This window comes from Bos indicus x Bos taurus, chromosome 11 (genome assembly GCF_003369695.1).
Source record: "Bos indicus x Bos taurus breed Angus x Brahman F1 hybrid chromosome 11, Bos_hybrid_MaternalHap_v2.0, whole genome shotgun sequence".
Classification (NCBI taxonomy): domain Eukaryota; kingdom Metazoa; phylum Chordata; class Mammalia; order Artiodactyla; family Bovidae; genus Bos; species Bos indicus x Bos taurus.
Window position 1 is genome coordinate 30,556,148 of NC_040086.1, and position 72,089 is coordinate 30,628,236.

At 41.6% G+C, this 72,089-nt stretch overlaps 1 protein-coding gene across 1 annotated transcript; it reads left to right on the forward strand.

The window, feature by feature from the left end:
- Positions 1-374: 374 nt before the first annotated feature.
- On the forward strand, positions 375-56,584 carry STON1 (stonin 1). The gene is made up of 4 exons (XM_027555210.1): positions 375-489; positions 39,380-41,347; positions 51,164-51,366; positions 53,553-56,584. The coding sequence occupies exons 2-4, from the start codon at positions 39,427-39,429 to the stop codon at positions 53,625-53,627; spliced, it is 2,199 nt and encodes a 732-aa protein (XP_027411011.1). The 5' UTR covers positions 375-489; positions 39,380-39,426; the 3' UTR covers positions 53,628-56,584.
- The last annotated feature ends 15,505 nt before the right edge of the window (positions 56,585-72,089 follow it).

A 72,089-nucleotide genomic window follows, 5' to 3' on the forward strand; every position in this document is an offset into this window, starting at 1 on the left:
GGTCAAGATCCTAGATCCTAGATGTAGGACAAGATCCTAGAGGGCGAGGGATAGTTTCAGACAGCCAAGGGCTCCATGCTTCTGCTTCCAGGGACTTCTAAAGGTAACTCACACACCTTCTCGCACCCCGTCCCACGTTTGATGGAGGGAGCATCTTCTCCCCGACTTGTGGGGAGCTGGAGACTTGGAAGAAAGATACGGGGACGGGTTGGGGGAAGAGAATGGAGAAAAACTTAGGGGGATCCAGGGCGGGAAAGGAGTGAGGAGAGAAGCGGGGCGGAGCAGGGGGCGGGGCGGAGCAGGGGGCGGGGCGGGAGAGCGTCGGCGGAGTGGCCACGCCCCCGCCCCTCCGCTCCGGCCGCTCGGGGGCCTCCCTCCCCGCCCCGGCCGCCCCCTTCGCCCTTCTCCTCTGTCTACTCCCTCCTCCTCCTGCTCCTCCCTCCGAGGTGGATGGCCGCTGCCAGAGTCGGAACCCCAGCCGCGCTGCGGGTGAGTGACCTCCCCCAGGGGACCGACAGGGAGGCACGGGGAGCGCCCTCTCCCTGGCGGGTTAGCCCCGGTTTACCCGGAAAGTTTGAGGACGGGGAGCTGGGAGTGGGGGCGCAGTCGGCGCCGCGGGACGCGGGCATCTCCCGCGCTGGTCCGGCGCCCCGCTGGGTGCCTCTCCTCTCTGCCGCGGCTCTCGCTGTCCCCAGAGCGCAGGGCCGGCACTGACTGGGCCCCACCCGGCTTCCCCTCCGCACCTCAGCTCTGAGGCGGCTGCCGACACCTAGGTTCGGCTCTCAAGAGAAAGAAAACTTAAGCAGCAAAGAAAAGAATCTCGACTCCTTTCTGGGGGCGTGGGGGGTGGGGGGGGGGGAGGAGGGAGGGACGGTGTTCATCCAAACAAACCCGTGCGGTCGCAGCCTCTCAGCGCACGGTCACCAGCCCCCGTCCTCTACCCCTCCAGGGGCTCAGCGTCCCCCCAACCCCAGAACTCTCACTTTTCTTTTTCCTGGCTCCTGTTACTGGTGCAGCTACTCTCTCCCCCGCCGCCCCCCGCCCCCTAACCTTTCCCTGGGAGGCTCCTGGCCCACAGGCTGGTAGCGCCAGCCTAGTGGCCCCTCCAGCCCCAGAAGGCAATTACCCAGGCCAGGGAGTCACAGCCACAGGGGTCTTCACTCTTGCTTGAAGAATTTCTGCAGTAAAAACTAACTGGAGTTTGATTTTGGGTCCCCTGGCCCCGCACACTGTGCGTTGCATGTCCAAAGGGAAATTAAAATATATTCCTTCTTGGAATTTTCCTGTTTCTGTTGGGCACCTTTGTTTTTTTTAACCTCTCTGTTTTTTTCTCCCAATAATAACTTCATTTAATTAACCTTTCTACTTCTGAAAGAAACGGGAGAAATAATAAAACAAGAAAATAGAGAAAAAGAGTACTTGCTAAAAATATTGTGCAGAACCTGGTCTTTGGAAAGTAAAGGCTTTATTCTGTACTTAGACTGTTTTAGTGGGAGATGATAGTTCACTGGCGCTTATTTTCAGACTACCCCAAACAAACTCTTACAGCGTCCCCCAGGCTAGAAGTTTTAATTTGCCTGACAAAAACCACACTGTCTGTTGGCATTCCCCAGCCTGGCTACTCACCCTGCATTTTTCTTCCCTCCCCTGCGTCCGGCTCCCAACTTCTCATAAACAGGAGTTGTGGAAACAAGGCAATGGAAGAGGTGAAAATGAGCAGGACCTCAAAGAGGAAAAACAACCTCGCCTCTTTTAATCCTCAGGCTGTTGGCTTCAACTTGACTCTGATCGGGTAGAGGAATGTTTAGTTCATTTGTGTGGTTTTTATGTCTGTTCTCATTAGGGTTGAATCAGTGTTTCCATGACAGGCTCAGTTCTCTGGGTGCTTAGAAGGGAACTTGTTAATTCTAAGATGGGTCTGGTCAAGCCTGGAATTCGGAGGTTTTCAGATTTTTTTTAAGGGATTGATCTGGGTTGATATTACTAACTTCTGCCCACTTGGAACTGGAGCCGTGGGGCTGAGAGGGAAACAGCCTGAGCTGGGGTTTGCTACCACAAGACCAAGAAGAAAAAGCTTTCCTAAGGAATGAACTGTACAAACAGAACTGTAGGGACTGTTGAACTTTTATTGTTTTTAGAGAGAAGGCACTTCTCAAGAACTTCAGCCATTCCTGTTTCTGTACAGATAATAAATGTGATTGTAACAAATGTATTAGATCAGATTCAGAACAACCTATCAAAACAGGTTAGTATTGAGCTATTCAGAAAGATTTAAAAAATGAATTTCATTAGGAAGAAACTGGTTTTGAAAAGGGTGTAATTCATTTTTCTGTGCTGATTGAGTGCGGTAGTTCCCCATTAGTATGAATTAGTAAGGTTTTACTGTGATTTCAAAATGTCATTGGTAAGGAAGCATTGTGACTTCCATTCAAAAAGAAAACCCTTGAAAGTTTTGAACTTGTTTGACCCTGGTACTTAAAAACAATGCACTTAGATAATAATCTTCAGTTTCTTCCTCTTCCTGAGAATTTTTAATAGTGTATTTAATGCCCCAGAAGTCAACCTGATACTGTTTGGAGAGAAATCACCTTTCTGCCTTCTTCAACTTTTGTACCAACTCACGAAATCTTGTTGAACTGAGTGGTTTGCCATTGTTTACGACTGTTTGTTGTGCAGCCCCAGAGAGGCTGCTCTGAATGATGGGGATATAATGAAGGCTGGCAACATGTCCCAGACTGAAGGAGCAGGTGGTCTGGATGGCAAGATGAAGGCTATATCCCCAGTTAGCCTATAGAAAGCAGCCACTTGTCATCTGACTGACCAGATGAGTTGGAGATAGATGGAGTGTGGAAATTGCAGAGGAGGAAGAAGGGAAGGGGTTATTTTTACTTCTTATTTAAGAAAAATAACCTAAAGGAATATGATGTGACATTTTAAAATCATGTGTACAAGGATACCAAATTATATTAACATGCTCAGGGTATTTTGTTAAATTTTGAAAGAAATTTTATTTCAAGTTATGAAAGCTTTGTATCTCACTCTGAAAATACACCCCCAAAATACTGGAATGGTATGCATGGAAATGGATGGTGGGATTACAGGTACTTTTGATTTTCTTTGTGCTTGCCTGTGTTTCTCCACTGTTTTGCAATAGTAATAGCTAACATTTATTGAGTATGAAGCGCATGCATATGGTATTTCATATTAATGCTTTGAGGTAAGTACTGTTATTCTCATGATATAAGACTCAGAAACTAGATTCTGGGGGGAAACTTGCCAAGGTTGCATAGCCACTATGTGCTAGAATCAAATCTTGAAATCGGGTCAGTGACCAAAGTCTTAATCTCTGTCACTGTTGTATTATTATTGTTATCTTAATTATAAGAAAAAAATAGAAAAGGAAGGCAAAATAATTTGTGGTTTAGTAAGAACTGATATTTTGATTAATTGGAAAATACCCCTGTCTCCCATCCACTTCCCACTATAGCTTGTCTTGGAAGTCTTTGGGAGTTGCTCCTGACTTAGCCTGGGGTCTCTCATTTTCCCTTGGAAGCCAGATGTATCTATGATAAATAATCCAGAATTCCTCTGAGGCTTTCTGAACAGCCTGGGAATCCAGGAACCCCATGGAATTCTAGAGCAGTCCTGATAGAAGGCAGGATTTTTAAAAATCAGCAAATTATGTCTATGCTGCCTGGTAGAAGGCAGGATTTTTAAAAATTGACAAATTAATGATTGGCATTCATTTTTCTTGGCATTGTCAGGGGAGCAAGATGGGTAGGAAGGCCCAGAGACAGATGCCAGATTTCCATTTATCTTTGTGTTATATGGAATGTTGGGATTGCTTCTTGATGTTTATTACTGTGAAAACACAATAAAGAACTATTTTTTGGAAGCCTGGTAATGCTCCCTTGCACTGGCAGATGAACTGGTTTAGTGGAGATGGAAATACTCTGGGGGATAGCTCTGGGAAAGAAGCCCACATCCTGAATCATCATGGTCCCTCACAGGCAGCCAGGCTCCCAGAGGTCACCTTACTATCCTCTTCCTGGAATGTACCTGAAGATGGGCTTTTCTAAAATACCTAGTTGTTCAAATAGCACACCTTATGTAGGAGGCTTTCACTCCTTTATTTTTCCAGGAAGAGATTTCTGACAGGCTGATGGCTTCTATATCATTTTCTTGTTGAAAAAATATTGTAAGAGTCAAGGAACTCTTTCCCAAATTATCATACTTGGACCAAGATGGACAAGTCCCAGATCTTGTATCCATTTGAGCACTGGAGAGATGTCCTTGTGGTCTCAGTGCTAGGAATAGTTCTTGTGAACAACTTGTCTGTTTTGTCTTGTGGATGCTGTGAACCCTTTCATTGATGTTTTCAATTTCTGATTTGGCCAGAAAGAAGCACAGAGCCCACTTAGTGGCCTTCGTTGTAGCATAGGCATCAGACTTCATGGCCTGCACTTTGAATAACTAATAACATTATTGTATACCTTCTGTTACCTATGGATACTTAGTTCCACTTTTCTCATCTACTTTATATTGTTTTGTTCTGTATTTCTGGTAACCCACTCCTTCCTTCTAAGTTCATGTCAATGGAAATTAAGATGTTCTTTCATGGAAAGTCTTTAATAAACTTAAAAATATTTATATTCCTTAAAGTATCTTTATTTTGCTCATACAAATGAAAGTTTGACTGAGTGTGGAATTCTTGACTCACAATTATTTTCTTTCAGAATTTGGAATATATGACACCATTGTCTTGTCTGTTGCTACTCCTAAGAATACCAAGTAACCTTGGGCACGTTTCCTAATTTCTCTCAGTCTCCCTTGTCTATAAAATAGATAATAGTATTCACTTTAAGGATAATGTATGCAGAATGTTAGAATCGTGCCTGCCATATATGGAAGCACACAATAATTGTTAGCTATTAATAGAGGAAAACAACAGAATGGGAAAGACTAGAGATCTCTTCAAGAAAATTAGAGATACCAAGGGAACATTTCATGCAAAGACGGGCTCGATAAAGGACAGAAATGGTATGGACCTAACAGAAGCAGAAGATATTAAGAAGAGGTGGCAAGAATACACAGAAGAACCGTACAAAAAGATCTTCATGACCAAGATAATCATGATGGTGTGATCACTCACCTAGAGCCAGACATCCTGGAATGTGAAGTCAAGTGGGCTTTAGAAAGCATCACTAAAAACAAAGCTAGTGGAGGTGATGGAATTCCAGTGGAGCGCTTTCAAATCCTGAAAGATGATGCTGTGAAAGTGCTGCACTCAATATGCCAGCAAATTTGGAAAACTCAGCAGTGGCCACAGGACTAGAAAAGGTCAGTTTTCATTCCAATCCCAAAGAAAGGCAATGCCAAAGAATGCTCACACTACTGCACAATTGAACTCATCTCACACACTAGTAAAGTAATGCTCAAAATTCTCCAAGCCAGGCTTCAGCAATACGTGAACTGTGAAATTCCTGATGTTCAAGCTGGTTTTAGAAAAGGCAGAGGAACCAGAGATCAAATTGCCAACATCTGCTGGATCATGGAAAAAGCAAGAGAGTTCCAGAAAAACATCTATTTCTGCTTTATTGACTATGCCAAAGCCTTTCACTGTGTAGATCACAATCAACTGTGGAAAATTCTGAAAGAGATGGGAATACCAGACCAGCTAACCTGCCTCTTGAGAAACCTATATGCAGGTCAGGAAGCAACAGTTAAAACTGGACATGGAACAGCAGACTGGTTCCAAATAGGAAAAGGAGTACGTCAAGGCTGTATATTGTCACCCTGCTTATTTAACTTCTATGCAGAGTACATCATGAGAAATGCTGGGCTGGAAGAAGCACAAGCTGGAATCAAGATTACCGGGAGAAATATCAATCACCTCAGATATGCAGATGACAGCACCCTTATGGCAGAAAGTGAAGAGGAACTCAAAAGCCTCTTGATGAAAGTGAAAGTGGAGAGTGAAAAAGTTGGCTTAAAGCTCAACATTCAGAAAACAAAGATCAGGGCATCTGGTCCCATCACTTCATGGGAAATAGATGGGGAAACATTGGAAACAGTGACAGATTTTATTTTTTGGGGCTCCAAAATCACTGCAGATGGTGACTGCAGCCATGAAATTAAAAGACGCTTACTGCTTGGAAGGAAAGTTATGACCAACCTAGATAACATATTCAAAAGCAGAGACAATACTTTGCCAACAAAGATCTGTCTAGGCAAGGCTATGGTTTTTCCAGTAGTCATGTATGGATGTGAGAGTTGGACTGTGAAGAAAGCTGAGTGCCAAAGAATTGATGCTTTTGAACTGTGTGGTGTTGGAGAAGACTCTTGAGAGTCCCTTGGACTGCAAGGAGATCCAACCAGTCCATTCTGAAGGAGATCAGCCCTGGGATTTCTTTGGAGGGAATGATGCTGAAGCTGAAACCCCAGTACTTTGGCCGCCTCATGCGAAGAGTTGACTCATTGGAAAAGACTCTGATGCTGGGAGGGATTGGGGGCAGGAGGAGAAGGGGACGACAGAGGATGAGATGACTGGATGGCCTCACTGACTCAATGGACCTGAGTCTGAGTGAACTCCGGGAGTTGGTGATGGACAGGGAGGCCTGGCGTGCTGCGATTCATGGGGTCATAAAGAGTCGGACATGACTGAGCTACTTACTGAACTGAACTGAACAGTTACTTTTGTATTTTTTCAGTATTTCTTGGCTTTCTTGGACTATAATAGTTCATATAAATATTAGTTTGTCTCATTGAACACAGAAAATCATGTTGGGATTTTTATTGATTTCATTTAATTTTTATTCAAGAGAACTGATACCTTTATAATATTCATCTTCTTCTTTTATTCAGGTGACTTCCTCTGTAAATGTGTAAATGTTTTTACACAGATTTTGTTTTATCTATTTCCTATTTCTGATCGGTTTAGTGTGTATTATAAATGATATCTTTTTTGAATTATACTTTAAAATTGGTTATTTCCTGTCCCATAGAAACATTCCTGATTTTTGAATTTTGATCTTGTATTGATCATCCCAGTTGAAGTCTCTGATTGTTTCTTATGCAGGTATTCTTGAATTTTCTAGGTAGACAATCACAGAATAATAATGATTTGTTTTTTTTCTTTTGACCATATCTTTTTATTGTCTTGCTGGATTGGGTAGACCCTCCAGGACAGCATTTAATGGTAACAGTGACAGTGAGCACCCTTGTCTTCTTACTGTCCTTAATGAGTGCTCTTAATGTTTCTCCATTAATCATGAAGTTTGCTTAAGGTTTCAATAGATACTTTTTTAACAACTTACACACTTTATCATGACTGAGTGTTGATTTTATGTAATGCCTTAATGTTTTGTGTAAATTATATGAGGTAATATAATTTTCTTTCTTCATATTATAATGTGATAGTATGAATATATTTAATTACTTTGAGATTTTTTGTTCAGTCTCTCAGTTATATATGACTCTCTGTGACCCCATGAACTGCATGCAGCACACCAGGTTTCTCTGTCCTTTTCTAGCTCCTGGAGTCTGCTCAAATTCATGTCCATTGAGTCGATGATGCCATGACTTTGAGAGAGAGAGAGAGACACACACACACACACACACATACAGATATATTCTTTTATTCTATGGAATATCATTTGCTAGTATCCTATTTAGATTTTTGCAATTGTTTATTAAGTGAAACAATTGTCTATAATTTTCTTTTTAAAAAACATTGTTCTTACATTGTTTGGTATCAAGTTTATATTAGCTCCATGAAATAAGTTGGGAAACTTTTTCATATATATTTTTCTTAAGCAGTTTGTGAGAGGTAAAGATGGCTTGTTTCTTAAAAGTTTGGTAAAATTCATTGTAAAATAACTGCTTAGCCAGGGTATGTGTGTCAAGTTTTTGACAATTCAGTTTCATAAATGATTTTGATAAGTTTGATCTATTTCTTTTTGATTCAGTTTTGATAATTTGTTTAGATGATCCATTTCATGTGTTCTCAAATTTACTAGCATAAATTTATTTGTAATTTTCTTTTATTGTTTTCTAAATGTTGACTGTTTTAAGATATATTTCTTTCTTAGTTCTTAATACTGTTTATTTGTGCCATCTCAAAAGCTAATATAGATGTTTAATTAATCTTTTGATATAACCAGCTTCTTCCTTATCTATACTTTTCATTTTTCATGTCTTTTTATTTCCTCTTATTTGTATTATTTCTTCTTTCCATTTCTAGCTACTTAAGTTGACTCCTAGCTCTTTTATTTTTTGTTTTCAATGCATCCATTTTATGGAATTCCCTGGTAGGCTAGTGGCGCTTTCAAGTGGTTAGGACTTGAACTTGGACTGACTGCCAAGTTCAATCCCTGGGCAGAGAACTGAGATCCCGCAAGCCACTGGCATGGCAAAAAAACCAAACAAACATGTATTTTAAAGCTATAAAGTTAGCTCTACATATTGCTTTAGCCACATCATGCAGGTTTTGGTATGTGTACATTCAATATCACTTGGCTCTAAATTTTTTGTACATTTTAAATTTTCTTTTGAACGTATGGATTTAATTTTCCATTTTCAACTTAAAAAAAACCTTTTTTTTAACTTTGTTTAAATTATTGTTGACTTCTAATCTAGTTGCATCATGAAAAGACAGCATGGTTTGTATAGTAGCCATCCTTTGTGTCCAGTTACATGAACAGTTTTTCCAAATATATCATGTATGGTTTAAAAGAAAAATATATTCCCTGCTTGGTGGATGCAGCATTCTGCATCAAGTGTATTTATTAAGTGTATTTTTCAAATTTCGCATGTTCTTCCTGGTTTTTTTTGCCTGTTTTCTGAGTTCTCTTCAGTCTCAGAGAAAGGAATGTTAAAATCTTCCACTCTGTGGATTTGTCAGTTTTTCCTTGTAATCCATTAATGTTTATGCAAATTGATGATTGTTATTTCTTCAGGGTGAATTTATTATGTTATGTACAGTTCTTTGTTATGTTTATTGATGCTTTTGGCAGAAATTCTATTTTGTCTGATATTAATGTTGGTGTACCTACTTTCTCTTGGTTATTATTTTTTTATGTCTTATATGTCCTTTTATATTAACTTCTGTCTATAATTTTGCCTTAACTGTTAATCTTAGAAATAGTTTTTATGTGTTGCTTCATTTTTTTTTTTTTTATGATAGCCTGGAAATCTTTTTAATAATAGAATGTAAACTTTTACATTCTTTTTAATCAATATACATTTGGCCTCGTTCTGCCATCTTAAGTTTTTGTTTTTCCCATTTAGCATTTTTTGGTTGCTTCTTTTATACTTCTTTTCATAGTTTTCTTTGGATTGGTCAAGTTTTGTATATTTCTACTTCTGTCAACTGTTTTGAAAGACAAAATTCTACTTGTATTTCTTAAATTTTTAACATTGTGTCCATTTAACAAAGTCTGAAGTTGATTTCTGTATTTCCTCTCATCAGTACAGTGGCCTTAGATGCCTTTAAATCTGACCGGCCTCTCTTCCCATCTTCTGGTTATTGTGGTCTACTGGTTTAATCCCACATCATTTATGGTCCTCTCCCCATTCCTGAAATTGGTCATCATTGTTATTCCTACTTTTTTTCCTTTTTTATAGTGAAAATTTATTTAACTTTACCCATTTCTTTTTTTCATTGGTGTGATTTTACTTTATTGTTTTAAATTGGAGGATAATGCTTTACAATGTTGTGTTGGCTTCTACTGTACAACAAGGTGAACTAACCATAATTATACACATATACCCTCCCTCTTGAGTCTCCCTCCCCCTCCCTCCTGACTTTACCAGTTTCTTTTCTCAACATTGCCTCTTGCATACCATTCCTTTCTCCTGTATTCATTTTCTTCATACTGATAATTTTTTCACTGAAGGTCTGCTGCTGCTGCTGAAGTCTAGAGTTGTAATATGCCAATCTTGTGGGTAGCTTTGGTATTGTTTTGAAAATGTCTTTATTCATGTCCCTCTTGAAATAATTTGTCAAGGTATAGGATTCTAAGTAGATATTTTGCCCTGCGCATTTTGTAACATTACTCCACTGTCTTTTTGTCTCAATTGTTCCTTATGAAAAGTCTCTTTTTGGCCATCCTTTTGCAGGTAATCTGTTTTCTCTCTTGGAGCCTTTCAGTCTTATCTTTTTTGTCTCTCATGTTGTGCCCTTTCATTATGTGTCCAGATATAATCTGTTTCTATGTATTCTACCTGGAATTCTGTATGCTCATTAATCTGAAGTCACGCCTCTGTTTTTATATCTAAAGGTTTCTCACTTATTTCCTCTACAAATTTATTTTAAAATAATTAGTGAGCACTTATCATGTATCAGGAATGCTTTCAAGTTCTAGAGATATAGAAATGAACATAAGAGACAAAAGTCCGTACTCTGATTTTGAGTCCCTTATACCTCCAGTCTTCCCTGAAATACCCATTAGGTGAGTGTTGAACCTTCTAATTTTACCTTCTATGTTTTCTTCATCTGAAGTTTTCCTTTCTTAACTATAGTTGACCCTTGAACAATTTGCATTAGAAGTACTGACCCTCTGCGAAATTGAAAATCTGTGTTTAACTTACAGTTGGCCCTTCATAGACGCAGTTCTTTTATATCCGCAGTTCCTCTAAATCCATGATTTCACATCCCTTGGATTCAACCAACTGAGGACAATGTAGTGTTTACTATTGAAAACAAATCTGCGTATAAGTGGACTTCACAGTTCAAACCCATATTGCCTAAGGATTAACTGTATCTCTTTATCTTAACTATATTCTGAGTGATTTTTTCAGTTCCATTTTCTAGTTTATTAATTTTTTTAACTGCGTTTGGTCTATTGTTCAATCCACCCATTGTTTCTTTCTTGAAATTTAATGTCTATATGTTTTTATTTCTAGAATTTCTTTTTGGTACTTAGTATCTACTGGTTTTTAAAAATATTATCTCTTTGCCTTTTAATTTTTTAATTTTTAGCCCTTTTTCTATGTTTCAATATTTTAAGCAAATTTTTAGATTATTTGTTATTTCTGCTTTTGAATTTTTAAAAATGATTTATTTTCTCTTGTGTGTTACATCTTCATCAAGAGTTGTTTTTCATAGAAATCCTACCTACCTCAGGATTGCTAGCATATCCTTATAAAGCAATTTGACATTTGCTTCTGCTGGTCTAATCTGGGATTTGCCCATTCCCAAATTTACCTTTTTGTTAATGTTGGCCTAGAGACCTTGTACAGCCTGAAAGTATGCATTTAAACTTGTCCTTGCATTGTGGTGCAAGTGTGGATTTCAGATTTTTTTAAGGTCATTCATTTTCTACTCTTTGCTCAAGCACATGACAAGCTTTCTTGTGGTTTCCTCAGATTGACAAGTAATGTTCTTCTAGAACTGTTTCACTTATGAAACAGGCGTTTTTGACTTCAGCTTTATGTAAGTGTGTCAGCGACAGCTCCTGACATCAGGTGGCCATTACAGGACTCCCCTCACTGCACGCATGCCATTAAACTCTCAGCCCCTAGCCATTCAGGCTTCTAACTGGTCTGGATTGTTCCATAAGCCCCTTGGCTTCAGCTCCGACTATTTGGTCCACTTTGACTTCCCTCTTTATTTCTGTTATCTGGAGATTTCTGTTTCATCTCTTTTTTAAACTTTTTATTTCCTATTAGAGTATAGCAAATTGACAATGTTGTGATAGCTTCAGGTGCGTGGCAGAGCTGCTCATCCATACGTATGCATTTTCTCCCGCCTCCCCTCCCATCCAGGCTGCCACATAACGTTGAGCAGAATTCCCTGAATTACCCCTTCAATCCAAACACTTCAAAACAGTGAACAAAACTGTAATGACAAATATTACTACATTAAAAAAATAGATTAAATACTGCTATATTTAAAATGGATAACCAACAAGGATGGGAGGGGAGGTGGGGGAAAACGGATAGATATATATGTATGGCTGAGTAGCTCTGCTGTGCACCTGAAACTCTCAATATTGTTAATTTGCAGACAGCCAACGTCTGTCTGTGTGATCACATGGTGGAAAGGGTGAGCTTGCTCTCTAGGACTTTTTTTATAAGAATGCTCATCATGAGGACTCCACTTTGGTGACCTAAACACCTCCCAAAGGCCCCACCTCCTAATACCATCATCTTGGAGGTTAGGGTTTTGACATGAATGTTCAGTTCAGTTCAGTTCAGTCGCTCAGTCGTGTCCGACTGTTTGCGACCTCATGAATTGCAGCATGCCAGGCCTCCCTGTCCATCACCAACTCCGAGACACCCAAACATTCAGACCATAGATGTTAAGTAACTTATCTAAAGTAACTTGCTTTGGGCGAGTACTTAGCTTCTCTGAAGCTAAGTTTCCTTTTCCTTAAAACGGTGATAATAAACCCTACCTCAAAAAGTGGTTCTGAAGATTAAGTGAGATAAACAAGAAATAATATGGGCCAAGCGCTTGGGATATGTTAATGCTCACACGTTAGTCTCCTCCCATCATCTCCCTTCTGAACTGGTTCTACTGAACCAGGATTGTGCTTCAGTAGTTCTGATCAGAGACCTCTGGGCAGAGGCCATGGCTACATCTCTTAATATATTGGGTTTTCTTGGTAATCAGTTTAGATTTCTCTTGGATGAATTTCCACCATTTTTATTCTACATCTATACCACCTCTTCATAGCCCAACCTATTAAAAAATATATATACATTTATGTAGTAGGGTAGCAGGGAATGGGGTTAGGTTTTTTAAAAAATTATTTTTATTTATTCATGTATTTGCCTACATTGGATCTTAGTTGTGGCATGTAGGATCTTCCATCTTCATTGTGGCATGCAGGATCTTTAGTTGTGCTGCACATGGGATCTGGCTCCCTAACCAAGCATCAAACCCTGCTTGAGAACACAGAGTCTAAGGCGCTGGACCACCAGGGAAGTCCTAGATCAACCATTTTATAGAATAACTATGTTACTACCTAAGACTTATGCCCCTCTTAACCAGAAATATCTCTGTCCTTTACTTGTTGGTGTTCCTGTTCTTTAAAGAGATAAAAACCCTTCATCTCATTTTTGAATATAACATTTTAAATGCAAAGACTTCAGAGAGCATACATAAGGAATAAATATCAGAACTACTTCTGGGACTAGGTTTTCCCAAGAGAGATCATGAAGGCCCTGAGTGATTGAGGAGTAGGGACAAAGAAGAAGGCCATCACAGTGTATAGATGGACCGAAATTATTTCTTAAGGATTTTATAAGATATAAAATCTTATAAATGATTGTTGCCTGTTTGCAATCATTTATCTGGGTCCTGTGGAATCTGTACTTGGCCCAGAGCTTTTTTATATGTCTTATCAGAAATAATAATCATGATAGCTATGATTGTTTTTAAGTAGAAGAAAAGAGCATCATGAAAACAACATAATTGGAATTATGAATATGCTTCCATATAAATATTTGTGGCTCAGAGCACAAAAATAACTTTTCCATTGCAGAGCTAAGCCAAGACTCTGGTGAAAGCGGCACTGAGAATCTAATTTAAAACAGCCGTGGCCCAGAAATTCAGAGTTGGGGCTGACATATTGGCCTCTCTTCACCCCTCTGAAGGCTTTTTCCCACTAGTTCATGGTAACTTATATTCAGGGCCAACTTGGAGGCTGTGGAAGATGGTAATTGATGCGACAAATGTTGCTTTTGTTGGCCTCAGTTTAGCATTAATGCAAACATAGAGAAATGTTTTAATCTGTGCAGCTCCAGGCCTGTTGCTAGTCTGTGGCTTAAAGCAGAACCCCATCAATTTTGTGAAAATCCCTGGTGCTGCTGCTCGTCGTGGCTTCACTGGAAGGTGACTAGTTGGGCTCTTTCTAAGTAGCACAGGAATGGTCTGATGTTCTGATTTTCAGAAAAATTTTCCGGGGTCATGGGGAATAGCAATTGGACTTTCCTAGGACTTGCCAGGTGGCACTAGTGGTAACTGCCTGCCAATGCAGGAGATATAAGAGACGCAAGTTCTATCCCAGGGTTGGGAAGATCCTCTGGAGAAGGAAATGGCAACCCACTCTAGTATTCTTGCCTGGAGAATTCCATGGACAGAGGAGCCTGGTAGGCTACATGTAGTCCATGGGGTCACACAAAGTCAGACACAACTGAAGTGACTTAGCACAGAAACTTGGTGATCATCTCAGAATCTTCCAACTCCAAGAAGGTTCAGACTTGCCTAGATGAGCATTTTTTTCCTCATAAGGAAGGAAATTATTTAGGTTTTTCACCTTCTTCTCATTCATCTTTGACTCAACTCCCAGTGAGGATGGCTCTGTACTGCACCTGATGGGGTTTAGCTACTCAAACAGCTCCCGGCTTGTCAAGATCTGCCTCATCCCCCCGCACGATCCCTTCTCCACCCAGATGTTCCTGCTTATCTGTTCAGCGTGCCCATCTGTGCACATGCAGGCTCTCACCAGCTGAGGGTGGGAACAGGGCTGCAGGCGCTGCTGCTTGTGGCCTTCTTGTTGGTCTAAAAAGGGGACACCTTTCCCAGATTCCCACAAGGGGGCTGAGTGGGCTCCTTGAACTGCATCCTGCCTGTGGAGACCGGATGAGACAGGTGCTGGCTCTTGTATTGATTTCCTCCTCTGTTCTTCATTCCCTGTTCCCATGGAGAGGTTCCTTTAACCCCTTCCCTCTTGGAACTTTTGTTTGTCTTGTTTCTGATTTGTTGCATTCCTCTAACCTGACCTACTCCTCCTTCTAGGACCCTCATTTGACTTTGTTTAGGGCTGGTCCATCCCCACCCCCTTTTGGTAGATGTGGCTGATGCATGCAGCCATAAGTTACTTCTCTTGGAGGCTCCTACACACCAGGATTGGTGGTGATGCTGTGGCCGACATCACTCTTCTGGGGTCACCACATCATTATGGAGAATGATGAAGGTGCTGTGGTTCTGCAAAGTTTTGGTGGCCAAGAGAGATGTACATGAAAACAGTCTCTTCTATCTTCTAATGTTTCAGCCTTTAAAATTATGTGTGTGTAGGCAGGAACCCTCAGGTTCGACCTGGATTCCTGCCAATAGCTTCCTGTCTGGTTTCCCTGTCTCTGGCCCCAACACCTTCCAGTCCATCCTCTACTGTCAGAACTTTCTTTCTAAAATTCTTACCTGATCCTGTTTATTCTCTCTCAATTCTTTCACTGAATCCTGTTGCCTTTAGGATAGAATCAAGCTCCTTAGTATGATACAGTGGGGCTTTTGTACCTTACTCACCTACCTGCCTGTTTTGCGCTATCACCCACATTAACTCCTGACCCCAGCCATGCCCACCTACCTATGGGATGAGGTCCTCTCTTGCCTCTCCATCTTTGCACACACCCTCACCTCTCTCTGTTCTGTTCTGCCTGATAAATTCATAGCCTCCTTCAAGACCCAGTTCAGAAGCCCCACTCTTCCTAAGGCCTTTTCAAACCACCAGTACCGGCAGCTTTATTCCTCCTACCACAGTTATGGACACTGCCACCATCTCTGGCACCAATCTTAATGAAGCATCTGGCTTAATTAAATACCGTAACACCCTGTATTGGGCTTTATCACATTGACAAGATATTTGAGAATTGTCCCTGCTGGACAGAGACTGCCCTGGGGCAATGTACTGTGACTGTTTTACTTGTACCAGCACGCAGCATAGTGTTAAGGGTGCTTAGTTATCATATTGTTCAGTGAATATGTGCATGCATGAAAGAATGAACTCATTCACATACACCATTGTGTACACACACACTGAGATGTAAAGCCCTTGGAAGCTTACTTCAGATCTTACTGGGATATTTACAGAGTACATCATAGGTGCTCACTAAATGTCTGTTGAATCAAAGAAAGAATGAATGCAGATACACATTATGGAAAATTTGCTCCAAAATGTACTCTGAGCTGCACTGTGGCCTCACTTCCTCTCAATTGCAGTAGAAAGAACATAGGCCTGGAAAACCAAAGATTAGAATTCACGTTCATCTTTTTGACTATGAGTGCATCACTTTGCCTTGTTGGGCCTATATTTCCTCATCTGTCAAATGAGTTGTTAGAAAAGATACTTAATGCCGATTGCACAGTCTAGATTCAGTCTTTATTGGAAGGCCTAAATCAAATGACCAGTTGCTTTCCATTAAGTGGCATGAATTTGGGACTCACATTTTTTGGCCTTATCGTGGAACATGTTCATGACAAGCCCTGGGTACTGGGTAGGGAGCTGAGACCACGAGGTGGCCAGTGGCAGAAGGAAAAAAACCTAGTTGTAAAGCCAACACAGAGCTAGCATTCCTGGCTGGGATGAGATGCCCTAAGCAAAGCAGGGGCAGCCGTCAGTGTCCGATGGCAGTCTGAGATCACAGCTGGCTGGAGATAACCAGGAAAGAAGTACTGACAGGCTGAATGACATGCTTTCAGGGGTGTGCTAAAAATGTGCCCCTGGCTGGAGAGGCTGTGGGACAACCTAGTAGAGGTCATCAAGACCAGCTGTCCTCAGTTGTTTGAAGAATGAGTAGGTGAAGAAGTATTTAAACTTAGTCTGTGTCCCTCTCAGAGCATCAGTGGAAGCCAGGAGGAGGTTAATTTAGAGTTAATAGGAGAGAGAAGAGTTTAATTCTGTCCAAATGATAATGTGATGAACTCACTTATAAAGTAATAAGGTCTCCATTACTGCAAGTTTCCACAGCAGCTGCATAATTCCTCAGCAGAGATGTGGTACTAGAGATTTCTCTTTTCTGAAGATCGGACTAGAAGATGTTTAAAGTTGTTGTTTTTTTTTTCTTCTGATTTTAAGAGCTCTTTGCTTTTTGTGTCTTCTCCAGGTCTTATTTAGGGAGACACTTTCAGATTTCGTAGCCCTTCTTTTTGTGACCTGGTCTCAGCACACCCTATCCCTATTAGTGGGTGACCAGCTTTTGGCCTGATCGTTTTTGAATGTCCTCCTTAAAATGAGCACCCTGGATGGGACCTCCTGTGCCAGGATGTGGCCTGGCCAGGACCTCTCTGGTGACATTCCTCAATTATAAAAGGTAGGAGGCCTCTTAAGTTCTCATCTACCTTTTCGCTCTGTGTTGAGCTGTAAGAGTGAGCATCAGCGAGCCTCGGCTTCTGGTGTATCCTGTACCACCTCAAACAATGCACAGACTTCATTTCCTTCCACCCAGAGATGCATTTCAGATGTCTCTGTGGTTAACCTTCTCATCTCAGGCTTGGGGGAAACTTTCTTTACTGGGCTCTTCCACGGGACTCCATCCTTGCCATCTCAAGAGCCTCACATTTCGCCCTAGATGCTTTATCTTTCTGGTGTTTGTCTTCCCCTTTCTTTTTCATCTCTTCTTTTTCAGCTCTCCATGCCTGCTGTATACTATGGCATTTCTATTTGTGCAGTGTTTTCCTTTTCAAATTCTTTGGCCTCCTGGTATCCTAGTGAATAGGAATGTGGATGGCTTGTCAGCTCCATTGTGCATATGAGGAAAAATGCCCAGAGAGGTTAAGTGATGCGCTTAATTTACTGGAACCGGGCTTCCTGACTTCTGTCCCAGCCCCAGCCACTGTCCAGAGATCACAGTGCATTTGCTAATAGCACTGGAGTCACAAAGAGCTTCAGATTTTTCTGTGTGCGTGGTCACTGTACCAAAAGAAATTTACCCGGGAACTAATCTCGGGCCTCTAGAGACTCATAGTCTGCAAACACACTGAAATAAACTAAGCATGACCAGAGCCAAAGAGCTTGTGGAGTGCTTCATGTTTTTTTCAAAGAAATTTTCAGGTATGTGATGCTTCTCAAAGTCCCTTGAGGTGGGAGACCACCTGTGAGTCTTACTTTGCAGGTAAAGGTCACAGGTGGAGTCCAGGCCTAAGATGTGGGGAGGAGGCTCTGAGCAGACACCCTCGTTCCTGGTCCACGAATTTTCCTCATGTTTATGCTCCTGGAAAATCAGAGAAAGGGTGTGATTTGTTTCTATCTAGTACCAAAGGCAGTAGAGACCGTAATGGCAACCTAGGGATCTGGGTTTTTCAATTGGCATAAGAAATAGCTCATGCTATGTTTGGAGGTAAGATCTGGGCCCGGGGGTCTGAGGAAGGGGCTGGGGGTAGACTCTGGCCCTGGAGATCAGGCCACGTCCATCCAAGTGGATTGGGAGGTCATAAGGCCTGCTGGGAGGAAGCATACAGGCTAGGGTGTCAGTTGTTGAGACATAGGGAAAGAGGTGGCTTTCTAGGATCTGGTCAATGTGCTGACAATTCCAAAGTGTGAAGGACTATCTGCTTACACCATATGTGAGTCTTGTTGCAACCTTGCTTTATTCTGCCATTTATTCAGCAGGTATCAGCAAGCACCTACTAAACATGAGTAAATCTCTTACATAGTTATGGCTTTTCTTATGAAGACCCCATATATGTGTGTGTTTATGTCTATATTTTTCTGTATATCTCTGTATATCTCACATAGGTTTATTCTTATTAATGCACATAAACAAACTATGGGGATACATAGTCTTTTCCTCTGTTCATGAATTAGGAAACTGAGGTCCAAGAGGGTCACTGGTTTGCTCAAATTCCTACAGTGACTTGGAGCTTCTCAGGTGGTGCTAGTGGTAAAGAACCCACCTGCCAATGCAAGAGACATGGGTTTGACCCCTGGGGTGGGGAGATCCCCTGGAAGAGGGCAGGGCAACTTACTTCAGTATTCTTGCCTGGAGAATCCCCATGGACAGAGGAGCCTGGTGGGCTATAGTCCATTGGGTTGTACAGAGTTGGACACGACTGAAGTAACTTAGCACCACAGTTGCTTAGAAACTGAGCCAAGTCCCAAATCCACGTATTCTGAGTTCTGTTACTGGTACAGTACTTACAACTGCTTTGCACATGGTAAGCAGTTCCTAACGTTCAAAGTTCTAGTATGCTTGAAGAGAAATAGAGAAAAACACCTTTGTGGTTATTAACCAAGGTTTCATTTTATCTTGAGAGGCTGGAAAACCTAAATGCAAAGTTGAAATGCAATTTGAGCCCTTTAAATTCTTTATGTGGGCATTTATAGGGATGGCAGTCCCTGTTCAAGTCAGGTACAAGTCATCTTCTTAGATTTGGAATTAGCATTCATGTTCTAGTTCATCCTGCCCTAGTGTCAGACGCCCTAGTTGAGTGGCCAAATGCTACAGGAAGAATAGGCTGCTTTCCTTGGTAAAGTGGTTGTGGGTGAGTGGGCTGGGGTCACTGTGCCAGCAGTCTGGGTCCTCCTACAGTAAAGGAAGGTCCCTACTCCCAAGCTCCCAGGGCCAGAATATGCAACTCAGCTCACAGCTTACGTCCCCTTCCCTACCCCTGTGGCCTATACTTTGACCATGAGCTGAGCCTTTCTAAGTCCTGTGCCTGCCCCTGTAAAGGTGCCTTGAGCCCTGGAAATTGGGCACAACAAACTGAGCAAGGCTGATTCCAGATGGTGAAGCCCCTGCTAAGGCTACCTAGATCAGGGTGGATGCTTCGATGGAGACTCAGCTTCCTGGGAAGCCTGGGGCCTGGCTATGAATTTTCCCCCTGTCAGAAGGTCCTTCTGTCCTATCTTCCCACCTGCCCATCTCCTCACCCTCTTTCCTTTCCACCTAGAAGCAGCTGTTCTACTGTGCTTTCCTTGGCACAGTTCTTGCCCTACAGGAACCTATAAGAAACTGGGATGAGTCAGAACCTGGCTTCAGCGTCAGGTACATTCTTCACTCATTCACCAAACATTTGTTTGGCCTATCAGCCTGTGTCAGGGCAAGGAACCCAGCCCCAGATAAGATCCTGCCAAGTCCTTAGCCTGTGATTGCTCCCACCTAAAATCGAGACTCCATGAGGTGCCCAGCCCATGCTGACAAGTGCTATTGGAAATGCCAGTCTGGATTCCTGGCTAATCACCTACTCTAGGGGGTTAGTGCCCTGGTGCTCTTTGTTTCGGCCACATTCTTCAGGCCTCAGCATCTTCCTTGGGAGCCTTGCTCTGCTGTCCTAGGGCTGCATTGTCCTTGCTCCAATTATCTGTAGTTGCAGAAAACCACTCTAAAGCATAGAGGTTTTCATCGATGGATGAATGGATAAACAGAATGTGGTATACATGTACAATGGAATGTTTTTCAGCCTTTGAAAGGAAGTTCTGGCACATGCTTCAACATGAGTTAACCTTGAAGGCATAAGGCTAAGTGAAATAAGCCTTTCGTGACACAAGGACAAATACTATATGATTCCACTATGTGAGGTACATAGATTTATCAGACTCATAGAAGCAGAAAGTATAGTGGTTGCCAGGGGCAACCATGTGGGGGGATGGGGAGTTAGTGTTTAATGGGTACAGAGTTTCAGTTTGTGAAGATGAAAACATTCTGCAGATGGATGGTGGTTGCTCAGCAATGTGGATATAGTTAATGTCATAGAACTGTACACTTAAAAATGATTAAAAGGGCTAATTTTGTCTATATGTATCTTACCACATAAAAAATGTAAAGGCTTAAAACCACGATTTAGTGTTCTCTCTCCTGGTTTGTGGGTTGACTGGGCTCAGCTGGTGGATTTTTCTGTCATGTTGTTGTGGCCAGATGGTGACTGGGACTAGAATCACTGAAAACTCGAGTGGCTGATGTCTAGATGGTGTCTCAGTGTGGCTTCTCCGTAGCCTGGGATTCTTATGTGGTGCCTCAGGGCTCCAGCAAGCAGGAAATGGCAGCCTCTGGGTCAGCTCAGGCCCAGCATTGTCACTTCTGCCACATGGAATTGGTTAGAGGAGTGAAAGACCCACCCAGGTTCAGGGAGAGGGGAAAGAACCCTCCTTCCATTGGGGGAGGGACAGAGTGACCTTTCAGAAGGACATTAGACGGGAGACATTATTGTGGCCATTTTTGGAAAACTTCCAGCCTGAAGTGTAGTTGCAGGAGTCCTAAGACATTTTGGTAGGAAGACACATTCTTGGTAGAGAGGCACATACTTCTCTGTGGACCTCTTTTTAGGAGAATTCATCTTTGTAGATTGTTAAGAGTTTAAAGGGCCCTTGGAAACCACTTGCTAGCAGTGACTTGTTTTAACTTACAGAGCAGAGAGGAACAGAGCCTCCCAAACACTGGCCTCCTGGCTCCCCGGCTGGGCAAGCAGCTGTGGGGACTGTGAGCAGTAGTACAAGGGTCTGGTGGAGAGGTGGGTATAGCAGGAGAACAGAGGTGGTGATGTCCACTGGAGAACCAGCATCATAGAGGCTGGGTGAGCCCCTTGCTGGCTGGTTCTGACTGGAGCATGTGGACTTCATTGGGCAGGTCTCTGCAGGGACACCCGGGGCACTTTGTGAGGAGGCTGGAAGTTCAATTCAGTTCAGTTCAGTCACTTAGTTGTGTCCAACTCTTTGCAACCCCATGGACTGCAGCATGTCAGGCCTCCCTGTCCATCACCAACTTCCGGAGTTTATGCAAACTCATGTCCATTGAGTTGGCGATGCCATCCAACCATCTCATCCTCTGTTGTCTCCTTCTCCTCCCACCTTTAATCTTTGCCAGCATCAGGGTCTTTTCTAATGAGTCAGTTCTTCACATCAGGTGGCCAAAGTATTGGAGTTTCAGCTTCAGCATCAGTGCTTCCAATGAATATTCAAGACTGATCTCCTTTAGGATGGACTGGTTGGATCTCCTTGCTGTCCAAGGGACTCTCAAGGGTCTTCTTCAACACCACAGTTCAAAAGCATTAGTTCTTCAGCCCTCAGCTTTCTTTATTGTTCAACTCTCACATCTGTACGTAACTACTGGAAAAACCGTAGCTTTGACTAGATGGACCTTTGTTGGCAAAGTAATGTCTCTGCTTTCTAATATGCTGTCTAGGTTGGTCATAACTTTTCTTCCAAAGAGCAAGCGTCTTTTAATTTCATGGCTGCAGTCACCATCTGCAGTGATTTTGGAGGCCCCCCCCCCCAAATAAAAGTCTGTCACTGTTTTCATTGTTTTCCCATCTATTTGCCGTAAAGTGATGGGACCAGATGCCATGATCTTAGTTTTCTGAATGTTGAGTTTTAAGCCAACTTTTTCACTCTCCTGTTTCACTTTCATCAAGAGGCTCTTTAGTTCTTCTCCACTTTCTGCCATGAGGATGGTGTCATATGCATATATGAAGTGATTGATACCTCTCCTGGCAATCTTCATTCCAGTTTGTGCTTCATCCATTCCAGCATTTCGCATGATGTACTCTGCATATAAGTTAAATAAGTTACTTATTTAAATGAAGACTCAAAGTTAGGATGAAGGCAGTCACTCTGCTAGAAGCTCAACTGCCTTAGGTTAGAGATCCTTAAGTTTATATATAAGCAACTCCCATTGCTCAAAGTGTCAGTTGGTAAATCCATTCGTTCACAGCCACTTATACATTTCTGATCATACTTCGCTCAAAGTGCAAAATTCTTCATTTAGCCTTTAATGGCCTTTATAATGTGCTAAGATTCATGAATATTTTGCATGTACTCCCTGTGGACTTAGAGACACAAATACTATTTTTGTGTGTGATATCTGCATTTGAGACTAAGAGCAAGGGTAATTGGTGATGATCTATGCTTGGTTTGTAAATAGGACCTTACTAAATGATTTTTAAAAATCTTCCCCTATTCTTAGAATTGCTTAAGTTTTGTATATTTATACACATGTACATTTAAGGAATTCCTGGCAGTTGCGAGACTTGAAGCAAACATACTTTGCCCTCTGTCAGTCAGTTCTTCCTGCCTCTGTATTCCCACTGATGTGGGCGTTGCCAGGTGAGCTTCGTGGTCAGTAACGGCCTCAGAGTAGCCATGGATAAACCAAAATACATTTGATTGGAGAACAAACACAGCCCTGTTCACCTCTGAGGTCATCTCCATGGCTTGTGCCCCAGTTTGGGTGGCCAGAGAGGAGACCTGCCATAGTAATGATCAGGGTGTGTATAACTGGATTTTCTGTCTGCGTAGTGGAGTGAATGCAGTCAGGCAGGAGAAATTCTCTTATGCTGGTGTCAGCTGGCGTGGGACCCAAATACACAGACACGTGGGCAGATGGGTATGATCACCGCTGTCTGATCTGCCACCCCACATCTCTGCCTAAGCAGATGCCCCCTCCGAGGGAAGCCTCTTGCCCCTGAGCTAAGACTTTCTTCTCTGAACCTCCTGGTCTGCGTTAGTGCAGGAGGATGAACAGATGCTGCCTGTTACTTGAAGTGGCTTTCTCTGGTCTTTCCTTCCAGGTTATAAGCACCTTAGTGTTGCTGAACCCAAGTTTATGTGCCCAATGCACAGTGAAGCCAAATAAACCGAAACGTTAGAATTTGGAATGGAGAAAGGTTTATTGAAAGGGCCATACAACGAGAACAGGGTGGCTCATGCTCTAAAGGCCTGAACGCCCTGATTGGTTTCAGGGAAGCATTTTTAAGTTGCAAGCTGAGGGGAGGAAGTCATAAGACATGTGATCAGCTCTTACACAATTCTCTCTTTGGTGGATGGGGTGAAGTATTAGGACAGTTCACAGGGGTTCCCATTATCAATCCTCAGGCTCTATAGGGGCTCTCTGGGGACCATGTACTCATGGTCATCAAGTAATTACTTCTTCCATTTGGTAGGGGTTTTAGCATCTGTAAAACAACTCAGGAAGTGTACATCAGGTACTTCAGGGAGGAACTAGAGATTCTGTGACTGCCATATGAATGATTTACTGTTTAAAATGTTACTGGTTCTCCTGGCCCAACTGCTACATTCATCAGTACATATTCATGTTTTCTCAGTCATTAATTCTTGAACCAGTCTTTTGTGACTCTGGGGAGGTCTGGGAGAGTACAGCCTTTGTATAGACAAGAGACAGAGAACATGGTGGGGTGGTCCGTTGTGAGGAGTCACCACAGGTTACATTAGGAGCAGCAGTCTGTAGTCATAACAGCCTCTACTTATGTTTTTCCCCCATGCACCTACCGTTTTAGAGATGTTACTTTATTTAGTATGTGCAAGAACCCTGTCTTGGTTTGTCCCACCTGCCATAACAGAATACTATACAACTGGGTGGCACCAACAACAGAAAGGTATTTCCCAGAGTTCCAGAGGTTGGAAGTCAAAGGTCATGGGGTCTGCAGGTTGGGTTTCGTCTGAGGCTCCTCTCCTTGGCTTGTGGATGGTTACTGTCTGTGTCCTCACATGACTTTTTCTTTGTGTGTTTGAATCTCTGGTGTCATGTATCCTAATCTTTCCTTTGAAAAAATCTTTAAAAAATGTTGTTTGTTTACTTTTAGCTGTGCTGGATCTTCCTTCCTGTGCATGGGCTTTCTCTAGTTTCAGTGATCAGGGGTTACTCTGCAGTTGTGGTACGTGGGCTTCTTGTTGCAGTGGCCTCTTTCATTTCAGAACAGGGGCACTAGGTCACGTGGGCTCAGTAGTTGTGGCTCACAGGGTAAATTGCCCCAGGGCGTGTGGAATCTTCCTGGGCCAGTGATGGGACTGTGTCCCCTGCATTGGCAGGCAGTTTCCCAACCGCTGGATCACCTATCTGGGTAGTCCACGTCCTAATCTTTTCTTTAAAGGACACCATTCAGATTGCCCCAGGGTTTAACCCTAACTTTAACTTAGTCACCTTTGTAAAGGCCCTGTCTCCAAATACAGTCACATTTGGAGGTCCTGGGGTTTAGGAATGAATTTGGGGTGGATGCAGTTTAGCCCCTGCTGCTGCCAAGTCGCTTCAGTTGTGTCCGACTCTGTGCGACCCCAGAGATGGCAGCCCACCAGGCTCCTCTGTCCCTGGGATTCTCCAGGCAAGAACACTGGGGTGGGTTGCCATTTCCTTCTCCAATGCATGAAAGTGAAAAGTGAAAGTGAAGTCGCACAGTCGTGTCCAACTCATAGCGACCCCATGGACTGCAGCCTACCAGGCTCGTCCGTCCATGGGATTCTCCAGGCAAGAGTACTGGAGTGGGGTGCCATTGCCTTCTCCGACCTAAAGGTTAACTGTTATTATCCCTGTTTTAGACCTAGGGGAGCTGATGATCAATGTCACTGAGGCTCGAGGTCACACAGAAGTCAGTGGCAGGACTGGGATTTACAATCTCTCTTAACTACTAAACCTTTCTTTCCCAACCAGATGACCAGGGACTCAGGTCTTAACCTGTGGTATGCAGGGTGCTTCTCCCAGGATCCAGCACTCAGAAGGCCCATTAACCTCTTAGCTGAATGAATGATCAGGGGATGTGTGGGACGAGAATTTGTACCAGAACATTTGGCAGATGCTCCCCAAAGCCCAGCATCCAAGGATCAAGATCCTGCATCAGTTTTGGTAGATGATGGTTCTTTACTTCTCATAAAGATGATTCCAGTCTGAATGCAGTGAGATGAATGTGGGGGTAGGAGTCACATTTAAAAGCATTAAACAGCCTTTCTGGGCGATATAGCTCCTGCCTCCTTTCAAACCACTAAAAAAGCAATTACATGGTAATTAAGATAAATTACTTGACCAAGTTTCATAGTAAAGTGATTGACTTTGGGTTTTCCACCACTAAATACTGAATTCCAGAGAGAGATCCTTTTTGTAGCTCTTTAAACTTCCAGGACTTTCTGCTTATCTTCAGGAGGTCCACTGAGCCTGCAGGGAAGAGGGGAAGGAGGAGATTTGCATGTTTAAGATGTGTGATCTGAGCCAGGCCCCTTGCAGCTAACTTTAGCCCACATCTTTTTCAGAACTCAGAATCCAAATCCAGGAGGGGCCATCTAATAACCATGGGGTCCCACACCCAGCCCTGCCCTGGTGGCCCTATGAAGATAATACCCTTGCTCATAAGCCTGGCTCTTCCCACTGGGGGACCCACAGCCATATAAATACCAGAAGGCAGCCCTGAAAGCAGGCCTTGTTTACAGGCCCTCAGAGGCTCGAGGGCTCACTTGTCTGCCGCCTCCCCATGGCCAGGGGTGGGCTGGATTTTTCCGAGAGTGGGAGGCCTTGGGCCTTTTTGTGTTCCTGAGCCCAGAAGGTAGGTAGGGTATGAAGAGGCAGGCTGCCAGGAATCAGTCCACGAGGGAAACAACACAGCCCGCAGAAACCCAGGAACTGAGATGGGGAAGGTGGTCAAGATAGAGCCCAGCCTCTGCCCATGGGCCCCCAGCACTCATGCTCCCTTTGCTTCCTAACTGGCAGCCTGGCCTCAGCCCTACCCGGTCACCCTGGACCTAATCACAGAGATTGTCTGTCTCTATTATACTGCCTCCTGCAGCCCTTCAAGGGTCCCATGAAGACACACTTTCTGCCTTGGGGGTCCCTGCACCTCCTGCTTTTTTGCCTTTTGGGTGCATCTTCCTTTTTCCTTTTATTTTCTTCTTCCAATAAGGTGACCCAGTACTCAGCCTCAGGCACCCCGGGGCCTCTCTCTTTCTCTCCTGCGTTCAGCTCTCGTCTATCCAAGAAAGACCCTTAAATCTACATGTCTGGTCCCCTGTTTTCTCTCCAGGAACTGTCCGGGTTTCTAGCTCCTTGCTAGGTGTTTCCTTTTGGATCTGCCTCAGGCCTCACCAATGTGTGCAACTCAGCTCCTCTTCTGGCCTCTCCTGTGTCTCTACTTCTTGATGTCAGACTTCCCCATTCCCCTGTTTTCTAGGTCACATTTGGTGTCCAAGTCCTGTCAAGTATTCTTTTAAAATATCCCTTTATTGCCCTCCTGTTTTTTTTTTTTTTTTTAAAGTTAGATCTATATTTATTGAACTAGAGGAATGTCTGTTTTTGTTTGTTTTTTTTTTTACTGTACTGCACATCTTGTGGGATCTTGGTTTCCAAACCAGGGATCGAACCTAGGCCTTGGACAGTAAAAGCAGAGTCTTAACCAACTGCCAGGGAATTTCCCACAATATTGCTACTAAGCAGATATTTTAAAAAGCGAGCATGTATAGTATGGTTCTAAAATGAAACTTCCATATGTGTATATATATGTGTGTTTATATGTGTATGAACATGGAAACAGTGTGGAAAGATACGTATTGTGCTTTTCACCGAATTACAATAGTGGAGTGAAAATAAATGGAAAAGAATTAACTTTTCTTTATGCATTTTTGTATTGTTTTATTTTTTGAACTGAGTGTATATCACTGTTATTTATTTTTCTTTGCTGTTATAGTTTATTGAAAGATATTGAATATAGTTCCCTATGCTATAAAGTAGAACCTTGTTGTTTATTTTATATATAGTAGTTTGTATCTACTGCTCTCAAACTCCTAATTTGTCCCTTTCCCCCCCATTCTCCCTTTGATAACTCTAAGTTTGTTTTCTATGTCTAAGTTTATTTCTGTTTTGTAAATAAATCCGTGTCATTTTTTAGCTTATACATATAAGTGACGTCATATGATATCTGTCTTTGACTTCGCTTGGTATGATAGTGTCTGGGTCCCTCCATGTTGCTGCAAGTGGCATATCACTTCTTTTTTTGGGCTGAGTAGTATTGGATTGTGTGTATGTACCATATCTTTATCTATTTATCTGCCAGTAGATACTTAGGTTGCTTCGATGTCTTGGCTGTTGTAAATCTCTCTCTCTTATCCCGATTCCTGCTCTGGTAGACAGTGTGATGTAGTAGAAAGAGCAGGAGATTTAGAGCCCAACACAGGGTTCAGTTCTGACAGCACTGTTTTCCAGATGTACCACCTCAGGCAGGCCCCGAACCGAAGCCCCCGATTCACTGTCCATAAGGTAGACATATGTGGGAGAGTAGATACCCTGCTCACCACACTCAGCTCACTGGCCTCAGTACAGGGCAGGATTTCTCATCCTTGGTGCTATTGATACGTTGGGCTGGATAATTCTTTGCTTTGGGGCTGTCCTGTACATTAGAGGATCTGTTGAACAGCGTCTTCTCACTAAATGACAGCAGCCCCTGCCCATTCCCTAGTTATAAAGACCGAAGATGTCTTCAGAAAATGCCACATGTGCCTTGGAAAACTAAATCCCTGTAGTTGAGAACCACTTGTACAGAGTGACTGAGTCTTGGGTTGTGGGTCCCAGGTTTTTAGGTTTTAACCTTACAACCACCATCCACATGTAGAAAGGGAGCCAGCATGGATAATATTGAAAGACACAGATACATATTGCTGCAGTTTAATATTTTACAAATGGTATTTCCTGTCACACAGCTGAACTAAATGCCGCATGTGTTTGTGATTAAGTATTATGGGCTGCAGAACATACGTACTAGTAATATATTCAATACATGCAGTGGACACCTTTCCTGTGACTTAAGCTGAGAGTGTAAACACTTTCATAGAAAATTCTTTTAAGAACAGAATTTAATTCTGTTAAATTCTTTCTTAAACACTTTTAAAGAGATTCTTCACAGATGCATTTTGCACCCTGGGCTGTCCCTGATTTTGGCTTTGTTTCTGGGATGTAAATCCCCAATGCAAAGAGAGTAACTAGATTGCAGACCTCCAGCCACACAAAACAAGAGGGAGACTGTTTTATTTCAAACACAGCTCCAGCCTGGTTCCATTATTGCAGTTGGGGAGTCAGACATTGTGGAGAATGAAAGAATTCCTTATTTGGGAGGCAGCCAATGAAACCACACAGAAATTGACATGAAGACATTCTTTCTCTTGATTATGCAGCATTGCTGTAGAGCAAAGAAGTCACTGGCATAAAGGACTAGATTCAACCTCCTGCAGAGGCGAGGGCATTGCTTAGGGTCCTGATGTGTTCATGGGGCTTGAGTAGGAGTCAGCCGGACTAGGACAGCTTGGGCGGGGCTGAGCGCAGGAGGCTACTGCTAGGTGCTGGGGTCGCTTCCCTGAGCTCTGCTGGGTACCTCTTCAGCACCTGGCAGAGACAGAGAAGCCAGACCCTAGAGATAGTCCTGGAGGGTGGTGGCCTTCACAGGTGACCCACTGACATTCGACAGAGGGTACAGCTGCATACCCCCTGGAGTGCTGATTCAATAACCAAGTGCCGCTAATCTGGTTTTGTTTGACCATCTGCAGTGAAAGGTAGAAGTTTGTATTTACACTTGACTTCAATAGTTTCTGAAGAAAAGCAAAGGAAAACAGGCAAGAACACAGAAGTAGACCCTTGAGACTAGAGGGGTTGGGGCTGGCATGAGAGGAGGGATGAATGCGGGGACTTAGTGAACCAAGATGGTCACCAGAGGAGAGGGTGGACCTCAGTGTACGTGTTGGGCAGCAAGTCTGAACAGTCTGCATCACCAAGAGTGGGATGTCCAGTTGAGGCAGTCAGAAAGGGACCAGAAGTAGAGCAGAGTGAGTTGTGAAAGCTGCTCTCAGATTTGACCCAAATTGCTCCTCAGCTGTTTTTGTTTAGAACAGCTGTTTCAGTTTGTCTTTCCCACAGCCTTATGTCCCGGGGCAGTCACTTGGGATGCACTTTGTGGAGAAACAGGCTCTTCTCAGGTGAGAACAGCATCCTTCAGGTCAGAGAGTTCCAGGCTCCAGGAAGTGGTAGCTCCTGACCTAGAACTTTCTCCTTAGTGAAGGGGGACAGGGTGACACTGGCAAGTCCTTGGATCTCTGGGCTGGTGGATGCTATCAGGCATAGACTTTGGAATCAGACAGCCCAGGTCACAGTTCAGGTCTGCCTCTTCCTGGCTGGGTGACTTTAGGCAAGTAGCTTAACCTCTCTGAGCCTTGTTTTCCTTTTCTAAAAAAACGGTAATATTATATATATACATGTATAATTTTGTGGTGGTTTAGTCGCTAAGTCCGGAGAAGGCAATGGCACCCCACCCCAGTACTCTTGCCTGGAAAATCCCATGGACAGAGGAGCCTGGTAGGCTGCAGTCCATGGGGTCGCTAAGAGTCGGGCACGACTGAGCGACTTCACTTCACTTTTCACTTTCATGCATTGGAGAAGGAAATGGCAACCCACTCCAGTGTTCTTGCCTGGAGAATCCCAGGGACAGAGGAGCTTGGTGGGTTGCCGTCTATGGGGTCGCATAGAGTTGGACACGACTGAAGCGACTTAGCAGCAGCAGCCCCAGCAGTCGCTAAGTCATGTGTGACTCTTCGCAACCCCTTGGACTCTAGCCCACCAGGCTCCTCTATCCATGGAATTCTCCAGGCAAGAATACTATAGTGGGTTACCATTTTCTTCTCCAGGGGATCTTCCTGACTCAGAGATTGAACCTGTGTCTCCTTCATTGCAAGCAGATTCTGCACTGCTGAGCCACCAGGGAAGCCCATATACATTTGTATTATATTATTATATCAACTCCTCATGGTGTTCAAGGATTAAATAAGATTATTTACATACAGTCCTTAGGAGATCATGAGACCAAGGAGACTTACTAGGTACTTGATAAATGTTTTTGGTGCAGTTAATTGAACAGAATACCTCCCATTTCTGCCTAACTCTAAATTCAGTGTTACTTTGAACTGGGGAGGGCATTGTAGAGATTTACTTTATGGATCTCCGTAATACTTTTATAAGAATTCCAGTATGACTTCTTAATTTTTATTTTTTTTAGCTGAAGTATTGTTGATTTACAATATTGTGTTAGCTTCAGGAATATAGCAAAGTAATGCAATTACACATATATGTGTATATATCTCTATATATTTTCGATTCTTTTCTATTATAGTTTTTTACAAGATACTGAATATAGTTCCCTGTGCTATACAGTAAATTCTTTTCTACTATTTGTTCTATTTTAATATGTTGGTGTGCATCTGTTAATCCCATACTCCCAGTTTCTCCCTCCCTCACCCTTTCGTAACTCTAAGTTTGTTTTCTGTATCTGTGAGTCTGTTTCTGTTTTGTAAATAAGTTCATTTGTATTACTTTTTAAGAGATGTGATAGCATATAACATTTGTCTTTCTCCTGGTATAATTTCTTCGGTGGAAGAAGGGGTTGGGTACGAGAATTATATGTAAATACAGCTTTTTTCATTTTTGTTGTGGCCTGAGGCCCTCCTTTGCTGACCTAACACTTATCATGGTGCTGATAATTAATAATTTTAGGGCTTCCCTAGACATTTTGAGAGCTTGTTAAATGCCTGGTACAGCCAAGGGAGTGTGCTAGGTTTCTGAGTCCACCTGCCCCATGTGTTGAGGTAAGAGGTTGAAAACCACTGTCCTACCTACAACCTTGCTGTTCCCAGCGTGAGTAAGCATGTGCATTGGCTTTTAATTTGTTCTTAAGTTCACTGGACTCTGATGCTGCTTTGAAAATAAGCAGTTGAAAAGAATAGTCTTAATAGTTCCCTAATAAAGAGGAAGCAAACATGCTCCCCTGGAAACCTTTAAACCTCAGAGACTGACTGCTAGAAATTTTCACCATGATGCATTTTCCTTTTCTATCTGTGCCTCGTTTGGAGTCTTGGTGTCTTACCCTGTTTGCTGAAGTTTGGTTGGAATTGTCTTCTAGGAATTTCAGGATAATCCAGATTGACTGAAAAACAGATCTCTGAAAGGATCAGGGCGTGTGGGGTGGGATGGAATGCTGAGGAGAAAGCCAGGCAGTCAAACCAGGGGAATCTTTGCTTCAGAGGAAGGCAGCTGGGACTTGGTGCACAGAGTCCTGGATTCCCAGCTCTCCACTAACCAGATCTTGACTTTGGAGAAGGCTCTCCAATGCTTTGGTCATCTTGGGATTGTTGTAAAGTTTAAATGAGATGTTGTACCATTTTTCTACTAGAAGGACAGGAATAGAGACTCAGAGTAGATATGTGGGCATGGTGGGAAGGGGAGAGTGGGATGAATCAGGAGAGTAGGGTTGACATATATACACTACCATGTGTGAAATAGATAGCTAGTGGGAAGCTATAGTGCAGGGAGCTCAGCTTGGTGCTCTATGATGACCTAGAGGGTAGAGGGGCGGGATAGGAGGGGGATTCAGGAGGGAGGGAATATATGTATAGCTGATTCACATATTTACGTGTAGCTGTATACTTTGTTGTACAGCAGAACTAACACAACTTTGTAAAGCAGTTACTTTTTGTTGTTCAGTTGCTCAGTCATGTCCGACTCTTTGCAACCCCACGGACTGCAGCATACCAGGCTTCCCTCTCCTTCCCTGAGGTGCTGAGATGTTGCTCTTAAAAGGGCTCTGGAGTGGTAGAACTTGGACCCTCTGGGAGACATAGATTTAGATCCTATTCCATTTGCAAGTCAGGAAGAAAAATACTGAGGTTAAATAGGTGTTATTGCTTGAATACTTTTGGATTCCAGTGCCTTGAATCCAAGGCATTGGATGGGGAGAAGTTGCAGATGATTAAAAGAAGATACATTCTAGATCTCTCCACTCTGAGCTTTCTCATCCCTCCCTGGGCCTTGGACAGCGCTGTGGACAAGATGTGGCCCCCTTTCCCTGCTGGTAGTGGGGATGGGTCAGGAGAGAAGGTAAGTGCTGGATGGAATTCAGGTTAGTTGTTGACTTTAGCAAAACTGCCTGGGGTGGAGAACTAGAACTTTGTGACTAAAATAGAAAGATGAGGTCATATAGAGAGGAAAAGGGCAAAAGGTAGAAAGGACTGATAAGGAAGGGTGTGGAGGGATACAGAAGAGGAGAAAGAGGAGCAGGTGGGAAGCAAACCTGTCCTGGACCACAGGGAGCCAGAACCTCAGAGCCCATCTGAGTGCTCTTTTCAACAGGGATGAAAGGTTGGGTTCCTGTTGGGCACAATTCTGTTTGGTTGAATTAAACTTAAATTATATTCGCTGTGTTCCTCCTTGTGGAATAGTCCTACAGAAGGCTAAGAGAGCACTTTGCAAAGATTTTGCCTTCAAGGTAGATTTTTTGGCAAGGTGTGCTTTTAAGAAGTTCAAGGGTCACTTAAAAAGTAATGAGACTGATTTCTTTATTTAGCTTATGGAAGTCACTCCCCCCCGCCACCCCCCGCCATAATAAGCAAAAACTGATGAAACCAGTATCACCTTCAATTTGTGGAAGCTCCCAATGGAAAATGAATGAAGTAAAATGTTTGGTGTAGGTTAGAAATAGAGTTCAGTCTGAAGCTGAGCTATTTTTTCCCTTGGTGTTCTCTTTTTATTTATTTCTAATAAACCCAACTAAAGCAAATATTTACCCAAACTCTCACCCTATATGAAGAATTATTTTGGCTGGATTCCTTCTGAAGAACATTGGATGGGATGGATCAAGAGATATTGTTGCCGATATCCTCCGTCTGAGCCTCCTGGCTGCATCCCATGAAAACACTGCTGTTCGTGCTTCGGAGGGAAAGTGCTTTATGGCAACTTTAGCCCAAGGCCAGTGACAATGAATGCTCTCCAGAGGGAGCCAGCTGGCCTGACTGCTGCTGCTCCGGGTGTTTCTGTGCCCTTGAGAATGTGTAGATTTAGCAAATGACAACACTGAGCGGGCCTGTCCCCAGTGGAGCCCCTGGCCCTTCCTCTCTTTGTGTTGGCTCTTTTCCAAGCTTGAATGATTGCATTGGTTGAGCCTTCATTATCCACAAGGAGAGATGAGGAAGCAGACTGCACAAGGAGAAAAATGTGCCTTTCTCATGGGCTTTGCTCCAACAGATTTTGATATTTTTCATATCAGAGTTTTATTTTCTGTCAGTTTGGAAGTTTGGTCAAAAATCCCAGTGGTAACACACCTTCTGCTTAAAAAAAAATTTAGTTGGATGTCAACCACCATAGCATTATTGTAGAGTTGGAAATGACCTCATAGATTATTCTTCTCTAATCACTGAATGTCTGGAGTGGCTTAACACACAGTTTGTGAGTGGCAGAGCAGTGACCAGCATTTGGGTACTCAGCCCCTAGTTCCATGCTGGGGCCTATATGCCTCTCTCCTCTGATACCATTAGAATACTTTGAATAATTTTTGCTGTACTAGATCAGGATGAGGTGACCCGTGTTCAAATTCTGATTCTTTCTAAGCTTAGGCATATAGAAATGATCACACTAAAGCTTCTACACGAATGTTCATAGCAGGATTATTTATAATAGCCAAAAAATAGAAGCAAACCAAATGTCCCTCAACCGATAAGTGGATAAACAAAATGTGGGATATTCTCATGATGAACTATTACTCAGCTACAAAAAGGAATGAAGTTCTGAAACATGCCATGACACGGATGAACTTTGAATGAAAACATTATGCAGAGTGAAAGAAGCCAGACACAAAAGGCCACATGCTGTAGATTCTATTGAGATGAAATGTCCAGACTGGGCAAATTCATAGGAAAAGAAAGTAGATTGCCAGGGCCTGGGGGAGGAGGGGAATGGGGAGTGATTGCTCATAGTTTATTTTTAAATTGATAAGAATGCTCTGGAATTAGAGCATTCATTCAACTCTGGATATCGCTGAATGAAACATCAGTAAATTGTCATTTTGTGTATGTGAATTATATGTCAATAAGTCTATTATTAAAAAAAAAGAATCCTAGTTCTGTCTCTTACCAGTTGGGTGACTTCAGGCAATGAGTCTAAATCCAAGCAATCTCAACTATGAAATGGGAATAATGATGTATACCTCCCAAGGTTATTTTGATAAATGAGACTGTGAAGTTGAAAGTGCTGTAAACTATAAACCTTTGGAGCTGTCAGTGGGTTATAGTTCATTATAAATTGGGTTTTTATATTCTCCTGTATTTTCTACAGCACTGACAAGGTCTAACTACATAGTAGTCATTCAGATAAAGACTTTTTGAATTCAAAGGTGTTGCAGTTTTTAAAATCATAGTTAAAAACTTAACAAATTAACACTTAAAATCTTTTATCAAAAATCTAAGTGTACAGTGCAGTATTGTTAACTATTGCACGTTGTTGGACAACAGATCTCTATAACGTGTTCATCTTGAATGACTAAAATTCTGTACCCATTGAGCAGAAACACCCCTTTTTCCTCTCCCTGGTGCCCCAGGTAACCGCCATTCTCCTTCCTATTACTAACTGAGATGCCTCACATAAGTGGAATCATACAATGTTTGTATTTTTGTGATTGGCCTATTTCACTCAACACTATATCCTTAAGGCTCATCCATGTCAGCATGTGTCTGAATTTCCTTCTTCTTAAGGCTGAATAATATTCCACTGTAAGTATATACCACACTTTTAAAATCCATTCATCAGATGATGGACATTTAGGTTGTTATCACCTCTATTGTGAATATGCTGTAATGAATGTGGGAGTGCATGAACCTGAGGGCCCATTTCCAATTCTTTTGAATAAATACACAGAAGTAAGATTGCTGGATCATATGGTAGTTTTGTTTTTTGTTTTTTAATTTTGAGAACTTCTGTTTTGCATTTTACAATCCACCAGAAATGCACAGGGGTTCTAACTTCTCCACATCCTTGCCAACATTTGTTGTTTTTTGTGTGTTTAGTGTGTGGGTTTTTGTCATCTGTTATTTTTCTTTGTTTTGGTAATGGCCATCCTAACAAGTGTAAGGTGATCTTATTGTGGCTTTGATTTGCCTCTCCCTGGCTATTTAGTGATGTTGGGTACCTTTTATATACCTGTTGTCCATTTATATATCTTGTTTGAAGAAGTATCTATTGAAGTATGTTGCCCGTTTTTAAATTGGATTACTAGTTTGTTTTTTGCTATCAAGTTGAAGGAGTTCCTTACATGTTTTGGATATTAAACTCCTCATCACATGTAAGATTGCAAATATTTTCTCCCATTCCATATATTAACCTTTTCGCTCTGTTGATTATTTGTTTTGTTGTACAGAAGCTTTTTAGTTTGATGTGGTCTTACTTGTCTGTTTTCACTTTTATTTTCTTTTTGGTGTCATACGCAAGAAATCGTTACCGAGACCAATGTCATGAGGCTTTTTCCCTATATTTTCTTCCAGGAGTTTTATAGCTTCAGGGACTTGTGTTTAGGTCTTTAATTCGTTTTTAGTTGATTTCCTATATGGTGTAGAATAAGGGTCCGACAAGGAGCTTTATTTTTGCTTGGACGAGGATCAATTCCTTTCCTATGGATATCCAGTTTTCCCCACACAATTTGTTGAAGAGACAGTTCTTTTCCCATTGTATTATCTTGGCACCCTTAAAGAGGATCATTTGACCATATATGTATCAGTTTACTTGGGAGCTTTAGATTCTGTTCTGTTGGTCTTTTGGTTTTTATACCAGTACCATATTGCTTTGATTACCGAAGCTTTGTATATGTTTTGATGTCAGGAGGTGTGGAGCCTTCAACTTTGTTTATCTTTCTCAAGATTGTTTTGGCTATTCAAAGGCCTTTGAGATTCCATAAAAACTTTATGATTGCTTTTTTTTTTTTAATTTCTGCAAAAAAGGTCATTGGGATTTTGCATTAAATCCGTAGGTCACTTGGGTGGTATGGACATCTTAACAATATTAATTAAATCTTCCAATCTGTGAACATAGGGTGTCTTTCTATTTATTTGAGTCTCTTTAGTTTCTTTCTGCAATAATGCTTTGTGGATTTCAGTGTACAAGTCTTTTGCCTCTTTAGTTAAGTTTATTCCTAAAGTTTTTTTATGCTGTTGTAAATGAAATTATTTTTATCAGTTTTATTTTTGGGTTGTTAATTGTTTGTGTATGGAAATGCAGCTGATTTTGTATGTTGCTTTTGTATCCTGCAACTTTGCTGAATTCATTTATTCTAAGTTTGTGTGTGTATGTGTGTGAATGTAATCTTTAGAGTTTTCTACATGTAAGATCATAACATCTACAAACAGACACAGTGTATCTCTTTGCTTTCTGATTTGGATGCCTTTTATTTCTTTTTCTTGCCTGATTGCTCTGGTTAGGAGTTCTAGTACTGTGTTGAATAGAAGTGGTAAGAGTGGACATTCTTGCTTTGTTTCTAACATTAGAGGAAAAACTTTTAGTTTTTTCCCATTGAATATATTAGTCGTGGGCTTTTCATTTGTGGCCTTTATTGTGTTGAGGTAATTTCCTTCAACTCCTAGTTTATTATGTGATTTCTTATTATGAAAAGATATTGAGTTTTGTAAAATGTTTTTTCTGCATCTACTGAGATGATCATATGATATTCATTCTTTGTTCTGTTAATATGGTATATCATATTGATTGATTTTCATTTGTTGAACTATTCTTGCATCCCAGGGATAAATCCCACTTGATAATGGTGTATGATCCTTTTAACCTGCTATTTAATTTGATTTGCTAGTATTTTGTTGAGGATTTTTTTGGCTTCTAGTTTTCTTATAGTATCTTTGGCTTTGGTATAAGAATAATGCTGGCCTCATAAAGTGATTTTGAAGTCTTCCCTCATCTTCAGTTTTTGGAAGAGTTTGAGAAGGGTTGCTGCTAATTCTTTAAATGGTAGAATTCTTAAGAGAAGCCATGTGTGTCTGAGCTTTACTTATGGGAGAAGGTTTTGACTACTGTTTCAATTCCATACTAATTATAGGCTGTTCATATTTTCTATTTCTTTATGATTCAGTCTTAGTAGATGAATGTTTCTAGGAATTTACCCATTTCTTCTAGGTTATCCACTTTGTTGGCATGAGATGGCTGGATGGCATCACCGACTCGATGGACGTGAGTCTGAGTGAACTCCGGTAGTTGGTGATGGACAGGGAGGCCTGGCGTGCTGCGATTCATGGGGTCGCAAAGAGTCGGACACGACTGAGCGACTGAACTGAACTGAACTGAACTGAATTGCTCATAGTAGTAGTCCCTTACAGGGACTTCCCAGGTGGCACAGCGGTAAAGACTGCCTACCAGTGCAGGAGATGCAAGAGACCCAGATTCAGTCCCTGGGTCCGTGAGATCTCCTGGAGTAGGAAATGGCAACCCATTCCAGTATTCTTGCCTGGAAAATTACGTGGACAGGGGAGCCTGGTGGGCTACAGTCCATGGGATTGCAGAGTGGGACACGACTGAGCACACACACACAGTCCCTTATAATAAGTTTTTATTTCTGTGATGTCTCCTCTTGGATTGATTAACTATTAAAAAAAATTATTTTTGGAGTATAGTTGATTAACATTGTTGTGTTAGTTTCAGATGTACAGCAAAGTAATTCAGTTATACGTGTATTTATTCTTTTTCCTCTTTGATTTCTGATTTGATTATTTTCTCTTTTTTTCTCAGTCTAGTTAAAAGTTTGTCAACGTTGATCTTTTCAAAAATATCAGCACTTGGTTCATTGATTTTTAAAAATTTTTTGTTCCCTGTTTCATTTATTTCTGCTCTAACATTTATTCTTTCCTTTCTTCTGCTAACTTTGGGCTTAGTTTGTTTTCTCATCCAGTTTCTTGAGATATAACATGTTATTTATTTGAGATTTTTCTTCTTTTTAATCCCTGGAGAAGAGAATGGCTACCCACTCCAGTATTCTTGCCTGGAGAATTCCATGAACAGAGGAGCCTGGTAGAGTACAGTTCATGGGGTCACAAAGAGTCAGATAAAACTGAGCAGCTATTACTTTCACTTTTCTTTTTTAATGTAAGTGTTTATCATTGTAAACTCCCCTCTTAGTACTGCTTTTGCTGCATCCCATAAGTTTTGGTATGTTGTATTTTCATTTTCGTTTGTCTTATTTTCTAATTTCCTTTTCAGTTTCTTCTTTGACTCCTTGATTGTTCAAAGTGTATCGCTTAATTTCTGCTTGCTTGTGAATTTTCCAGTTTTTTTTTTCCAGTTTCATTCTGTTGTGATTGGAAAAGATAATTGATATGGTTTCAATCTTTTTAAATTTGTTGAGGCTTTTTTTGTAAACTAACTGATCTATCCTGAAGAATGTTATGTGTGTGTCTGAGAAGAATGTGTATTCTGATGCTATTATGTGGAATATTTTGTATATATATCTGTCAGGTTCATTTGGTCTACAGTGTTGTTCAAGTCCTCTATGTCTTTACTGAAGCGACTTAGCAGCAGCAGCAGCAGCAGCAGCAGCAGCATGTCTTTATTGATCTTCTATCTGGTTGTTCTATCCATTATTGAAATGGAAGTATTGAAATCTGTTACTATTATTGTGTTGCTGTCTTTTTCTCCCTTCAGTTTTTTAATGTTTGCTTCATATATTTGGGTGCGTTGTTGTTGGGTTTATATGTACTTATAATATCTTCCTGGTGAGCTGACCTTTTTTTCATTATATAATGCCCTTTTTTGGCTTTTGTGACAGGTTTTGACCTGAAGTCTATTTTGCCCTATTAGTATGGCCACCCCTGCTCTCTTTTGGTTTCTGTTTCCATAGAATATCTTTTTCCATCTTTTCACTTTCAGCCTGTGTATTTTTTAAATCTAAAGTGGGTCTCTTATAAACCATGTACATTTAGATCTTGTTTTTTTTTAATCCATTCAGCCATCAAACTGTACTGTTTCAAGCATTTCTTTAAACTCAGTTAATCTATAAATCTGGATATTTTAAAATCCAAGTATTTCTCAGAATGAAGACCTCTAGTAACTTGAATTTTTCCCCCTCATTTTATATTATTTTCTCTTTCTCCTTTAACAGAGACAACATATCTGATTCATTGGCAAGACCACAGTCTGATCCCAAAGATGTGTTCCACGAACCCAGGCAACTGGGTCACATTTGATGATGACCCCACTTTTCAGTCTTCTCAAAAGTCAAAGAATTTCCCTCTGGAGAATCAAGGCATTTGTCGGCCAAATGGACTTAAACTGAACCTTTCTGGCGCTAAGGAATTTCCCAGTGGATCTTCCTCTACCAGCAGCACCCCTCTCTCCTCTCCCATCATAGACTTTTACTTCAGTCCAGGACCTCCAAGTAACTCTCCTCTTTCTACACCTACCAAAGACTTCCCAGGTTTTCCTGGCATCCCCAAAGCAGGGACTCATGTGCTTTATCCTATTCCAGAATCATCTTCAAACAGTCCACTTACAACAGCAACAGGTTCTTCCTCATTGGCTACTAAGCCAACCTGTTTCTCCCAAGCTTCCTTACCCAGCGACCACTCATGTATACATCCAGCCTCCAAAGTGGGTCTTGCAGATGAAATGAGCCCTCACCAGGCTGAAGGGTTCCAAAGTGATACTCCCCAATTTCAGTATTTTCGGGAGGATTGTGCCTTTTCAAGTCCGTTTTGGAAAGATGAAGGCAGTGCTTCCCAGCTCACCTTTGACCCTCCAGGAAGCAGAAAGATCTTCCCATCAAGAGACAAAGAGGTGCCTGTGGATCAAAAAGGCTTAAATCAATGTTCACTCAACTACATCTGTGAGAAGCTTGAATATCTCCAATCAGCTGAGAACCAAGACTCATTTGGAAATTTGTCTATGCAGTGTCTGTATGCTGAAGACCCTGCCTCTTCCTTTGTCCCCCACATGCTCTTCAGGAGTCAGCCAAAAGCTGGATGGTCTTTCATGATGAGAATTCCAGAGAAGAAGAACATGATGTCTTCCCGTCAGTGGGGGCCAATTTTTCTAAAAGTCTTACCTGGAGGAATTTTACAAATGTATTATGAGAAGGGGTTAGAAAAACCATTTAAAGAGTTACAGCTCGATCCATACTGCAGGCTTTCTGAACCCAAAGTTGAGAACTTTAGTATGGCAGGAAAAATCCATACTGTGAAGATTGAACATGTGTCTTACACAGAAAAAAGGAAATATCATTCTAAGACAGAAGTAGTTCATGAACCAGACATAGAACAAATGCTGAAGTTGGGGTCCACAGAGTACCATGACTTCCTCGACTTTCTGACCACTGTGGAGGAGGAGCTGATAAGGCTGCCAGCTGTTTCAAAACCAAAGAAAAACTATGAGGAGCAAGAAATTTTCCTGGAAATTGTGGACAATTTTTGGGGTAAAATCACTAAAGAAGAAGGAAAATTGGTTGAAAGCGCTGTGATAACTCAAATCTCTTGCCTCTGCTTTGTGAATGGCAACACTGAATGCTTTTTAACCTTGAATGACCATGAGCTACAGAAGCGAAATGAACGCTATTTTGAGAAAGATCCAGAAAAGAAGGGGATTGATATTCTTGACTATCATTTTCATAAGTGTGTAAAAGCACAAGAATTTGAGCAATCAAGAATCATTAAGTTTGTACCTCTGGATGCCTGCAGGTTTGAGCTGATGCGTTTCAAAACTTCGCACAGCGGGGAAGATCTTCCCTTTTCCCTGAAGTCGGTAGTGGTTGTCCAGGGGGCGTATGTGGAGCTTCAGGCCTTTGTCAACATGGCCCCGTTGGTCCAGAGACCATCCCATGCCGGTTCCTTGAGGTCCTGTGACAACATAATGATACACTTTCCTGTCCCGTCTCAGTGGATCAAGGCCCTCTGGACCATGAACCTCCAGAGGCAGAAGTCCCTGAAAGCCAAAATGAACCGCCGGGCGTGTCTGGGGAGTTTACACGAACTTGAATCTGAACCTGTCATACAGGTCACGGTGGGGTCTGCAAAATATGAGAGTGCCTACCGGGCTGTGGTATGGAAGATAGACCGGCTTCCTGATAAAAATTCAAGTAAATATTCAACACACTAAGCTGATTTTCATATGAAATCTCTTAAATGTTTTCACCCTTCTCCTTGGGTTGAAACCAGACTGAGGCAGATGATGTCAGTTAGCTAAGGCCATGCTTATTACATCAGTGCATCAGTGGGTGGGAGATGGAACATTTAGTCAAACAACTGACTTATTTTGTCCCTTTATACCTATTTCTACCAGATAAGTTTAACTGAATTTTTTTTTTTTTAATAGCGTAAGAACTACCATCTGAAGCTAGGATTTTATTATGGATAGTGATACTGAGGGAAAATTTCTAGTTGGATCTCTTCACATCAACCTCAGATATTAAAATTATTGTTCATATAGCTTAGATTCCTAATTAACCTTTTAAGATCTGTCATCCTTGAATATACCTGAACCTTTTATATTCTCAGCCAGTACCAAGACTTCCTCCTTGTTTCAAGTGATAGCTCAGTTGGTAAAGAATCCGCCTGCAAAGCAGGAGACCCCGGTTTGATTCCTGGGTCAGGAAGATCCGCTGGAGAAGGGATAGGCTAACCCACTCCAGTATTCTTTGGCTTCCCTTGTGGCTTAGATGGTAAAGAATCCACCTGCAATGTGGGAGACCTGGGTTCGATCCCTGGGTTGGGAAGATCCCTTGGAGAAGGAAAGGCTCCCACTCTAGTATTCTGGCTTGGAGAATTCCATGGACTGTATAGTCAATCCATGGGGTCACAAAGAGTCAACACGACTTAGGACTTACAGTTTCACTTTTACTTTGAAATAAGACTGCCTTTTATCTTTACCCAAGTTAATTTCTTTTGCTGAATTGACCAATTTGACCATCTTGACAAGTTGTTTTAATTTTAATTAAGCATTGAAACAGTTACTTTTTTTATTTTGCAAAGAAAACAGTGAATCTAGAAGTTTAGAAATTTGAACAGACAGTTCTAGCATTGCATTTATTTTAAAGTAGTGAGTTAGTGATTGGAGAAGGAAATGGCAACCCACTCCAGTGTTCTTGCCTGGAGAATCCCAGGGACAGGGGAGTCTGGTGGGCTGCCGTCTATGGGGTCGCGCAGAGTCGGACACGACTAAAGCTACTTAGCAGCAGCAGCAGCAGCAGCAGCAGTGAGTTAGTGGGGGCTTCCCAGGTGGCACTAGTGGTAAAGAACCCACCTGCCAATGCAGGAGACATAAGAGATCTGGGTTTGATCTCTAGGTTGGGAAGATCCCCTGGAGGAGCGCATGGCAACTCACTCCAGTATTCTTGCCTGGAGAATCTCTTGAACAGAGGAACATGGCCGGCTACAGTCCATAGGGTCGCATGGAGTCGGATATGACTGAAGCGACTTAGCATGCAGGCACAGTATGTTAGTGTGGGTGTAGCATCATAAAGTAAAAAAGCAAAATTTGAAATTAGGGCTGCTCCCTGTTTTAGTTCAGTTATTTCTAGCAGAACACTGGGCTTTGGAACGAAGTTGGGGGCAGGTTTGGAGCATTTGAGTTGATGCATTCATCATTTAAGCCAACCTTTATTGAGTACTTTTTGTATTCCAAGTGCCACATCAGGTGCTGGGGCTCAAGAGAAGTAAGATTGTTTCCTACTTTCAACTAGCTCTCAGCTGGACTAGTCCTTCAGGGAAATTTAATTTCATCGTAGGACCTCCATGCTGTAGACTTCAGAGGAAGTGTTTTTATTTGGGGTAGACCTCCAGCAAAAAAGCCCGTTTTTCAAAACGGGCTATCTGTTAGAATAGCCTGCTGTGCTATGCTCAGTCATGTGTGACTCTTTGCAACCCCATGGACTGTAGCCTGCCAGGCTCCTCTGTCGATGTGATTTCCCAGGCAGGCATTCTGGAATGGGTTGCCATTTCCTCCTCCAGGGAATTTTTCCCACCCAGGAATCAAACCCGTGTCTCCTGCATTGGCAGGAGGATTCTTTACCACTGAGTCACAAGAGAAGCCCATTCAGGTTCTACTGTATGCCAGTTAAATCAGAATGTCTTGGGTAGGGGCCCAGGTGAACGTAATGTGTAGCATCTCTCAACTAATTGCAGCTTGAATTATGGAGAGGGCCCGGCAGGTGAGAGACACAGCTCGTGGCTGACAAGTCCCAGGCCCCTGTGCTGAAGGGAAGCCCCTGCTCAGAAGCCCTTTCTGACAGAACTTGCTTTTCTCCTTTTATGCCCAGTTCCCCTCCACAGTGTTCTCTGGACTCGCAGTAGCTCGTAGTTACCTCCTAGTTCCAAGGAATAGCCAGGAGAGCCCAGGCAGGTGGGGAGAGGCAGTGATGGGGTAGTATGCTCACAGGTGTGGCCTCTAAGGGCACCTCCTGGGCAACTCTTAACGTGATGGGATTGTCTTCCATGATAGAATCCATTTAGGGCCTGTTTCCTGCCATCTTGATAATGAGGAACAAGTTAAAATTATTCTCAGATTATCTTCCTCCCAGGGAAACAAATTGTCAGGTTTTGAGTATGTGATTCCAAGGGATCTGCTCTCAAAGTTATTTGTGACTTTTATTTTGCTAAATACAAAGGGAAAGATGGAGAGGCAGGCTGGAACGCTGGCTGTAATCTCCTCGGTCCCCAGAGATGTCCCCTGAGGTCTGGGTGATAACCCGACTCCTGTTGTTCTCCTTTAGTCCTAGAGATGGTCACTGGACCCAGAACAGAAGGTCAAGTGTAGCTTTTGCACAGATGTGAAGAATGATTATGCCTCTGAGAGAGGAGCACTGAGGGTTTAGCCTGCTGGCTTGTCTGGCTGGGCTCAGGGCGGGCAAGGTGTGCAGGGAGCCCACTCCAGCTGCTCTGTCTTGGTGCAGCCTAGACCCGCCGGGGCAACCACACTTCTTTTTCAACCTGAGGACCCATGCAAATCATCCTTTTCTGATTTTAGAAGGGGAACAACATATATAAAGCTTCTTGTAAAAATGATCCTGTTCAGAATACTGCGTTTTCTCAGAATTAATGGTATAGGTAATCAATCCATTCAACAAGAATTTAATGGGATGGCTCTCTCATTCACGCATCTGTTGCACCAACACCCACGAAATTTCCTGTAGGTACAGGCTCTGTGCTGGGTGCTCGGGGGACACAGATAGAAACATGTTCCCTGCTTTCTGGAAACAGATGTCTGATGGGTGAGGCAGATGCAGAAGCAGCTATCCAAAGGCACGATGGCACTGTACTTCTTCTATTGCAGGCGTGTACTACATACCTGGTGGGGACCCCAGAGGAAGGGGCGATCAGCTGCGGGGAGGGCGGGTAGGGAAGGCTCTGCTGGAGAGGGGATGCTTCAGCTTGGCCTGTAAGAATCAGTGGGATTCCATCAAGACAAACAGCAGAAACACAGGCGCGTCCATGGGGGGATCTTACCTGAGTTTCAGGACTGAGGGGAGAGTTGGAGAGGAAACCAGGATGCGAAGAGTGTTGTGAGCCACGCTGTGGGGTGTGGGGATTGTCAACAGGGCCTCTGGAATGTTCTCAGGCACATTTGTGCACACCTTGTTTTAGAAAGTCAGGCGTACATTGTGGAGGAGAGATTCAGAAGTAGATTAAAGTAACGGGAGGCTGGTAGAAGGGAGAGGGACTGAATAAGACAAGAGGGGGCAGTGGGAGAACTGAGACAAAGGTGAAGGGTGACCCCGAGACAGTGATGGGCGGTCTGTGGGCTCGGGGGGAAGGGAGGGGCTGGGAGGAGTTCAGGGCCTATGGCTTTTACGAAAAGATGGGCAGTGGTGCCATTAGCTAAGATAGCCTCTCCTCACTCCTTTTAAAATCTGCTTCCAGCCCTGGCTGCATGTTAGAGTCCTTAGAATCATTAGAGTTATAATATTTAAAATAGCACATATAGGCCTCATCCCCACCAAGCAGACTCCAGGCCTGAAGCCCAGGTATTGGTGCTTGTGAGAGGCTCTTCCACACTGCTGGCCTGGTAGCTCTCCTGGGAGAACTGTCCTGGCCTCCTAGGCATCAGTCCTCCCTGCTCTCTGCATCCTGTGTCTTCTAGAGCTCCCTTACTACCCTCCCATCTGCATTTACCAGCAGTTGTGCTCACTGAGGACAATTAGAAGAATGCATTCCCAGAGAGGCTCTCTGGACTTGGTCCTGGCCTTTGGGAATTCTTGTAGAGGACTGTCCTAGCACGAGGCTCATGCAGATAGATGTTTTACCAGCATTCCAGCCAACTACATAGTGAGAACTCACTGACCAAATAAATCCCTTGGGATGAAAGCTGCTTCATTCAGATCAGGCCTGTGCACCAAGAGGAGGCCCATTGAGAAGGCAGTGAAGCTGTGACCAGTGGAGTCTGGGGGAAGGGGGGGCTCTGAGCCAGGCTGGGTCTGGACACTTCTGGGGTCACGTGGACTTGTCACGGAGGCTTCTCCACCACAGGGGTGATAGGGGTGGTAATGCAAAGATTAAGAGGCTTCCTGCCACTTTTTTCTTGAGAAGCATAGAAAGAGTAAGGCTAGAGTAGAGAGGAAGGCTTTATCCTGAGGCAGTGCTTCTCAAGTGTTGGCGTGCACATGAATCGCCTTGTTAGAACGTGGACTCTGATTTGGCAGGTGGGGCTCCCCATACTGTGTCTCCCACACATGCTCCAGCGATGCCAAGTCCGCTGGCCATGGGCCTCATGCAGAGGAGCAAGGACTTAGAATGCATCTTGATGTTTCTATACGACTTTAAAAATCACTTGGGTATTTAGAGAAGAGAGGATTTTAAAAGAAGTTCTTTAAAACGTTACCCTTTCAAGCTAGCTTCTGAAAAACCTACACTGTTAGGGAAAAAAAATTTAGAAAAATGGAAACTAAAAAGACTATATGAATTACTTGTACTCATTAAAAACAAATTAAAAAAAAAAATGCCCCTTTCTTGGGGATTTGTGAGATCAGTATTGACTTTTCCTGTTGGTGAAATCACTCGTGATTTTAGGGGAGGTGGGATGTTGGCTCCTTAAATGTCTTTTCTGCCATCATGCCAGTGCTTAATATACCTTTAACAGTGAGTGAGCCTTTCATTTTAAACAAAGGTTGGCCCCAGATAGTTCATTCAGGCTAAGGTGTAAATGACAACAGAGGACTTTTCTTGAGCACAGATTTTGCTGGGGGTGGGAAAGACAAAGAGGAGGAGGAGAAGGCGGTGGATAAAGAGGGGGAGGGAGAGAGAGGAAAACGGAGAAAGGAGGGGGAGAGAATGAAGACAGGAAAACCTTGTTAGCCATAGAGGGTGCATATGGCAGCATAGGATTAGAGAGAGAGGTGAGAATGACGGAGGGTCACTTAACATACGTCTATCTCCACTCTCCTGGTTTTACCAATTTTAAAATATATCCTGCTATTACTTTTTTCTTTGCTGTCTCTTCAGTACATTGGTTTTTCTCTCCTCCTCCACTGGTGTCACCCTCCTACCATTCATTCCCTCCAACTCTCACCAATTCCGTTTCAGATGTAAAATATTTTGGTTCAAGAAGGACTGGATATCTACTAGACCTGAACAGATTTTGTGATTTGTATGCATAGTCCTTAGAAAGCGGTGAGACTGATTACCAAAGCCTGAGAGTGCCCCCTGGTGGTCAGTACTGAGATAAAGAACATGATTTTCCTCTATTAGTTATTCTTTTGTAAATTCCACAAATAGCCTTTCAGCTCCAAATGTGCCAGACTTGCGCTAAGGATAGACATGATACTTTTCTTTATGGATATCAAAGTTCAAAGGGAGTGTGAGTTACTAAACATTGTAGAGTATTTAGAGTTTTAAAAGCCAAGAAAAAATATGTCAGAAAAATGTTATCTTTAAACCTTCTTCTTCTTCTTCTTTTTTTTTTTTTTAGAAAAGTGGATAGAAAGGTTTTTTTCCTAAACCTATTTTTGGACTACTAGGTCTTAAAGTTGGGTTATTTTCATTGCAAAATTCCGAAAGAATTTTTCTTTAAAATGTATCAAATTAGATAATCTTTAGTATTATTTTCAGCTCTAAAAGTGTAGAATTCACAGTCCTTTCATTAGCAGAATTACAGTCATTAAATGATAATATTGAATTTATAATCAAAGAGCACTTTGCACTTCTTTCAGTACAACTCTCAAGAGGGTAAAGAATCCTCCTGCAATGCAGAGACCTGGTTTCGATCCCTGGGTTGGGAAGATCCCCTGGAGGAGGGCATGGCAGCCCACTCCAGTATTCTTGCCTGGAGAATCCCTATGGACAGAGGAGCCTGGCAGGCTAAAGTCCGTGGGGTCTCAAAGAGTTGGACATGACTGAGTAACTAAGTGCATGGTACGGCTCTACAGCTGTGTGTGCCAGCTGGCTTCTTTAGTCCTCACAGCAATCCCATACGGTTCATACTGTTACCATCATCACACCCATTTTCAGATGGGGAAACTGAGGCTCGCAGCGATCAAATAACTTGCGAAGGGTCTCACACATCTTTCAAGTAGCAGAGCTGGGATCTGATCGTGGGCATCCTGAGTCAGTGCTTATGTGCTTAACCACCATGCCATAAAGGACTCAAGAGTGCCTGAATTAAGTTTAAATAAACTTACTGTATCCTGTAGACAGAAGGCTAGAAAAGCTAATGGATTGTGGAATCTCCCCTGGGTGTGTGTGTGTGTGTGTTAATAAAGTTATCACTTGACTACAGTGATCTGGATAGTGTAAGGCAACTCTGGGGCCGCTGTTGTCTTGCCCTACGAGTGGTGGAGACGCTAATCAGCATCTGTTGATGGGTGACTTCTCAAGGGCTTTTATAGCCTTACAATTCTATTAGTCTCTCTATAAGAAGCAGTTGTAAGGCATGAAAGGCAATTTATCTTTTAAGAATTAAGTGAAATCCTTTAAATTCTTGTTTTTGTGCCTAAAGCTATCTTTTGATAGAAATGTTCTTTCTTGCGTCATGTCAGTGGTACAGTAATTTAATCTGGCTTTTGAAATTATTGTTATCTCTTGCATAAGTAAAGGTAGCTACAAGGAATATGTAGATGGAATATGCCAATGCAGGAGACGTAAGAAATGAGGGTTCGGTCCCTGGGTTGGGAAGATCCCCTGGAGGAGGAAATGGGAATGCACTCCAGTATGCTTGCCTGGAGAACCTCATGGACAGAGGAGCCTGGTGGGCTGCTGTCCATAGGGTCACACAGAGTCAGACATGACTAGAGCGACTTAGCACACGCAGCTACATGGAATATGCAGGCACTGTGGACTGGTGGAACAGAATCATGGAACATTCATAGAGTTACTGCAGTGATTACATTGAAAATATTTTTAACTTCGCTGTAACATACATACATAAACACACAGTATATAACCCCTCTTAAAAGTTTTTGTGTATATCTGATATCCTAAGGTCTGGCAGAGAGTCTGGTTTGGTATAGAGTTAGATGCTCAATACATGGCAAAGCAAACTAAGTGAAGAAAAAAATCGTGGAAACATTGAAAGTCAGTATGCCCATCTCCACACTGTACATTTGTTCCAGTCAAAGCTTTGAGGAGGGTAAGTGGGAATTAATGTACTCAAAAATAATGTCCCACTAAAAAAAAGAATCCTTGGCTTAGAATCTTTTCTGAAATGCAAGAAAAAATTCACTAAGTTGAACTTTAAAAAAACCATAATTCTTTATAAAGTGACCTAATTTACTCTGAAATTTTCCTTTGCATTATCAATAAATAGAATGGTAAGAAAATGAAAAAATTAAGAATTATTATCTTAGTCTACTTAACAGAAAGTTTTCTTTTTAAATATGTGCATTGTAGCCCAACAATGATGCTTAATTTAAATATTACTCATCTTTTAATTTAAAAAACTTAGCATGCTTATGTTATTCTATTATTCTGAATTAGAATCACTCAATAGAAGGCACTCACATATGTTCGGTTCAGTCGCTTAGTCGTGTCCAACTCTTTGTGACCCCATGAATTGCAGCATGCCAGGCCTCCCTGTCCATCACTAACTCTCAGAGTCCACCCAAACTCATGTCCATTGAGTCAGTGATGCCATCCAACCATCTCATCCTCTGTCGTCCCCTTCTCCTCCTGCCCTCAATCTTTCCCAGCATCAGGGTCTTTTCAAATGAGTCAGCTCTTTGCATCAGGTAGCCAAAGTTGGAGTTTCAGCTTCAACATCAGTCCTTCCAATGAACACCCAGGACTGATCTCCTTTAGGATGGACTGGTTGGATCTCCTTGCAGTCTAAGGGACTCTCAAGAGTCTTCTCGAACACCACAGTTCAAAAGCATCAATTCTTTGGCGCTCAGCTTTCTTCACAGTCCAACTCTCAAATCCATACATGACTACTGGAAAAACCATAACCTTGACTAGACGGACCTTTGTTGACAAAGTAATGTCTCTGCTTTTCAATATGCCATCTAGGTTGGTCATAACTTTCCTTCTAAGGAGCAAGCGTCTTTTAAGTTCATGGCTGCAGTCACTATCTGCAGTGATTTTAGAGCCCCCCAAAATAAAGTCAGTCATTGTTTCCACTGTTTCCCCATCTATTTGCTATGAAGTGATGGGACCAGATGCCATGATCTTAGTTTTCTGAATGTTGAGCTTTAAGCCAACTTTTTCACTCTCCTCTTTCACTTTCATCAAGAGGCTCTTTAGTTCTTCTTCGCTTTCTGCCATAAGGGTGGTGTCATCTGCATATCTGAGGTTATTGATATTTCTCCCGGCAATCTTGATTCCAGCTTGTGCTTCGTCCAGCCCAGCGTTTCTCATGATGTACTCTGCATGTAAGTTAAATAAGCAGGGTGACAATATACAGCCTTGACATACTCCTTTTCCTATTTGGAACTAGTCTGTTGGTTCCATGTCCAGTTCTAACTGTTGCTTCCTGACCTGCATATAGGTTTCTCAAGAGGCAGGTCAGCTGGTCTGGTATTCCCATCTCTTTCAGAATTTTCCAGTTTATTGTGATCCACACAGTCAAAGGCTTTGACGTAGTCAATAAAGCAGAAATAGATGTTTTTCTGGAACTCTCTTGCTTTTTTGATGATCCAGCAGATGTTGGCAATTTGATCTCTGGTTCCTGTGCCTTTTCTAAAACCAGCTTGAACATCTGGAAGTTCACGGTTCACATATCGTTGAAGCCTGGCTTGGAGAATTTTAAGCATTACCTTACTAGCATGTGAGATGAGTGCAATTGTGTGGTAGTTTGAGCATTCTTTGGCATTGCCTTTCTTTGGGATTGGAATGAAAACTGACCTTTTCCAGTCCTGTGGCCACTGCTGAGTTTTCCAAATTTGCTGGCATATTGAGTGCAGCACTTTCACAGCATCATCTTTCAGGATTTGAAAGCGCTCAACTGGAATTCCATCACCTCCACTAGCTTTGTTCGTAGTGATGCTTCCTAAGGCCCACTTGACTTCACATTCCAGGATGTCTATCTCTAGGTGAGAGATCACACCATCGTGAATATCTGGGTCATGAAGATATTTTTTTGTACGTATGAACTTGATATAACTCTGAATTTTTTGTCACTGTTGTTGGTCATTGTTTTATTTGAATAATTAAATGAAATATTTAACTTTCTTTTTGAAAGAAGAAACAGCCTACTTCTACTTGAAAATATTTTGGGAGTTAACATATGTAACTATATAATGATAAATTGCACTTACTTTAAAGCTAGTACTTTAAAAAATGCAGTTAGATTCCCCCCTCCCCAATTAGTGCAAGATTGTGAATTTTGAAGATATGTAATTCAATGGAATTCACAGCCAGAGTGCTAATGGAAATGTTTATTAAAGAGAGAGATGCGTGCCTTTTACACTCATGAGAAATGTGCACTGCCCATTGAAATGCTTTGACTGACCTTTTGATTTTTTTTCTTCAAGGTCCTGATCATCCCCATTGTTTGTCTTACAAACTAGAACTTGGATCAGACCAAGAAATTCCCTCCGATTGGTATCCATTTGCTACTATTCAGTTTGGGATCCTTGATACCACTGCTTCAAGGACAGAGGTCAGGTCTCTGGGGGTGGAGAGTGATGTCCAGCCTCAAAAACACATTCATCATCGGGCTTGCTACAACATCCAGGTACATCCCAAAGCCCTTGGGGTTAGGATTGGACTTTTGAAGCTGTGACCTGATTTGGCTTTAGATTCTTGTTTGCCCTCTTAAGTAACTTCCTGTGTATGTATGTATTAGACCTAGAAAAGAGCCCAGTTGTGGAAACTTGATGGTCACCAGTGAGCCTAGTTCTTCCCCTCAGTTCTAGAGAACATTAGGAACCTGAGGACAGTGCCATGTACTTAACTCAGATCTCAATGAAAAACAGGGCATTAAAAATAAGTTTACATTTCAGAAGCATATTTGTAATAAAGGTTTTATCAGAATAACATTTCCCAAGATGTGTTCTATGGGACATATGTCCCATATAATGATCTAAGAAAAAAATAAGTTGGGGAATGCTATCCACTTAATGTTGAACAAGGAAGTCCTGCAGTAAAGAAACTTACTAAACTTAGCTCAGTCTCTCCCTACTTGCCAATTATGGAGTCTTGTCTCCTGTAAAACACCTATCAGTATCTTCTGTAATAGTATTTTGTGGTGCACTGTTTGGGGAAATGCTGAGTTACTGTGTCACCACAATTTTAAATGTTCACCATCAGCTCATCTGCATTCTTAAGCCGGTTGAATTAGAGAGTGATGTACACTTGCACTTGTTCCTAAGCTTGCTTTTCCTTCTCAGCTTCAAAGTTAGTAGTTACAGAAATAACCTCTGTCACACATTTCCCATAGTATCTTGAAATGGTGTGATTATATGATATCATTAGCACCAACTAGCGGTTCTATAATATAGTAATCTAAGTCTGAAATTTTCTTTATTTTGGACTGTCTGTTCAGAAGCCTGTATGTTCGGGTCCAGTAATGTTTTCTGTATTGGTAAAACCAATGATGAGTGGGTGCTATTCTGTGCGTCCCTTCAAAACCGAAGGACTGATTCGGCAGCTGGGAATTGCCCTGGATGATGCAATATGCCACTCTCCAGGTCACATCTCCTTCCTGGGGCAGCCTGTGTCCAATGACTGGTGGATCAGGGGTCTAAATGCCCTTCTGCCTCAAGTTTCAATAACCCTGCAGGGCCATCCTAGCTTCATCCCTCTCTGGGGATTGGCTAAAACCTTTACTGTGACTGCTTTGTAGGCTAACCTCTCTCCCTTCCTGTTCTGCCCCTTTCCCTCCCCTCACCTCCCTCCCCTCCTTCTCCCTTTCTCTCCCCTCCCCTTTCTGTGTCAGTCAGGTGTTGACCCCAGGAGCTCTCCACAGTAAACTTTCTGCACCCCAGTCTCCATCTCAGCATCTGCTTCTTAGGGAAGCTGACCTGTAACACTAGGCATCTAAGTGTTACGTGTGACTGAAATGTGTGTCGAGTGCACATGGAGACTTCATACCATCTGCCGTTCCTGGGATGCGCCAATTTCACATAGTTTGTAGAGGACCACTCAGAGTTATATACCAAAGTCTCTTTAGCTTTAATGGCAGTCGGTTTCAAAATGTTATCTTCCATTTAACAAGTATTTATTGAGCAGTTTCAAAGTGCCATCTGCTGCTGTAGATGCTGAGACACAAAGGTGAAGTCCCTGTCCTCGTAAAGCCTACCTTCTAGTGACAGAACAAAAAGTAATCAGTCAAAAAGTACCATAATTTGAAGTATGGACAAACTCTAAGAAGAGAATAAAAGAAGGTCACAGGATAGAGAGGGATAGAGGGCTTCCTCATCTAGAGTGGTCCCGGAGGGACTCTGTGAGGAGATAACGTTTGAAAGGGTGAGATGACAGAGGTGAGGGACAGGTGGATGGTTTGGCCCAGATGGGTTACTATTGTAAACTAGTTTGTTTTAGTTAGAGGGATGATTTTGGGTGTACTCTGAAGCTCAGGGAGGCCCGAAGCTGGATGTATGATACTTGGGGGATATAATTGATCACATGTCTAGCTAGATTTGTAAATGTCTTATCAGTATGTGTATTCTGTGTACACCTGTGTTTGAGAAGAACCTTTGTCCTCTTCAAGATTTGACCCTAGAGGGAAGGATTTAGGAGACTTGTCCAGAAGGAGAGCACTGTGCCTCACTTGGGAACGGGCATGGCAGGGTGGAGGGGCTGTGTTTGTGTGCAGAGGATGAGGTAGCTACAGTGCTTGCTGGTTTACAAAACAGAACTGAAGTGTTATGCCGTGTTGCATTCATTAATGCTTCCTCCTGTTTTGCTTTTGCGCAACAGGTTGAAATAGAAAAGAAGTGGATTAAAATCGATGGAGAAGACCCGGATAAAGCTGGTGACTGTGTAACTCAGTAGGAGTAGCAGGAGTCAGTGATGATGACCCACTTTGCAAATACATAATTGACAGAAGCCACACCAAGTCCTCTACTGCTGTGCAGTGGGAATGACAGACCCACTGGCCGTGTTTAGGGGAGTTTAGACCTGCAAGCGAACCAGCTATCCTTTATGCTTTTGATATGTTTGTGCCCCAGGGGTTTGATCTAAAATGTGTCTTGAATTTTTGTGATGTTTTTATTTCCTAGTAGAACTCAAAGGCACTCTTCTCCAGTGTGTGACCTCACAGCCACTGGCCAAAGCATTTTTGATTACTTGGGGGCTGATTGTTTTCCACTCTGGGTTGATGCCATGTTTATTATCCTCCAGCCCCATCTCTTCTTATTAAGTTAGCACCTGTGCTAGAGGAGAAGGCAGTTGAAGGAGACATAAACCAAAGTACTTAATTTTCCCTCTTGCTCTTCTCTGAAACGTGGCTATTGTAGAATGATGTGGAAACCACAGGCTAAAATGGAGATGTGGAACTCTCTCTGATTCTGAATTATTTATCTTCCTGTCTTGTTATCACATTGGTGAGTAATCATCAGCTGTATTTGGTACCTCTCTTTCCCCCGTGGTATTATTATTTTCAAAATGTATTTGTGTGCTGATATGTGCGGCAAAGACACTAGTTCTGTTACTATGCATATTTTAGTACAAGTCACTGAGACATACTGCCTTTTGCTTGGAGAGATTCCTTTCAGAATGAAATCCTAGTATGGACACTAGTTAAAATATTAATGTATGTTAAAAATGAATTTTCATAGTCCATGAATATTGCTTCTCAAAAGTGTAGACTCTAAGAATGTATTTTGATAAAGTATTATTTGTAATTAACACAAGCCCCTCTTAAGTAGAAGTCTGAATCATGATTATTTTGTGCTAGTCCTGCTAACATGCTATTTATGCTAATTCTGCTTAATTTAGAGTGATTTTCTTTAAAAGATGAGCAAAGTGAAAGATACTAGATTATTTTGTCTACATTTCTAACAAGTGATATTTCTATTTTTCAAAGTCAGATAAATGTTTGTTTGTTTTTTAATGAAAAAAGTCAATGGCATTAGCAATTATAATTCTGTTTATAACTTCCTTTAAGTGTTTACAGTGAAAAGTCAGACTTTTAAATTTAGGAAATCTATGTTCTAGATATTTTTTTAGTACGAAAAACATGGAAAAAAACATGATATTAATACACCTTCAATTTATGTTGATCCTTAAATATGATTAGGAGATATTTTTCTCTATTTACCGGATTTGTTTTGAGTCAAAACTGATATGACAGTATTCTTCCAAACAACATTATCTGTTGGCCCTCATACATTTTATTTAATGTTATATTACATTCATTTTAATCTGTTCAAAATGCAAATTAAAACAAACATTTATGATGGTTTGTATCAATCAGCAGATTTACTGCTTTTCATTATTTTACTGTAAAGGCAAAGAATGCAAAAGTTGACTGTTAAAATGAATTGGTATTGCTCTTTTTAACTTCACTTGATGTGTTGCTCATAATATCACATGCTTGAGACTCGCTATAGATATATACGAGAGCAAATCTGTGTGTGCATCATATAAAAAAAATTCTACCATCCTGACTCACCTGGTGTGGCACATTCTGGAATGACTTCAATCTGCTCAGAGCAAATATGGAGGCAGGCTGAACTTGGTGCTGCTCCATGGTCCCAGGGACGGTAACTGAGTTAATTACTGCCGGTCCTTTCAGATCTGTTTTATGGCATCCTGCCCATAAAGAACTCAGAGTCTTATTCGGATGAACTTAATGAATATTTACACCTCAAAGTAATTTCAGCATAGGGTCCAATTAATCACCCCTCAGGCTTTCCAGGTTGCCAGCATGTGCCGGCACCTCACTGCTGGAGTCATTTATTCACCAGCCCTCCAGCCTTCAGACGCATCTCAAGATTCAGTACTGAAAATAATAACAAAAAGCTGACTGAAGCCCAAGTTGAGTTTTTGTGGCAATGCAAAGGGTGATGGTAGGAACAGCAGGGTTCTGCAGCATAATTGTTCATTTGCACATCTATTAGGGTCCTTAAATATTCATTACTTAGCATTAAATTAACATTCTTTGTTGGGTGGAGAGAATTTTTAATACAGTTCTTCTGACCTGAGCTGTGGCAGAAGGTCAAATGTGATCTTGGTGCTCTAAGTGAAAAATCAGGTAGAGTCCACTTAGACTTACAAATTAAAAAGTAGAATCTCCTTTTCCAGAAAGTAAATGATGATCTTCAAAACAACAATGACAAAAACTCCTTCTTTTAAGGTCAGGAAGGGAGGAAGGAAGTGAATGAAGGAGGAACTACTCCTTACTAGCATTTTAATTTAGGTAATTTATTTAGATCAATGCTTTATGAGCTTGACCCATTAGGGGTCTTTTGTATAATTGACTGAATGGCAGACTTCCAAGCAGTTGGCCAGTTTGGGATGGGTTGCTCTGCTCTAATTGGTCTGGTCTAGTTGCCTTACCAGTCAAAGGATCGTATTAACTCTGTAAATGAATTCCATGGCTTGATGGTTACCTGATCAGTTGTACAAATCTGAATTTAAGGACATTTCCTTTTTTTTTAATGGGACTAGAAATAGTTTATCCATTTAAAAAGAATGGAAAAAAAAAAAGCCCTCCTTAACATAAATAAAGGCTGGCATTTTGACCTGATTTCTGTGTTAGGTAATTGTAGGGTTTTAGTTCCCTTCATTCTGGGTTTGTGTTTTGATATAGACCTTTTTCTCTTATAAATTCGGTCAGGAGGCCTTCCTTAATAATGACTAAGTATTATTATATCTTACTCAAAATATGATTTTATGTCGTCAATACAAATATAAAACATATTGAGCCTTAATAATCATGTAACAAAGTATTTTGTAGATTGCATATTGATTTTTTAAAAATTAAAGATGTATTTCAAATGATTCTTGATATGCAATGGACTTATATCTTCTTTTGCAAGGTCTGGGGCTGTTTTTTTAAGGTATGAAATCCATTTCAATAACCTTAAACAATTGACTCTGTCAGACAAATGCATGCTTACATGTGTATATGCTCAGTTGTATATAACTCTTTGCTACCTCGTGGACTGTAGCCTGCCAGGCTTCTCTGTCCACGGGATTCTCCAGGCAGGAATACTGGAGTGGGTTGCCACTTCCTTCTTCAAGGGATCTTTCCGACCTAGCGATTGAACCCATATCTCCTTTCCTGCATTGGGAGGTGAATTCTTTACTGCTGAGCCACCTGGGAAGCCCCCAGACAAATGTATACTGCTTCACTATTAAGGAGTTAGTGTACATGGTGTTTTGACACATCCTGGAAAATATCACCATCAAAGTACAATTTGTGATGTTAAAGAATTATTTTTGAAAGAGGATATAATCATTATCTCATGAAGAAATGATATGAGTGTGTGCCCAAGTTTTACTGTTAAGATGTTTGTTACAAGTGGTTCTAAGAAAAATTCAAAAGAGCAGAGACATGTACAGGAAATAAGGAATTCTGAAATGAATTTACAAACTGATGCAGAATGGATTGGTCCATAGGGCAATATTAGTAATAATTTCCTCTACCCCCACACAGTTAATTTATATGTTATTATCAGTTTTCTAAAACTTACCGAGTTGGGAAATAACTCAAGGACGATAGAATCTGTTGATAATTTGGATAAATGAACTAGTTAAGACACTTTACAAAGTCTTTCACAATTTTTCCCAATAACTGGACGAACTTTGTCCACAGGAGAATTCTAAGCAATTTTCAAACTTTGGCAACTAGTATTAGAAAAATGATGTGCTTTCAAAGTGATTTTTTTAAGTTTAGAAAACTACTTTTATCCAATTGTACAGAATCTATTTCAGGTAAGTTGTATGTTTATGGAGTATTAAAGATACAAAGATAAATCAGTTCTAATGAAAACCAACCTAAGAAACTCTCCACCTGCTCTTTGTATGAGCAAGCTGCCTGTGTTGAAATTAAATTTTTATCTAGCCATTGCAGTTAAATTTCAAAATTGCATCAGGAAATAAACCATCGTAGAGGCTGGATCATTGGGAACTGTTTTAGCCACTCCTGGAATTAACAGGGCTTGACTCTTGTTCCACAGGAACAATAAAAAGATTCAGTGACATAAACTGATCATATTTGTAACAGAATTCCTCAGATTCCATCAATCATTTCTTTCCTGTTTTGTTTCAACTCCACCTGGACTCTCCTGCCTTCTCTGCGTAGTTGCATAGTGGTTCCAATGCATTTTCTTGCGTCTGTCCCAGCCCCTCCCCATTCTCAGCAGCTCCTCCACTCCCAAGACCATTTTTTGCCCTTACCTACCCACTCCAGTGTTCTTGCCTGGAGAATCCCAGGGATGGGGGAGCCTGGTGGGCTGCCGTCTGTGGGGTCGCACAGAGTCATGACTGAAGCAACTTGGCAGCAGCAGAGTCCTGAAGGACAGGGCTGGGTGTATTTGATTGAGCCATATGACGCTACAGTATGTAACCTTTCTTGATGGCAATTTCATGGTGCTAAACCTAATTACCTTCATGTTTCCCCAGTTTATATGAAATAAGATTTTTCTTATAATTATGTTAATGAGTTCCTACTTAGAACTGGCATCTAAATATGAATTTGTCAATTTTTAAAGCAAGATAGAATTGGTAGTCAGAAAGCAAAAGGATGAGTTACAAAAAATACCCTGGGTTAAAGCTCCAGGTGATACAGTGCCTTAAAATCATGTCCTGTCTGTAAGGAAAATGGATTAGATGAGTTGCCCCATGTTTTAAAAGATTAAAGTTCATTTCTATGCTACTGCCTAGGGAAGAAGTGCAAATCACAGTTACACTTCAGAGACTGCAGCGTTTCCCTCATCTTCACCACACCTATCTGCTCCAGAAGAGGTGTGAAAACCTCAGGTGGGAGGATAGCACATTTAAATAACACGATTATGTGTGTCGACATTTTCCTGAAAAGCCCATTTTTGTGCTCTAGAATTGCTGTGAATTCTCTGTAATGTAAGTTGTGGTATACTCTTGAAACAGAAGAGGGCACTCTCAGGCAAGCCGCTGCTAGTCAGAATGAGAAACAGTATTTTGATTTGGTGGTGTTTGTATATATTATGATTAATAAAAGATCCTGGGGCCATTTTGTAAAGCATTTCAAAGCATTGTGAATCCAGTGGAGTATGATTAAAATTAATGCAATAGACAAACACTTTAAAGTATTCTTAATGCCTTGTCTAAAAATGCTGTTGAATACAATTTTACACATCCTGAAAATTTAAATACCATATTTATCACTAAACATTTCTCAGTACTAAGGAGACAAAAAAAAAGTCTTCTTTCTTAACACATTTGAAAAAAACTTTTTTAAAATGAGAATTAATAAACTCTAAATCTGCTTACTTTAAAAAAATGTGTAACATATTGTAATGAATCCATCATGTTTGGCTTCTGAGCTTTCAGGTACATGTATCAAGATTGATGTGATCTCTAAAGAGCTCCAGCCCAGAATTGTACTTTCAGGTTCTGAGGGAAGAACAAACAAATATTTGCTTTCAGGAGAATATTCCATGCCACCTCGACTCAAGCCTTTACCCTGTTCAGCCCTCCGAAATTAGGAATGATCATTGTCTTTTCAAGATGGGTTCTGTTTTTCTTTCAGAAATCTTTCTGGGTAGATGATATCATTCCCTTATAAAGCCTGTTGAAACAATGTGTTTCTAAAAGTTGTGGAGCATGAATAGGTCTATGAATGTGGTTAAACACATGAGGCCTTCTTAAACCTGTCTTCCACACCCTGAAGTGCAGAAGGCTTGTTTAAGACATTGGGTGCCTTAAGTGGTGACTTTGAATCGCCTCGAAATGCTGTGTGGCCACGGATCCCATTAATTGTCTTGCCGATTCTAATGTTTATTGCATTTCTACTAGGTAACTGCATTTTTCTAGGCACTGGGGATAAACAATAATAAAAACTGTAAATTCTTGTTCTTGTAGAGGATATATAATAGTGGGGGAAGTAAGACAATAAATTGTTATCAGGCTGTGGTCATTGCTATGTAGGAGATAAAAACCGAGAGAGTAGCTGAGAATGCCCTTTCAGATAGGTTGGTCAGGAAGGTCCTGTCTGATGAGATGACATTCTAGCAGACCTGAAAGAAGCGAGAAGAGTGTATCCAGCAGAGGGAACTCCTAGTGTAAAGGTGCTGCAGTAAAGGTGTACTTAACTTATCAGAGAAACACCAAGGAGGCAGGTGGCTATAATGTGGCCAGGGCAGAGTGAGCAAGGAGGATGATTGGGGGAGGAATCAGAGAGACTGTGGGTAGGTGAGGGAAAGCAAATCAGCAAGGCTTTGTGGGTTATGGGAAGGACTTTGAATTTTATGCTGAGTGAAATGCAAACCACTAGGAGGCTTTGTGCAGATGAGTGACATAAACTGAGTTATGTGTTCAGATGGTTCCTTGGACATGGAAGCAGAGCAATGAGAGAAGCAGAACAGTTAGGAGGTTACTGCAGTAACCCGGGTGAGAAGTAAAGGTGACTCTGAGTTGTGATGGGAAAACATGTTTGAAATACAGTTAATAGTGTTTGCTGATGGGTTGGGTCAAATTCCCTAAGTGAGGGAAAGAAGAGAACCAAAAATAACTCCCAGAATTTTGGCCTGAGCAGCTGTAAGATGGATCTGTCTTTTATGGAGAAGGGGAAGACTATTGTAGGAGAAAGTTTGGGGAGAAAGATCAGAAATTCGGGTTTGGATGTGTTAACTCTGAGATGCCTGTTAGACATTCAAATGGAGACCGTAAGTAACAATTGGATGTATAAGGAAGGACAGAAGGCTGGGCTTGGAATATGACTTTTAGAGATGTGAGACTATATGAAATTACCTAGGAGTGAATATAGAGTAGAAGTGGTCTGAGGACTGAACCTTCGGATTCTCCAAAGTTCCAAGGTCAGGAAAGTGGTTGATCCAATTAAGGAGACTGGGGAGGAGCAGCTTGCTAAAGTAAGTGTCATCAGTTGCCTCATGCTGCTGATTGGATGAGGACAAAGAATTGACCACTGAATCTAGCAACATGGAGGACATTGGTGAACTTGACAGACAACTCAAGTGCATGTGGAAACAGTGAGTAGATGGTTTTTGGGGGGAGCTTGGCTGCAGATATGAACTTTGGGGCAGTAGCTGGTAAGGATGAGATCTTACACGCTTCCACCCTTGAAACCTGTCTTGGTGTTGGTCTTTACTAATGTGTCTTCTTTGTTGTTATTTTTTAAATCTTAGTGATGTTGACTACTACTAAAATTCCCTCCTCTTTCTCTCATTGTCAACACTTACAGAAAATGATTCCTTATCATCTTTCAATCCCATGTCATCTGAATCTTATGTTTCCCTCTTTGGATGTGCCCATTTCTTCAGTTTTTCATTAACTGTATATATGGTGTTAAAATGTTATATATTCATACTTCAAGATAAATTCAGCCATTGCTTTGATCACCTCTTGTTTTGCTTTTAAATATTCTTGATTGAACTTTACTGGTCAATGTCATTTCAGGTTGGATATCTCATTTTAGATTTTATTATGAAATTTAGAATAATTGTAAACTTGTGAATACCTACAGACTCCTCCAAGTTCCTAGAAAATGGAATATACACAACTATTTATTTAGTAGTTTTTATATTTATATAAGAGTTTGTACTTTGATTCTTTGTTATGGTTTTCTGATATAATAATACTTTGTAGTTTTCTAGTAACGAAGTGAATTTTAATAAAACATTTGCAAAAAGTACAATTTAAGTAACTACTGATGTAATTTTAATTTTCTTGATTCTTTAGTTTTAAAACCGATTCAAATAGAATGCCAATTTTAAAGATACTAGTATTCAAATACAGTATTTCATGTATACAACCAAACAAAACTTACTAAGCAAAATTACCACCTTTTGCCATTCATTGCACACTTTTAAAGACACAAATAGCAACTCCAAGTGGTCACACAGAATGACAAAATTGAAGTAACTCAAATTCTGTTTCTTCATCTTTATGATCATTGTTTATTTTGAATCTATGGTTCAAACCCGGGAGTACATAGTACTGAAGGGGCTGGGGATAAGAAGAGTGCCTGAAGCAAGTTTGAATGACTCTGGACCAGTGTGGATTCCAAAATGAATATAGATATTGAAGTCCACATGTGTCCAGTGTCCAACTGTATAACAGGGAGTTTTCTAAATTAACTTCTATGTAGAATACTGTTTATTGCTAAGAAATTAAAATGTGCCGATTTGAAGCTTGCTGCTGCTACTGCTGCTAAGTCGCTTCAGTCGTGTCCGACTCTGTGCGACCCCATAGACGGCAGCCCACCAGGCTCCGCCGTCCCTGGGATTCTCCAGGCAAGAACACTGGAGGGAGTGATTTGAAGCTTACATGTGCATTATTAAAACTCAACAGTAATTGTAGCAATTGGGTTGGGAAGATCCCTTAGAGAAGGAAATGGCAACCCACTCCAGTATCCTTGCCTGGAAAAATTCCATGGACAGAGGAGCCTGGCAGGCTACAGTCTGTGGGGTCACAAAGAGTTGGACACGACTGGGCGACACACCTGCCAATAAAGTTGGAGAGGGGGCATTTTAGCTCAGACATTGCTTAGAATTGTCAGCACACGGTGATAATAGAAAGCAGATTTTTATGGGAATTCCCTGGCAGTCATGAGTAGGGGCCTGCGCTTCCTCTGCAGCAGAAACCACCCCCCGCCCCTGAAAAAAAGGCAGACTTTTAGTCAATTTCCTCATGTATTTTTATAATTATTTACTTTTAATTGGAGGATAATTAATTTACAATATTGTATTGGTTTCTGCCGTACATCAACATGAATCAGCCTTAGGTATATATATGGCCCCTCCCTCCCACCCTCCACCCCATCCCACCTCTCTAGGTTGTCACAGAGCACCAGGTTTGAGCTCTGTGTCGTACAGCGCATTCCCACTGATTATCCATTTTACATATTGTAATGTGTATGTTTCAGTGCCACTCTCTAAATTCGTCCCACCCTCTTCTTCCCCCACTGTGTCCACAAGTCTTGTCTATGTCTGCGTCTCCATTGTTGCCCTGTAAATAGGTTCATCAGTAGCCATCTTTCTGGATTCCATGTATATATGTTAATATACTGTATTTGCTTTTCTCTTTCCGACTCACTTCATTCTGTATAATAGGCTCTGGGTGCATCTGCCTCGTTAAAACTGACTCAAATGCATTCCTCGTTCCTTATGTATTTCAATTTTCTCCACACGGTGTCTGCCGTTATTGCCTGCACCCAGGACTGACTACTCTCTCCCCCATCCTTGGTGTACCTCGGATGGTGGATATGTGTCCCTGCAGGCTCGCAGTGATCCAGTAGTGAAAGGAAAACTGATGATGCAGAAGAAGAGAGGGAGATAATTGCTCAGGCCATATCTCTGAGTAGACCAGAGGGGATGAGATCAGCCAGCAGAGGGCTGATTTAGGTAAGAGCGTGAACAGTTCACCCATTGCAATTGTAAGCAAGGCAGAGTTTATGGGTGCAGCTGCAGGCAGGCTCCTATATCCAAGGTATTATTTCTTAGTTTCTTTTACAGAAATGGAATTGGATTCAGAGAGTTTCCACCCTCCTACAGAGGGTGGGTGTCTTATGAATTCCCTTTAAAGACCTTTTATGACTGACTTCAATTTTATTTTCTTGAGTACTTTGGTCATGTCCTTCACTTTATTTGCATTTTACTGGTATTAATGACTGAATATCAATGATACTGAACCAAATAGGGACATTTTTGTAATGTGAAAGTCACTCAGTCATGTCTGACTCTTTGTGACCCTACGGACTGAATAATGGAGTGGGTAGCCATTCTCTTCTCCAGTGGATCTTCCCAACCCAGGGATCGAACCCAGGTCTGCTGCATTGCAGGTGGATTCTTTACCAGCTGAGCCAGCAGGGAAGCCCCTAACAGAGAAATGTTCTGATTTAGGAATCCCAATTGTGATCACTGTAGAATTTAGCCTCTTTCTGCTTCTCATCTCTGAGACAGATACTGCAGACCTGTGAGTGGCTGCATGGGAGTGGGAGATGGCTCCCAGTTGCAGTGCTTGTCCTTTTCTGTAGGGTTTTGTTTGGATTTTTTTCACACTGCTCAGAGAGAATTCCATCCAAAGGTCCTCAAGTGCCTGGAAAAGGACAAGGAAAGAGCATCTCTGAATCAAGTGCCTGGAAAAGGACAAGGAAAGAGCATCTCTGAATGGTGGCATTGTTAAATGCCAAGAACCTGCCTCTCCAGTGGATTATCTGAGACACTGAAACACTTTTCAAAGGCTTTGCTAAGTATTCATTGTGGTAAAAGACAAATTCTATATTAAACTCACACTGGGGCCAGAAGTGGCCTTGGGTTAAACTGAACTGGATGATATTCATCGCCTTCTTTTTATTGCCTTTTCCCTCATAGTAAATGCTCCATCCCTTCCCCCTAAAATCCCTTGGAGTCTTCCCCCTCTCTTCCTCTTAGCTTTATATGATTGAGTGCCAGGAAAGGCTATATATCGGTAACTTAGATCTTGTTCCTTCCCAGGGACATTGGTCCCGCTGCAGGCTTTTCAAACAGAGCGGCTCATTCTTCCTTACCCTCGCAGATTTATAACAGCTTCTCTGCTTCCTGTGGTCTTACAATCTACCTCCACGCTGCAGTCAGTGGAGAACATGTGAACTGGCCTTATTTACCAGCCAACCTTAGCTTTGCCAAGACTTCCCCTGCTGTCTATCCTCCAGCCAAACATTGGAACTACTCTCATTTCCACAAACCTACCACGTTCCTTCTGCACCCCGAGCTTTGGCTTACAGTGCCCTACTGCTGGAACATCCTTCCTTGCCCCCTTCCTTTGTCCCTTATTCATTCCACAGATCTAAGTTTAGATGTCCTACTCCAGGAAGCCTCCCCTGACTCCTCCCATTCAGGTTAGTTGCTCCTCATAAATAATTTTTAGTACGTAGGCCCATTATATTGTAAAAGTTTATGTATTTCTCTTCCTCTTCCCCAGCTGAGATTTTCACTGGGGTGTGGCTCTGTCCACATGATTTCCTATTCTCAGAGAAGAGACCCAAATACAGGGGTGGTGGTAGGTGATGGTGATATCAATGGCAGCTGCACATAAGCTTAGCCAAGGCATAGGACCTAAATTTTGAACGAATGAATGAATGATAGGTCAAATTTAGATCAATGTACTGCTTGCTGGCATGCATAGTTGCTTCAGTCGTGTGTGACTCTTTGTGACTCTATGGACTGTAGCCCACTAGGCTCCTCTGTCCATGGGATTCTCCAGGGAAGAATATTGGAGTGACTTGCCGTTCCCTCCTCCAAGGGATCTTCCTGACCCACGGATGGAACCTGTGTCTTCAGCATTAGCAGGTGGGTTCTTTACCACTGAACCACCAGGGAAGCCCCAGATCAATGTACTACTTCTCCTAAACATATATAGATTTTAGTCCCTAATTTTCTCTTACAAACAAGCTAGAAATTTAACAATAAATTTAAATAACATTTTAATACATGCCTTTCATATTGGAGGTACTATGTTAGGAACTCAGGAGGCATATAAGGATGAATAATACACAGCCTCAGTCCTCAAGAAATTCAAAATCTATCACACTTCTAATTACAAATATACTTTTTCTTAATAAACACACGTATCTTCAGGGGATTGGAAAGATTTAAATGTTTATTTTAAAATTTGACATAAAGTTGTTTGTGAAAGCTGCGGAAAGTCAAGAAGAACCTTTAGACTTCTAGCACCTACTGTGTGCTGCGGATCTGGTTTTCTTATTTAATACTGAATATCTTATAAGGTAATTTCTGGTTATGAAATAAGAGTATCTGTCTTTTGTTAGAAGAATTTTGGAACCATTCTGTAGCTGGAGAAGGTATTTTCCTGCACTGGAAACAAGACCAGATACTTAATTTCTTTGACCTGTCCATATAAGGATAAGATATAACCTTAAATTAAAATAAGGGGTTATTATTTTAAGGGTAAAGAGTTTCACTTTGACAAGATGAAAACAGTTATGGAGATGGAGGGTGGTGATGGCTGCCCAGCAATGTGAATGTACTTAATGCCACTGAACTGCACATTAACAATGTTAAGATGGCAAATTTTATGTGTATTTTATCAATACCACAATGTAAAAATATAGGTCCTCACCAGGGAAGTCCCCAGCCTTCAGTTTTAAGTGTAATTTAATTCATTCTTTTATTCAGCACTTTTTGAGGGCTGAGTATGAGCCAGGCACAATTCTAGGTATAAGAGAGAATGAAAGAGAGATTGCTTTCCTCCTGGAATTTATATCCTAATGACAATAAACACTAAACATAATGAATAAATTATATAGTAGTTAAAGGAGTTAATGTCTACAGAATAAAAATAAACAGGGATAGAAGATATGGGAGTATGGGGATGGAAATTGCTAGTTTAGAAGGTATTCAGGATGGGCTTCATTGAAAAGGTGACATTTAAGAAAAGACAGTAAAGAATCTGCCTGCAATGCAGGAGACCCAGGTTTGACCCTTGGTTTGGAAGATCCCCTGGAGAAGGGAATGGCTATCCACGCCAGTATTCTAGCCTGGAGAATTCCATGGACAGAGGAGCCTGGCAGGCTATAGTCCATGGAGTCCCAAAGAGTTAGGCACGACTGAATCACTAACACTTTTACTGAAAAGGTGCTATTTAAGAGAAGACTTAAAGAAGAGAAGCTTACCCCAGAAGAGGACAAATGGCTTGATGCAAGAGACATGAGTAGGATGAAATGAGTTAGGAGTATAACAGGAAGTGAGATCAGAAAGGGAAATGGCGGGGTGGGGTGGGTGGTGAGTCTACAGTAGCCTATTTCATTAAAAAGTGAGAGTTTTACTACTTTGAGAAGGGATTTATTCTTCTGTATATTTTCAAAGAAGCTGTACTTTTTACTATTAAACAGGGCCAATCTAAAGAAGGACCCCCCCCCAATATCTTTCAAAAGTTTTGCTGAGGATTAATTTATATATGATAAAATATACCTGTTTTAATTCTACAGCTCCATGTTTTTTGGTATATTTACAAAATTACACCACCATCACCACAATCAATTATTTTAGAACTTTTCTGTATCCCCCAAAATCCCTTAAGCTCATTTTCAGTTACTCTTTGTTCTGATCCCAGTCCCAGGAAACCACTAATCTTATTTTCTGTCTTTATGTATTTGCCTTTTCTGGATATTTCATATAAATGGAATTTTACAATATAGGCATTTTGTCTCTAGCTTCTTTAACTTAGTATACTTTAAGGTTCGTCTGCTCTGATTATCCAGGTTCATGCATGTGTCAGTAGTTTATTTCTTTTTATTGTCAAATAGTATTCCATTGTATGACTGTACCACATTTTATTTACCCATTCATCCCTTGGTGGACTTTTGGGTTTTCCCCACTTTCCCACTGTCATCAATAGCTCTGCTACACACATTCATGTTCAAGTATTTGTGTCAATATATGTTTCATTTCTCTTGGGTATAAGTGGAATTTATATTTTAACTTTTCAAGAAACTGCCAAACTGTTTTCCAAAATAGTTGTACTATTTTATACTTTTTTCACATTCTTCCCAGCACTGGTTTGTGCCTTTTTGTTTTTTGTTTGTTTCCTCTGTTCTTTCTTTTTTTTCTGCCTTCCCACTGATTACTTTTATACATTTTTTTAAGAATTCCATTTTGATTTATTTCATGAATGAGCATCTGAGCACACACACAAAAAATAGTATTTGGGGGTATATTTCTTTGTGTATCTTTTTCTAGTGGTTGCTCTATGTATCATATATGTATAATTTATCATCTTCAACATTTTTATCAGTTCCAGTGAACTGATGATAGGATTTGAGAACCACATGAAGCAATATTACAATTTTTGCTTCAACTGTCAAACATACCAGCAAACTCAAAAGGAGAGTCTACTATATTTATTCATGGTTTTACTTTTCATTGTTCTATCTTCCTGATATTCCTCCTTTTATCATTTCTGTTCTATTAAAAAACTTCCTTTAGCCATCCCTTTATGGTGGTTTTGCTGGTAAGAAGTAGTCTTAGTTTTCTTTAATCTGAGAATATTTTAATCTTCCTTGTTTTCCCCGCAAAGAGTATTACCCCTGGGTATGGGATGCCTGGTGGCTCAGACAGTAAAGAATCTGCCTGAAATGCAGAACATCTGATCCCTGGGTTGGGAAGATTCCCTGGAGTAGGGAATGGCTACCCACTCAAGTATTCTTGCCTGGAGAATCCCCATGGACAGAGGAGCCTGGTGGGCTACAGTCCATGGGGTCACAAAGAGTCAGACACAACTGAATGACTAACACTTTCAACACTTTGACGGGATTCTGAGTTGACAGTTCTTTTAGCACTTTTCTCCCAGGCCACTTCCTTTTGGCCTCAGTGGTTTCTCTTAAAAAATCCATTGACAGTGAAACTACCATATGACCCAGCAATCCCACTACTAAGCATATATCCTGAGGAAACCAAAACTGAAAAAGACACATGTAACCCAAAGTTCATTGCAGCTCTATTTACAATAGCTAGAAGATGGAAGCAACCTAGATGTCCATCATCAGATGAATGGATAAAGAAGCTGTGGTACATATATTCAATTGAATGTTACTCAGCCCTAAAAAGGAATGCATTTGAGTCAGTCCTAATGAGGTTGATGAACCTAGAGCCTATTATACAGAGTGAAGTGAGTTAGAGAAAAGCAGTTATCGTATACTAACACATGAAAGTGAAAGAGGAGAGTGAAAAGGCGGCTTAAAGCTCAACATTCAGAAAACGAAGATCATGGCATCTGGTCCCATCACTTCATGGGAAATAGATGGGGAAACAGTGGAAACAGTGTCAGACTTTATTTTTTTGGGCTCCAAAATCGCTGCAGATGGTGACTGCAGCCATGAAATTAAAAGACGCTTACTCCTTGGAAGGAAAGTTATGACCAACCTAGATAGCATATTCAAAAGCAGAGACACTTTGCCAACAAAGGTCCGTCTAGTCAAGGCTATGGTTTTTCCAGTGGTCGTTATGGATGTGAGAGTTGAACTGTGAAGAAAGCTGAGCGCCGAAGAATTGATGCTTTTGAACTGTGGTGTTGGAGAAGACTCTTGAGAGTCCCTTGGACTGCAAGGAGATCCAACCAGTCCATCCTAAAGGAGATCAGTCCTGGGTGTTCTTTGAAAGGACTGATGCTAAAGCTGAAACTCCAGTACTTTGGCCACCTCATGCGAAGAGTTGACTCATTGGAAAAGACTCTGATGCTGGGAGGGATTAGGGGCAGGAGGAGAAGGGGATGACAGAGGATGAGATGGCTGGATGGCATCACCGACTCTATGAACATGAGTTTGGGTGAACTCCGGGAGTTGGTGATGGACAGGGAGGCCTGGCGTGCTGCAATTCATGGGGTTGCAAAGAGTCAGACATGACTGAGTGACTGAACTGAACTGAACACATATATATGGAATCTAGAAAGATGGTACTGATGAACTATTTGCAAAGCAGCAATGGAGACACAGACATTGAGAAGAGATTTATGGACACAGCTGGTGGGGGAAGAAGGAGAGAGTGGGAGGTATGGAGACAGCAACATGGAAACATACATTACCATATGTAAATAGATAGCCAATGGGAATTTTCTGTATGACTTAGGGAATTCAAACTGGGGCTTGAAAACAACCTAGAGGGTTGGGGTGGGGAGGGACGTGGGAGGGAGATTCAAGTGGGAGGGGACATGGGGAAAGCTATCTCTGATTCATGTTGATATTTGGTAGAAACCAATGCAATACTATAAAGCAATTATCTTTCAGCTAAAAATAAATAAATTTTAAAAAACTTTAAGGTAGTAAATTTCATGTTATATGTATTTTAGTACTATTAAACTTTTTTTAATTAATAAAGAAATCCACTTACATTTGAATTGACCATTTCTATTATTCAAATTGGGTTATTTCTACTGTTCTTTTTTCAAGTTCATTGAGTCTTTCCTTTCTCATCTTCATTCTGCTGTTGAGCCCTATATTTACCAGGGCTGCCATAACAAACTACCATAACCTGGGCAACTTAAAAAATAACAGAAATATATTGGCCTAAGTTTAAAGTTTGGCTAGAAGTTTGAATGGAGAAGGCAATGGCACCCCACTCCAGTACTCTTGCCTGGAAAATCCCATGGATGGAGGAGCCTGGTAGGCTGCAGTCCATGGGGTTGCTAGGAGTTGGACACGACTGAGCGACTTCACTTTCAATTTTCACTTTCATGCATTGGAGAAGGAAATGGCAACCCACTCCAGTGTTCTTGCCTGGAGAATCCCAGGGACGGGGAGCCTGGTGGGCTGCCATCTATGGGGTCGCACAGAGTCGGATACGACTGAAGCAACTTAGCAGCAGCAGTAGCAGAAGTTTGAAATCAATGTGTTGATAAAGCCATACCACCTCTGAAACTTGTAGGGGAGAATTTCTTCCATGTTTCTTTTAGCTTCTGGTGTTTGCCAGTTATCCTTGGTGTTGCTTGGCTTGTAAGATGCATCACTCCAATCTCTGTCTGTGGTCACATGGCTGTCTTCTTTGTGTATCTTTGTCCTTTTCTTATAAGTGCATCAGTCATATTAGATTGGGCTTCCCTGGTGGCTCAGTGGTAAAGAAACTGCCTGCCAATGCAGGAGACGCAGGTTCGATTCCTGGAAGATCCCCTGGAGAAGGAGATGGCACCTCATTCCAGTATTCTTGCCTGGGAAATGCCATGGACAGAGGAGCCTGGCACGCTGCAGGCTACAGGCTATGGGGTCACAAAAGAGTTGGACACGACTTAGCAACTAAACAACAACAACACACTGGATTAGGGGCTCATCCTACTCCAGTCTGATCTCAATCTTAACTAATTATATTTGCAATGACTCTATTTCCAAATACAGTCACATTCTGAGGTGCAATGAGTTAGGACGTCAAATACCTTTTGGGAAGAACATATTTTAACCCATAATAAACCTATCCATTGAATCTTTTATTTTGGTCATTGTATTTTCATTTATAAAATATCCATTTGGTTCTTCCTTATATCTATTTTTTTGCTGAGATTTTCCACTTTTGTTTAAATCACTCTTTAAATTACTTGCTTAATTTCTCATCAAAGCAGTTTTATGAAGGCTGCTTCTACGGTCCTCGTCAGATAATTCCAACATCTTAAGTCATCTCTGTGTTGGTGTCGATTGTCTTTTCTCATTTAAGTAGAGATTTTCCTGGTTATTGGTATGACAACTGATTTTCAATTATATCCTGGACATTTTGGTCATTATTAGACTCTGGATCTTATTTAAATCTTCTGTCTTAGCAGGTATCCTCTGACACAGGGCCAGTGGAGGAAGGTGAAAGTGCCCACTTGCTGTAGCAGGTAGAAGTGAAGGGTCCTGTTTTCTGGCTCAGTCTCTGCTGACAGCCTAGGGGAGGAGGATCTCCTAGTGACTGCTGGATAGAGTGGGTGTTCAGGCTCCCCATTTGGCTTCCACTGACATCATGCTGGTTGACACAGGGAGGGGAATCTTGTAACTCCTTCTTAGGTGGCCTCTACCGACACTTCAGAGGGAGGTTTCACTGTCACCTAGCAGGAATGAAAGTCTTGGTTTTCTTTGACACCACCTTAGTGGTTGGTGGGGATGACTCATTATAGTTGGGTAGGGGGACAAGTCCAAGCAACCCACGTGGCCTCCAGTGACATCATGGGGAGGGCTGCACCTCAGTGCAGCTGGGCAAGAGTGGAAGTCTAAACTCTACTCTGCCTTTGCTGACAGGGGTGAATTGGGGTCAGTTTTTTTCTTTGGTGTTTGAAGTAGAGCCGCTGCTGCTGCTGCTGCTCAGTCACTTTAGTCATGTCTGACTCTGTGCGACTCCCATATACAGCAGCCCACGAGGCTCCCCCATCCCTGGGGTTCTCCAGGCAAGAACACTGGAGTGGGTTGCCATTTCTTTCTCCAATGCATGAAAGTGAAAAGTGAAAGTGAAGTCACTCAGTTTAGCGATCACTTGGACTGCAGCCTACCAGGCTCCTCCATCCATGGGATTTTCCAGGCCATCCCAGTGGGGTGCCATTGCCTTCTCCGTGAAGTAGAGCAGTTTTTGTCTAATAAGAGTTTTCTGTCTTGCTGCCCATTTTTCTGGCCCTTGGCTGTATAAAAAGACTTTTTATTCTTTTTTGTCTGTGACCTTTGATGTCTCTGAATTGCCAGCTTCAGCAGTACCCAGTCTGTTATAGACAAGGTAAAAAGAAAACAAAGGAATTTATTGCTGTGCATTCTTTGGGGTGTGAGGTTCCTAACTGGTCTGTGCTCTTCTCTCCATCTTTTATGTGTAATATCCAGAGTTTTTTTAAACTGTACTTTTTTAAAGC

Bases quoted from the DNA above. Each gene is read 5' to 3' on its own strand.
- STON1 (XM_027555210.1), top strand. From the start codon at position 39,427: ATGTGTTCCACGAACCCAGGCAACTGGGTCACATTTGATGATGACCCC. The intron at 41,348-51,163 runs GTAAATATTCAA...TTTTTCTTCAAG, and splicing joins GCTTCCTGATAAAAATTCAA to GTCCTGATCATCCCCATTGT. The intron at 51,367-53,552 runs GTACATCCCAAA...TTTGCGCAACAG, and splicing joins GGGCTTGCTACAACATCCAG to GTTGAAATAGAAAAGAAGTG.